Source organism: Macaca mulatta, chromosome 12 (assembly GCF_049350105.2).
Source record: "Macaca mulatta isolate MMU2019108-1 chromosome 12, T2T-MMU8v2.0, whole genome shotgun sequence".
Taxonomy (NCBI): Eukaryota; Metazoa; Chordata; class Mammalia; order Primates; family Cercopithecidae; genus Macaca; species Macaca mulatta.
The window spans coordinates 57,046,983-57,119,071 of NC_133417.1; the positions used below are offsets into that span (position 1 = coordinate 57,046,983).

The window sequence follows — 72,089 nt, forward strand, 5'->3', positions numbered from 1 at the left end:
TGGAAAACGTTTTTTTGTTTTTTGTTTTTTTAAAGAGTTTTTTTTTTTTTTTTTAAAGAGATGTGGTTGACCAGGCAGACCTCCAACTCCAGGCCTCAAGCAATCCTCCCATCTCGGCCTCCCAAAGTGCTTGGATTACAGGGTGAGCCACAACGCCCAGCCAACTGGAAAGCCTTTATTAGGATATAAAATGGTGTAAAGCTAAGAACAAGACCAAACCTCCATTCTTGAGTAGCTTTTGAGGGGGAATATCCATCCAGTTTTTTTGTTTCTTCTTCATCTCTGTTTGGCTTTCAACATTTCTCCTGTCATTCAATAACTACTGCTCAAGATGAGCAGAGGAGCAGATGAAAATGCAAGTCAGTTATAATCTTACTAACTGTAAACACCTCTGGCATAATGAAATCAATTGTTGAAATGTAGATGTGGTATTTAAAAATCAAGAAATAGGATTATGGGATTAACAGAGGTCTTAGTTTCATCTACCCATGCAGTATCATTATAGTTTAGCAAAAATAAAAAGACTGCCACCGGACTACAGACATCTCTCTCAGAATTCCTGCGTCAATTCTAAGCAATCTTATCAAAGTCTTGAGTGCTTGGTACTCAGATTTCACTGTACACTTTTACCCATGTCTGAATTCCCCAGGACTGCTGTAACAATTAAACAACCAAAATTTGTTCTCTCACATTTCTGGAGTCTGAAATCAAGGTGTTAGCAAGGCCATGCTCCCTCTGAAGGCTCTATGGAGGGAGGAATCCTTTGCCTCTTCCAACTTCTGGTGATTCCAGGTAGTCCTTGCCCTCTGGCAGCATAACTGTAACTTTCACTGCCACCTTCACATGGCCTCTTTTCATTTGTGTGTGTCTTCTCTTCTTGTAAGGACACTAGGCATTGGATTTAGGGCCCACCCTAAATCCAGGATAAATTTGCCTCAAGATCCTTAACTAATTATACCTGCAAAGACCCTATTTCCAAATACAGTAGTTCACCCTTAACCAGGATTTCACTTTTTTTTTTTTTTGAGATGGAGTTTCATTCTTGTTGTCCAGGCTGGAGAGCAATGGCGTGATCTTGGCTCACTGCAACCTCCGCCTCCCAGGTTCAAGCCATTCTCCTGCCTCAGCTTCCCAAGTAGCTGTGATCAGTTATGTGCCACCACACACAGCTAATTTTGTATTTTTAGTAAGAGACAAGGTTTCACCATGTTGGCCAGGCTGGTCTCAAACTCGTGACCTCCCAAAGTGCTGGGATTACAGGCGTGAGCCACCACGCCCGGCCCACGATTTCACTTTCTATACTTTCAGTTACCCTAATTAAACCATAGTCCGAAATAAACACTTCATACATTTTAAATAATTTTTATTAGAGTATATTGTCACAACTCTTTCATCTTATTAGTTCTGCTGTTAAGTGCCAAATTCATAAACTTTATCATAGGGGTATGTATGCATAAGAAAACAAACAGTATATATAAGGTTCAGTACTATCTGCGGTTTCAGTCATCCACTCGGGATCTTGCAAATGTATCCACCACAGATAAGGGTGGGGGTGGGGGGTGGCTACTGTAAAGTCACATTGTGACAGTCCAGGTGTACATGAAATTTGGAGGGACACTATTCACTATATCACATAAGCAACATAATGCCTCTTTTGACACAGTAAGATTTTAAAAAAAGACTCAAATTTTAATTCAGCTTGATAAAATTTGAATTCTTCTTCTGGGGAAGTTTCTTTTTGAGACAGGATCTCACTCTGTCAGGCCAGAGTGCAGTAGTGTGATCACACCTCACTGCAGCCTCAAGCAATATTCCCACCTCAGCCTACTGACTAGCTGGGACTACAGGTGCACTACCACACCTGGCTAAGTTTTAAAATTTTTGCAGAGATAGGGTCTTGCCATGTTGCCAAGCTGGTCTCAAACTCCTAGCCTCAAGCGATCCTCCCACCTCAGGCTCCCAAAGTACTGGGATTACAGGCATGAGCCACTGTATCTGGCCTCTGGGGAAAACTTTTAGAAATATACCTTTAATTTTTGAAAGAAAACTAAACCAAACAACAAGAAAAAAATCAAATCTCTAAAAGTAAGCATTCCCATTTATTTACTGGCTAAAACTGATGATGAATGAAGAAAAAGTACCTTCTGATAGAAATAAAGCATTATAGATCAGTGCTATTTATAATTTATTACTTGTTAAAGTAACTTCAGCTTTCTCATAACAATTCAATAAGCCCTCTCCTAGAACTCAGGAGCTTTTAAATTTATGTTTTTTACTAAGAAAGCCTTTTTAAAAAAATCCCTAAGCTATATGTTTTTAAAACATTTAAAATTGATTTTTTACATTTTGAAAGGTGAAATTATAATCATCTTCAAAACATACAGTAAAATGTATTACGTAGTCAAGTATCAATTATTTCAAATAGCATGACAATTTAACTACAAATAATTTCAAATCCTAACAAATATAATTACCTAATGTTTAAGTAATTTTATAAATAAATTACCAAATTAGAAGACAATATTGATTGACTACATTTTACAAACTATAAGAATATATCCCACACTTCATATATTTTAACACCCCAGGGTATTTTTCTACATTAATAAAATTCATTCTATTATAAATTTTCAGGAATTCTTTCTGATGTACCAAGATTTCATATGAAAAAGCAGAAGCTATTTTTTTATTTCTGATATAAAACAGTAAGTATGAACCCAATGTAGAAATCTGAAGTTAGACAATTCCTTTGGCAGAAAACAATCATAAACAGGTCTTAATATAAATAGAATCCATAAGCTCATAAAAAGGAAAGAAAATAACCCTGTGTTTCTTAACACCGAAAGAATCATCAGTACACAGATTTAAAATCATTTTTATCTTTCGACAGCCTGCAACACAAAATTTATTACATATGGCAAAAAATAATTTTTAATTTAAGAGGAAAAAAAAACTTCTGCATGTATAAACTTTCACTGATAAATGCCAATATATACTATATATATATGTGTCATGTTTTATTATTCTAAAACTACATTATTTATAATGGCTGATCCCAATTTAGTGGGTGTGCAGTATTTATACTGGCTCAAAAACATGCTGAATTAAGCTTTTATAACTGAGATCACAATTATACATGAAATACACAAACATTAAAATAAGTTTATTAAATACAGTTTGGGAGAAAAATGTAAGAAATTCCATATATATGCAAATGTTGACTATTATCAAGAGCATCTTTGGATTTTTTAAAATGTTTTTTAAAAAGTATTATTTTGTAAAGAACAGATTTGTTTCCAACAAGTAAGGTGCCATTCAGAAGTATATAAGTGAATTAACATAAAGGAAAATACTCAAAAACAGAACATGAAATATTAAAGGTTAAAACTTTCTGTTCAGTTATTTGTATCTGAAGTTAATGACATAAACTGAGCTTTCAAATACTGCTAATTTTTCCACTTAAATGTAGATCACATACCATATAGACTATTTTGTTCTAGGATAGTTTCTTTGAAAAAGGAACATATTTATAATCAAATTTCTGTAGATAAACGGCAACATTTTCAGAGAATTAGCTTGAAATGGATTTAGTAGAAAGACTAACAGCTTTCTTTAAAAACACAAATATAGAAATCTTGCTTCCATATAAGTAATTTTTTAAAAACTAATGTCCATTGTTTTTCCCAGTCTGAATATGTTTCCATATGCATATGTATTTGCAATTTCTATTTTCCAATATGTAAAAAGTTGGTAGATAATGAAGTAGTGTGCAAATTTTTAGGAGAGAAAACAATCCCTATTTGTTTACTACCAAACTCCCACAGTTATATAGAATCTATTAGCACTATAAACTAACTCAAAATGCAGGCTGCAGAAAAACTGCTTCAATAGCCTCCCTATCAATCTGTCACCTTCTATGAAGTCATCATCTGCTATTATTGCACAGGCTGAGAATTACTTCTGAAAGAAATCGTCAATTTTTTTCAACAGCTTGGTATGTTGACAGCTTAGCAATGGTGCAAGTGATTTGACTTCTTTAAAAAAACAACACATCACTAAAAACACACTTATCATCCATGCTTGGTATATCTCACAACAAATTATTAGGAATGTCTCATGGCTCAAATTCACACGCAATCCCATAAAAAACGTATGCAGCATCTCTGCACACCACATTCCAGGAAGGAAAACAAATGAACCATATCTTCATTAGGAATAGCCAAAGTCACCTGAAAAGGTTATTAGTGACAACTGTAAATACCAGAGATACATATAGGAAAGAAAATGTTTTTCCTCAGGGAATGGAAATGTTTCGTGGGATAATCCTTCACAGTTGGCATGACTGTTTGGGGGACTGACTAAATGCTTTATCACACATCTGCATTTACAAGGTCTTCACTGTTAATCACAGAAAACATTTTTGTTCCTTCCAGATTGCTCTTGCTTCTGTAGACAATTATATGCTAATTATTATTTAACGTAACAGCGAGAGCAAAAGTGACAATACTGCAAACACAACTGCAATTTAAGGAGCCAAAAAGAAATATGCTGGCAAGCTAAATGCTTACACACACACAGAAGTTAGGCTTTTAAAATAACAGTGTGTGAGAAACTCTGAAAAAAAATATTTCAAGTTCTTCAGTGCTCTTATGACATTTTAGGGGGAAACAGTGGTTTCCTTAAAATAATATTTTAATACTCCTATCTCATACTGTTTAGTGTCATAAGGCTACTTAAAGGGTATCTAGATTTATGTAGAGAAAACTGAAAGTAAGACAAAACTAACTGAAAGCATCTTTAAGCTGCCTCTGATCCAAAGACTGACTTCAAACAAACCGGACTGAAAAAAAAAACCTTTATGGCCTTGTAGAGTAAGAGAGGTTTTTGTGCTTTATTTATTCATGGTCCTTTCGAGTTAAGAGGAAAAAAAGTTTTAATATTTTCAGGTTGGTATCACAAGGATTGAATAATACACTTATGAAGGCTTTCAAGAAAATGCTTGCTTTGTTTCTAAAGGAGAGGCTGCTGATGGTAATTTGTGTGCTGCTGTGCAACTGGATGAGCTGGAACTGTCACCGGAAAGCCTGCCAGTTGAGGCAAATTGGAAGTAGTGTTCTGATAAGATGACATATCCACAGACATCCCCATTTGCTGAGTGTAAGCAGTTGTACCAGTAGCTGACTGTAGGTTAGAGTTCTGGTTCATATAAGTAGGATTGGAAACAGTGTCTTGTCCAGTGCTACAAACAAAATTTTAAAAAGAAAACTATATTTACTTTGCAGTATCTAGGTTACAGTTAAGAGATCATCATGACAAAAATGCCTTTTCCATCTTCAAGTTTATGTAGCTCTACTGTTCTGATTACAATTTAATCATTCCAGCCATTGAATACTGTTAATCAAATTTTCTTTCTTTTTTTTTGAGATGGGATCTTGCTCTGTTGCCCAGGCTGGGGTGCAGATCATAGCTCACTGCATTCTCGAACTCCTGGGCTCAAGCAATCCTCCTGCCTCAGCCTCCTGAGTAGCTGGGGCTATTTTTAAAAGATTTAAATTAGTCCAGACTAATTTAAAAAAATTTCTTTTTGTAGAGACTGGGTCTTGCTATGTTGCCCAGGATGGTCTCAAACTCCTGGACTCAAGTGATCCTCTGGCCTCAGCCTCTCAAAGTGTTGGGATTACAGGCATAAGCCACCATGCCGAGCTTGTTAATGTAATTTTTATATTGGTAAGAAGAGAGAGGTACTTGAAAACAAACAAAATGTAAGATTCTAAGACCAGTTTAACTTCCCTTCTCCAGAATCTCTAACTAAAAACATTCAGAAACCATCTGAGGAGATGTAAACTGTTCTTGACTGAAGTACCCTTGGCCAGTTGCAATGAGAATGGAGTCCTGGCTCAAGATGCCACTTTTAGCCTATATTCTCCCTCTGCAACTCCCAATCCAGCACAAAGAAGTCCGCCTCTTCTCTGTAAACCTCTTTCAAGCTTTCCTTCAGTAAGGACTTTCTACTTTTAAAAGGAAAACAGTGTAGTCTGCATAGGGCCCAAAATCTACCCTCACGATACTCCGAAACTATTTCTTTATTGACATTTCACAAACTAAGCTGAAAAATCACACCAAATTGCAAGACTTGTTTGTTCCTATAACTACTATGGCATACATTTCTCTTAAAATATATATATATAATTTTGGCCGGGTGCGGTGGCTCACACCTGTAATCCCAGCACTTTGGGAGGCCGAGACGGGCGGATCACGAGGTCAGGAGATGGAGACCATCCTGGCTAACAGTGAAACCTGTCTCTACTAAAAATACAAAAACAAAATTAGCCGGGTGTGGTGGCGGGCGCCTATAGTCCCAGTTACTTGGGAGGCTGAGGTGGGAGAACGGCATGAACCCGGGAGGCGGAGTTTGCAGTGAGCCGAGATTGCGCCACTGCACTCCAGCCTGGGTGACAGAACAAGACTCCGTCTCAAAAAAAAAAAAAAAAAAAATATATATATATATATATACACACACACACACACATATATACATATACATATATATACGTGTGTGTGTGTGTGTATATATATAAATAAAACAGGCGTGAGCCACTGTGCCCGGCAGTTTTAGGGCTGTGCTCGGAGGCTCATGCCTCTAATCCCAGCATTTTGGGAGGCCAAGGTGAGAGAATTGCTTGGGCTAGCCTGGTTTGAGACCAGCCCAGGCAACATGACTATACCCATCTCTACAAAAAATTAAAAACATTAGCTGGGCGTAGTATGTGCCTGTGGTCTCAGCTACTCAGGAGGCAGAGGTTGGAAGATTCCTTAAGCCCGGGAGTTGGAGGCTGCAGTGCACTATGATCACACCACTGTACTCCAGTCTGGGTGATAAAGCTCCATCTAAAAAAAAGTTTCAATAAAAAAATTACATAACTTTAAATTCCACCAAATATACTGCTTGCAATAAAAGAGAATTAGTTTCAACACTACACCACTTTTTTCTCCATAATTCCTAGTGTTACCAAGGACAGCAAAATTTTATATTTTATTCTAACTGAACACTAATCTGAACAGATTTATTTAATATTCATAAAATATCTAAAATTCATACTCATGGAGTTTGAGGGTGGGAAGGGACCTTACAGATCATCTACATATGATTATATTGAATGAACATTTTGTATGGTTAAGCAAAGTGAACAGAAAGAAAGATTTAAATACAACTCTCAGAGTAGAAGTGTTTTTATTAAAAAACAGAAATACAGGGCTGGGTGCAGTGGTGCATGCCTATAATCCTAGCACTTTGAGAAGCCATAGCAGGCGGATTCCTTGAGCTCAGGAGTTTGAGACCAGCCTGGGCAACATGGCGAAACCCCACTTTGACAAAAAAATACAAAAATTAGCAGAGCATGGTGGTGCTCGCCTGTAGTCCCAGCTATTCGAGAGGCTGAGGAGGGTGGATAGCTTGAGACCGGGAGGTCAAGACTGTAGTGAGCTGAGATCATGCCTCTGCACTCTAGCCTGGGTGACTGAGTGAGACCTTGTCTTAAAAAAAAAAAAAAAAAAAAAAAAAAACCCTTGTTGGCCGGGCGGGCGGCTCACACCTATAATCCCAGCACTTTGGGAGGCTGAGGCGGGTGGATCATCACGAGGTCAGGAGTTTGAGACCAGCCTCACCAACATGCTGAAACCCCGTCTCTACTAAAAATACAAAAACATCAGATAGGCGTGGTGGCACCTGCCTGTAATCCCAGCTACTCAGGAGGCTGAGGCAGGAGAATTGCTTGAACCTGGGAGGCAGAGGTTGCAGTGAGCAGGGATCTAGCCACTGCACTCCAGCCTGGGTGAAAGAGGGAGACTCTGTCTCAAAAAAACAAAGCAAAACAAAAAAAACCTGAACTACAAATTCCACAGTTCAAACACGCTTCTTTTTAAGGGTCAAAGTAACAACAGTTTTCTAATTTTTAGGAGTACATGCAGACAAGTAAGTCTGGGGCTACTTCACAGGCTGATTATAGCACAGTGCTAAGCACATAATAGGCTTAGTCTCATAAAGGACAATTAGCTTTATTTTGTCCCAGGGATGCAGACTGTAAGCTTAAGGGCGGGCAATAATCTCAGTATGGGTAGCAAAGCTAAGGTAACACCATTCCACTTCACAGGATTATGAATAAACAGCTCTGTAACTTCATCTTAATAAGGGTCTATATATTCCCATTCTGAAAATCTAGGAAAATTAACACATATAATTATAAAATTAGCACAGCTCCCAAAACTTACCTTAAATATGAAGTTTGAGCAGGCTGTGTTGTCACTGAGGAATTCACATTTGGAGGCAGAGATCTCAGTGGACCAATCTGATCGGGTCCTAGGCTATAGCTTTGGGCAACAGTTACTTGGTGAATGCTCTGACCCATATAGTTTCCACCATGTGATTGAACTGGATATGTCTATTAATCAGAAAGAAAAAGTTGATTCACGAATCTCCCAAACATGTGCCTAATAATATATTTAAAATGTTAAAAGACTTAAAGGAAAGAAACTATATGTCTTTGGGAAGCAATCTGATTCTACCAATCTATCCATCTTAGAACTAAAAGTGGTGAGCTGTCAAATCACAGTGCCATATCTATGGAAATTTGATTTGTTTGGCTGTTCTTTTATTTTTACAGAGAGCTGGGAGAAAGACAGGTGGTATACTTTTAAGTAGTGGATTGCCATCTATCCAGGTTGCCTATTACTCAGTAAACATGTCTTGTTGTAGAGCCACAGAAAACTGTACACTCCCTTGAAGGGAAGCCCACCATCACTTAAAGTCACTATAAGAATGATAACCTTCTTTACCCTCATCCCAGGATGACTCATCCAACTCCTTCCTAAGAATGAAACTTAAAAGAACAAGCTGAAAAAGAAACGGTATAAGGATGCCAGGGCTTCCCTGGCAATGTCTACTTTATCTCTTACCTTTCAGACAAACAGGACAAAAGTAAGGAAGAGTTATTGGTAAAAGACATGTATCCTCAGGAAAGAGCAAAAATGGTTTAGGTCTCTTTGGACATTTATATGCGCCCTACTTATTTTCAGGACAACAGCTCCTTAAGGACAGGGTCTACCACCTGTCTACTATATATAGCATCAAAACAATGCACACATTTAATATCATATCATACCATAATGATCATCAATCCAGTTTTAAATTAAGCTATTTTTTTAAAGCAAAGACCATTTATCTGAAAATTTAGAATGCTAGAAATCCCAAATAAGCTATATTAAGTACAATCACATTACCTCCTTAGTAGACATGTAACAATCTACTGACAATAGGCTGAGACTGTGAGAATCAGCTTCTTCTGCAGTTTAGGGTTCCTGAGCAGCCTACACAGATACAACTAACTTGTTATCCCAATTGCTTCTAGTAGAGATGTATTTTTGTCAAATTAGAATAGAAACTTTTGAATATTTCAAATGCTTGAGTGAATAGTGTAGATACAGATTATGTGAGGAATCAAACAGAAAGTTAACTTTTCAGAGAAATGAGTTGTGCTTGGCAAAATGCAGTAAGCAGAATGCAAGTAAACACCGAAACCTGACACAGAATAGCAAATAACCCTTTACAGACACATAAAAAAGCCAACATAGGCCAGGCGCGGTGGCTCAAGCCTGTAATCCCAGCACTTTGGGAGGCCGAGACGGGTGGATCACGAGGTCAGGAGATCGAGACCATCCTGGCTAACACAGTGAAACCCTGTCTCTACTAAAAAATACAAAAAAAAAAAAAAAAAAAAAACTAGCCGGGCGAGGTGGCGGGCGCCTGTAGTCCCAGCTACTTGGGAGGCTGAGGCAGGAGAATGGCGTGAACCCAGGAGGCGGAGCTTGCAGTGAGCTGAGATCCGGCCACCACACTCCAGCCTGGGTGACAGAGCGAGACTCCGTCTCAAAAAAAAAAAAAAAAAAAAAAAAGCCAACATAGTTTTATCATACAACGATGCAGACACTGCTTTTTGTCCCACTTTCACAGCAGCAGCAAACAACTCTGAAAACAGAAGCAAACTGAGTAACTCCCAAATGTCTTTTGCAGCCAGAAATCTTTCTTACCCTCCTAATTTTCAAAAAGATCAAGGCATGGCACATTTGATAAATGTATCTTGTCTGACGTGACAGTTACCATAGTGACTATTCTTTTTTTACTTAACAATTACGTTGTGTCATCTAAATTATTCACCCACATTCTACCCTTTCTCCTTGGTGTCTCCTTCACATGTACCTTTAGATACCAGTGTTCATAAATTAACATGCATTTTGCTCATCCAAGCTCATTCTGAATTCAATTGGCTAACTGGCTGAAATTTCAAAATGCTTCTGAATGGGGATACTGACAAATATAAAGTATTCACTTCATATGGCAAGCACACAAAAAAGGTGAAAAGTACTGGAAAAAGATGGCTTACGGATGTTCATGGATGGCTTATGGAGTCTGTACCTCCTAGATGTGTATCATATCTTTGCTATGCACAAATTTTTAACAATTTAAGTCATGCAGCTAAGTAAAGGAAGTATAAAGCATACTCTAGAAGTTCATTGTGCCTGTTAATAATCATGTGAGTCAAATAAATCTTTATGGAAATTTGTAAAGAAATGTTAAATCTTGTTGAGCAGCAGCAAAGTCTTGGTACCTGGGGAACTTCTGATATGCTAGGTACCATCCAAAATCAAAGGATTTATACTCCACATTTACAAAAAGGATTTATACTTACATAAAAGATTTATGCTTTATACTTACAAAAGCATATGAAGAACCAGAACTACCCTCACATACTTAATGGTCTTTTCATCCATGTTAAAACTGAACTATAATGTATTTGTGAAATGTCAGTATCTGTCTAAGTTGTTCTGGTGAATGTTAATTGTTCAGTCAATATTTACTGAAACAATCAAAGATAAATTTTATAATTTTATTTACATACAAAAGAAATCTTAATACTATGCTGTAAAACACTTTCTTTTACTTTAAAACTTGTTTATAATTTAGAAAATGTTCTCAAAAAACATGCTCACCTGCATTGGAACCCCGGATGATGCAGGTGGGTAATGTGCTGGAGGGTGGAGCTTTGAATAGACTGAGTACACTGGTGCTTCATTCACCAATTTGTTATATAGTTCCAGAGCTTCCAGGACTTTTACATTCAATTCAGACAACTCTGAATGCTTCCTGATGTAGAAGAAAAGTATTATAATACTCTTCTAGTTTTTAGCATCTGTTTAGTGATATGAATTATTTTTTAAATTTAGCACAATTTCTATTCATATATCAAAAGGCTATTTTATATTTAATGAAAGAATATTCACAAAGGGAAACTGAGAGGAAGAACTGCTTAATCCTTGTAATAGCTAGCCTGATACTAAGGCAGGAAAATAGGGTCTGGAGGCAGGGAATCTAAGGCTGTTTTTCAAGCTGACTTCTTGTAACTACACTGAAAGGAAAACCAACCCTAACTTTCCACACCTAAGTAATAAAAGGACCAGAGGCTGCTCCCTTTGCAAACTCCCCACGTTTTCTGTGCAGCAGATGGGAAATTGGGTGTCCGAAAAAAATCAGACTGATTACAAGTCCAGTCTTCCTTTGCAACTTTGTAACTTCAGCCTCCGAATGGTTGCTGTCCACAACCAGCCTCTGAATGGCTGCTCCAGCCTCTGAATGGTTGCTGTCCACAACCAGTCAGACTGACTGTGGGCGGAGTCTTCCTTTGCATACAAGCATAACTGTAACTTCTCCCTAGCCTTTAATTGGTTGCTTTTTGCAACCAATCAGATGGTTGCACAGCACTGTGACCTTTGTAACTTCATTTCAGCCTCTGGTTGGCTGCTTTCTGCAACCAGACTGATCGTGAGCTTCCACTTCATTTACATGAGGTGAGCATGAAGCGGCCAATGGGAAACTTCTAGGGGGTACTGTACTTGGACCCAAGAAGGTTCTGTATCCGGGTCCTTCAGGTGCTGCTCAGGCCCACTTCCACACTGTGGGGCGTACTTTCGTTTTCAATAAATCTCTGCTTTTGTTCTTCTGTTGCTTCGATCTTTCTTTCCTTTGCTGGGCATTTTGTCCAATTCTTTCTTCAAAATGCCAAGAACCTGGACAACCTGCAGTCACAATCCTCTACCAGTGACAAAATGACTTTATAATATTAGGGAAAAGTCCTTTCCATGCCTCATAAAATGCAATCAATTCACAATTTTGGTGCTGAGAGAATTTACTTTCACACATTCCAGTTTTATTTTGAGAATTCAATTATTAAAAAGAAAATTCTCAATTTGGGTAAGAATCTAGGCCTGAATTATAAATCTCAATAAAAGAAAGTACCCAGGCAAGGCCCAGAACCTCTATGAAGTACACGATATGATGGAAATTTAAAAACACTTGTTAAAAAAAAAAAAAACCACACACACATTTTCATTTGTTTATATCCATAAAAATATCAACTGAAAAAAAAAACCTACTTAAATAATTACCCTTGAAAATCCAAGTAAAAACAATGTGTAAGACTAGTCTCTACAGCTCGTTTGTTGGTTGATTTTGAGAAAGTAAGTAAACCAATACTTTATTATGTAGTAACAAAAAATCCAAATAAAAGCATCTTCAAATATGACCAAGAAGCTTCAGAGCAGACTCTTCCTACTTGAAACAATTTTGTCTGTTCCCCTGGGAGTAATAAAGAACTCTCTTTGCACTGTCAAATTTATAATAGTTAAGCAACCACTTTTCATCTGGCCTGAAACATCCACAAGCCTTTTTATTGAAATGTGGTTCTTTCTATATAAACACAGAGAGGCAACAAGCAGAGGCACACAGACACAGGACTACCAAGTAAACAGCCACTGAGTCCTATCAAGATTTGTCACTTTTCTTCTATTAGTCTTTTACGTCTGAACAACAACAACAAGAAGTTTGTTCCCTCTCTGGTAGGAATGACTGCATTAAGCAGGTCAAACTCTATTATCAAAAATAAGAGTTACGAGCCACCCAGAAAGCTACAGAAATTAGTGCCATGCTAACAAATGCATAACTAAAATTTAACTGTAGGAAATCCACAAAACCCAGTATGTTGATGAAACAACAGAAAAATGCAGTAGAAAGACGTGATCACTGTGTTTGAAATCCCCTGAAAGATATGAGACACAATCCCAGAGTAATAAGGCAAAAGAGCAACTTGATAGATGGTAGAAAATGATCTTTGGAGGACAGGAGGAAATAAGATTAGAATAGTCTGGAACATAGTTAAGGCCAGACTATGAATCTCTCTTCAATAAATCTACCTAAACTTTTTTGGAGTCAATTTACATGTTTACTCAATATAATTTCTTAGGGTGATAAAATGCTACAAAATTTCATTCTGTAAAATGACAGAAATGAAATGTACAATTTAACTTTCTAACAGTAGAGTTGTTTTTCTCAGCAGGAATAACAAACGCAATGATCCATTCAAGGGAAAAATTGGTATTTTATTCATCTCTGAATACTTGACAAGGGTAAATAACAGTCAATAAGAATTTGTTGAAGAACAGGAAACATTTCCCAGAACAGGAGCTGCATCTGCAGCTGTGGCCATGGAACAAGAAAAAATGCCAGTTGGCCTATTCAAAAACTGAAACTGGTAAGAAAACTGGTTAATGATTGAGTTCTCACTCAAAAAATTAACTACCATCAGAATGGTCACTTTGATTTTTTTTTTCTTTTGAGACAGGATCTCATTGTGTCACCTAGACTGGAGTGCAGTGGTGCAACTGTGGCTCACTGCAGCCTCCTTGACCTCCCAGGCTCAAGCAATCTTCCCACCTCAGCCTCCTGAGGAGCTGGGACCACAGGTGCATACCACCAAGCCCAGCTAATTGTTAAAAAAATTTTTTTTAAGAGATGGGGTCTCACTGTATTGCCCAAGCTGGTCTCAAATTCCTGGGCTCTGATGATCCTCCCACTTCAGCCTCCTGAAGTGCTGGGATTATAGGTGTGAGCCCCCACACCGGCCTCACTCTGACTTCTAATTCTTCTAGATCTTTTCCTTTAACAAAATTATTTTTATGAACCAAAAATAAGATTAAATTGTCATAGCTTCTGCCTTTTTTCATTATATATTATAATATCTGTTCATATCAAGGGATAATTATCAAGGACAATGATATTCATTGTAGAATGTGTGGACACACACTCAGTCCTCCATGTCCATGGGTTCTGCATCCGTGCACTCAACTTCAAATTGAAAATACAAAACATTAAAAAAAATTGTGTCTGAACTAAACATACAGCCACATCTGTAATACTTTTTAATCTTTTCCAGTTTGATTATTCACTAACCATTAACATCCTGCATTGAAACAAAGTAGATGTGTAAGGAGATATTTAATGCTTTCTCTAAAATATGGCAAAACTACTGTCAATTGACACACAGATTTTTCATTTCTTTAGAAAACACAACACATTTATTTTTAAAATGTCCCCTGGAACAAAGATGACAATCTCTGGTGACTAGGAAAAGTCCTGCTGCTACTGCACTTCTCTGGTAGAGGCAGAAAAGAAGTAGTTTCTGTTCTCCTTATTTTGGCCCTATCTAATCTCTTTTTCTTGTGCTGTTTATATATTAATTCAATAAATACCACTAGAGACGGATGATGATGGAATACTAAGCCCTATCCCTTGTTTTCCTTTCACTAAGGGTTCTCTCTCTGACTTCAGATAGAGAGCTGAGAAACAAGGGAGCAGAACCAAGTTAAAAGCTCAACCTTGAAAGTCTACCCTTCAGTGTTGCTGCTATTTTTAAAGGACAATAAAGGCCAGACACAGTGGCTCATGCCTATAATCCCAACACTTTGGGAAGCTGAGGCAGGAAGATCACTTGAGGCCAAGAGTTTGAGACCAGCCTGGGCAGCACAGCAAGGCCCTGTCTTTAAAAAAAAAAAAAAAAAAAAAAAAAAAGCTGGGTGTGAGGCTGGGTGCAGTGGCTCACACCTGTAATCCCAGCACTTTGGGAGGCTGAGGCGAGCGGATCATGAGGTCAGGAGTTCGAGACCAGCCTGGCTAATATGGTGAAACCCCGTCTCTACTAAAAATACAAAAATTAGCAGGGCATGGTGGCGGGCAACTGTAATCCTAGCTACTTGGGAGGCTAAGGCAGAGAATGGCTTGAACCCAGGAGGTGGAGGCTGCAGTGAGCCAAGATTGCACCACTGCACTCCAGCCTGGGTGACAGGGCAAGACTCTATCTCCAAAAAAAAAAAAGAAAAAGAAAAAGAAAACTACGTAGGATAAAATTAAAAGAGCAATAGAAACAAAGAAATACAAGGACAAGAAATGAAAAGAGAAGACATGATTTAGCTTCAAATACTAGAGAAATTTCATTTAAAATTTTTATAAGTACCACTTCTCATAAGAATTCAATTCTTGGCCAGGCACGGTGGTTCACGCCTGTAATTCCAGTACTTTGGGAGGCCAAGGTGGGCAGATCATGAGGTCAGGAGCTCGAGACCAGCCTGGCCAACAAGGTGAAACCCTGTCTGTACTAAAAATACAAAAATTAGCCGGGTGTGGTGGTGCACGCCTGTGCTAGCTACTCAGGAGGCTGAGGTGGGAGAATTGCTTGAACCTGGGAGACAGAGGTTACAGTGAGCCGAGATCGTGCCACTGCACTCCAGCTTCGGCATCAGCGCAAAACTCCATCTCAAAAAAACCCCCCAGAAAACTGTTATCTTTAAATAAAAAGCACTTGACTCCCCAGCTATCTTGGCAGCTGCTCTTAGTTGGGGACCCTCCTGGACTTAAGGCAGGATAGTCTCAAAGAAGAGGAAAAAGTCAGTGGAGTTGATCAGCTCTAGGCTCCAACTCGTTATGAAAAGTGGAAAGTATGTGCTGGGGTAAAAGCAGACTCTAAAGATGATCAGACAAAGCAAAGCAAAATTGGTCATCCTCACTAAAACTGTCCAGCTTTGAGGAAATCTGAAATAGAGTGCTATACAATGTTGGCCAAAACTGCTGTCCATCACTACAGTGGCAATGATGGGCAGAGCATGCAGAAAATACTAGAGAGTATGCACACTGGCTATCACTGATCCAGGCAGTTCTAATATCACTAGAAGCATGCTAGAAGAGACTGGTGAAAAGTAAGCCATGCAAAATTTTTATTCTTTTTAAATTTTTTTTTTTTTTTTTGAGACGGAGTCTCGCTCTGTTGCCCAAGCTGGAGTGCAGTGGCGCGATCTCCGCTCACTACAAGCTCCGCTGCCTCCCGGGTTCACGCCATTCTCCTGCCTCAGCCTCCCTAGAAGCTGGGACTACAGGCGCCCGCCACCACGCCCAGCTAATTTTTTTGTATTTTTTTAGTAGAGAAGGGGTTTCACCGTGTTCGCCAGGATGGTCTCGATCTCCTGACCTCGTGATCCGCCCGCCTCGGCCTCCCAAAGTGCTGGGATTACAGACGTGAGCCACCGCGCCCGGCGCAAAATTTTTATTTAATAAAACTTGTCAGAGCTTATTGCACCACCTTGCTATAAATTTGTAAGAGTTTGGGAAACTGAAAAACAATTTCCATGAATTGTATAGTTCCACAAAAACTTTCCCTACTTTACTGTTTGCCAAAAAACAAGTGAACCCCCCAAAACTATACTTTTTATTCCTTGCATGAAAAATCTCACCTATCAATTTCTTCGAGTTTTTCATCTATCATTGGACCCATCTGTTGGCAGATATCTGTAAATACAAAAATACTTACAAACACAGAAAATCCAATTTAAGCCAATTTCAACAATTTTTAACAATATAGCACCAATATACAACACTATGCATAACACACAGAGATTAAGCTCATGCTAGAGAAAGACTACTATTCAGCACTACTACTGTAGATTACTATCATGTGACTAAAAGCAAGGACAACTTTAAAATAAAAATCTCATTATGTTTTCTTGAAACTATTAACTAAGTTGACAGACTGTCAAATCTGGAGTTATCCCAAAGTCTTAAAGACATCTAGAAAACTATGATTAGTTAACTAAAACAAACTTGAGCCACAATATATAAATTATGTAACCTTTGCCCATCAGATATGAAGATTTTTCATTTACTTAAGACATTTCAAGATTAAACAGTGTATTTCCCAATGTGAACACTGATACTATAAAGAGCACAATGCTGTATTCTATATTCATAACCAGAAGTTTCTTCTATAAAGATTTAACAAGGATTATTCATTTACCAGAGATTCTTCTCCCAAGGGATTTTTTTTTTAAAAACAAAAAAACACGTTTTAATTGTTCTCACATTTCTTTTTTTTTTTTTTTTTTTTGAGACGGAGTCTCGCTCTGTCACCCAGGCTGCAGTGCAGTGGCCGGATCTCAGCTCACTGCAAGCTCCGCCTCCCGGGTTCACGCCATTCTCCTGCCTCAGCCTCCCGAGTAGCTGGGACTACAGGCGCCCGCCACCTCGCCCGGCTAGTTTTTTGTATTTTTTAGTAGAGACGGGGTTTCACCGTGTTAGCCAGGATGGTCTCGATCTCCTGACGTCGTGATCCACCCGTCTCGGCCTCCCAAAGTGCTGGGATTACAGGCTTGAGCCACCGCGCCCGGCCTTGTTCTCACATTTCTTAAGAGACTAAAAGACACATCAACATGCATCAAGTGACTATGTTACGAAGTTAACAATGATCATGTATAATTTCATCCTTTAAATTCATAATACAAGAAAATTAAACAGGAATAAGCATTTTAAACGTTTTGACTCAATTTGATACGCTGTTATTTTTAATTCTGTCCTTTTTTGGACTGCAAAAATCTTTAGCCAATTTTACTTGTAGGCTTAAAGAAATACAAAGACTTCCTTTATGAAAAGGATTTGCAGGTTTATGACAATGCCTTCCGAGTAATATTTATTATTTTACTGTACTAGTCTGTTCCCCACCAGAGATTTCTAACCTCTAGAGGCAAATACAAGGCAGAAGAAACTGAAGACACTATGAATAGCTAAAATACTAAATAATATTAAAATAATATCTAATATTCACTACCTTCTAAATCCAAAAGGTCTTGGGAGTCTGGTTTTGAATCTGTTGGATCTATACTCTGAAGTACCTGCAGGGCTCTATCCATCTTATCCTAAAAAAGTAATAGGACACTTTTTAAAAACTCAAGAGTTTTAACTTCAGTGAATATGAAATTACTCTTTCCAAGCACTCTCAAAGATAGTACATTTAAATGTCTTGATAGTTTAACTATTAAACAAAAGAGGGACTCTACCTCATCTATATAAACAGGCTCAGGCTCTGATTTCTTAATTTCCTCCACATCATCATCAATTACATTCAATTTGTCCACAGCCGCTATAGAAACAAAGTAAATTTTAAGTTCCTCAGCATTTACTTCAGTAATTTTAGTTATTAATTTATAAGTGGCCTATGATTGTCCATAAGAAAAAAAAATAGAAGTCCTTCAAATATTCACCACATTTCATAATCAATATGTTATTACATACGTTTGGTCATTTATTTCACAAACATTTATTTAGAACTCATTATGTGCCAGGCATTGTTCAGGCATTTATACATATACCGGTGAATAAAACAGGCAAGAATCTCTAACCTCATGGAACTTAAAATTTTAGTGAAACAAATGTGCAATATTAACAGCAGCTGACATTTTAGGCATTTTCCTGAAAACTGAGAGTTACCACTGGGGTGAATAAATGTATGAGAGCAGATTATTATCTACCTAGCTAATTTCAAACTTACATCTATGAGTTCCTTCTACTTTTCCTTTCTATTAAAAAAAACTATTGCCTATATGAACAAAAAATAAAACTTATTTTAAGCTAACTTTGACAATAGTTAAAACAACACTAAACACAAAAGTTTTTCATGAAGGTTGAAAAAAAACTTACAAATACACAAACCCAGAAAACTATTTAAATGTTCCCTGAAGTATTGCTAGAATGTACCATATTTTAACAAAGTAAATTTTGGTAAAAATAAAACAACAATAAAAACCTACGTAGCCAAACAATTTTAAATCCCAACTGTTAGCCATTTATTTCAAACATATGGCTAACTTTCAAAGAACAGAAGTCAGCATAACACAAGGATAAGCTGAAAACCCACAATATTTTTTCCTGTTAATACTTTCCAGCCTATGTCAAGGAGAAATTGCTGTATAGAATCCCCTGAGCATGATCTATAAAGTTATTTTTTAAAGGTATCTCCAATATTCCTATCTACTTAGAGAGTCAGATAAGAGGAATAAAAGTATAAATAATGGCAAAGTACTCTATATTCACGTCAGTGAGTATCAACCTCTCACGACTTCATTTTTCTGAATGTATCACTCTACACATACAAAGACGATGTTACACATGATGCATAATGCTTTCATTTGAAGTTCTTTCTCCTGAACTGGAAAGGATTAGCACTGATATCTCCCTCAGTGAGTCAGTGTTAAGGTCAGACTGTCCTGACTTTAGAATCCTGGCTCAATCACTTACTAGACACATAACTGCTCAGCCTCAGTGTCCTTATCTGTAAGACAGGGCAACAAAAGTAGCTATCTCACAGAACTGTGAGACTGAAATGCAATAGTACAAATGACTTAGCACAATGCCTGACAAATAATGAATGCTCAAAAACCAGTAACTATTTCTAATTATCATCATTAGTATTATTACAAGCTGTTCCTTTACACTCAGATCCCCCCACTTCCCTACCTGAATAACAAATGGAATGCTTTCTCAGCATCGTTGACAATGGCTAAAATGTCTAAAATGGAACTGTGTGGCTGCAGACTGACTAAAGTTCAGCAGATCTGAACCAGGAAGCTTAGTGGCTTGATTACATTACTTTATTATTGTTTCAAGCTCCCTAGGATCAAATCAAGGTGAGGAAAGGTCTAAAATTTAGGAGTACTCCTAAACCCAGTAATTATATTCGGCACTTGCCAACCACAACCTCCCCACACCATTCCCGCTTTGCCACTGTGGTTCACTGATGAATCAAAACACTCTTTGTACAGAATAGATATGAACTGCCTCTTACACTACACAGTTAGGTTGATTTAAATACTTGCATGGTCACATATGATTTTATACCTGACTTAACTATGTATGCTAACTCTCAGAAGATGTAAAATAAGAGGAAATATTCTTGCGATTGACACAGGCTAAATTAACCCCTTAATTCGGTTAAAAAGTAGGTTAGATTGTCATGCCTATAAAGAAATGATTTAAAACAAAAAGTTAAATGCCAATCTACTTTACATCCAAAACCAAATCATAAAATTTAAGTGAAAAAAACTTAAATAGATCTAATGTTCTCTAAGTTAACTTACCTGCCTCAGTCTCTACGTTTAAATTAGTTGTTACAAAATTGGATGGGAAAAGTCCTATTCCTCTGTGATTTTCTCCTTTCCACCAATTGGCATCACTAAAAATACAGTGCAAAAAATATCATTTGTTCCCCCACATTTTAATACAATAGAGCAAAGAGGAATTAAAAATTAAATTTAGCCTCCTTTGAATATATTTGTTTACATGCAGCTATAATTAAGTCATTTTTCTTAAATTTAGTAAATATTAAAAAGTACAAGTAAAACAAATATCCACATCCCTATATCTAAACTTAGAACCAGGCCAGGCACGGTGGCTCACGCCTATAATCCCAACACTTTGAGAGGCCAAGGTGGGCAGATCACCTGAGGTCAGGAGTTTGAGACCAGCCTGGCCAACATGGTGAAACCCCGTTTCTACTAAAAATACAAAAATTAGCCAGGCATGGTGGCGCGCACCTGTAGCCCCAGCTACTTGGGAGGCTGAGGCAGAAGAATCACTTAAACCTGGGAGGAAGAGGTTGCAGTGAGCCAAGATGGCGCCACTGCACTCCAGCCTGGGTGACACAGCAAGACTCATCTCAAAAAAACAAACAAAAAATTTAGAACCAATTAGCAATTCATCATTTGTTACTCTGGGCTTTAAAAAAGTAAGGCTGGGTGCGGTCATGCCTGTTATCCTAGCACTGTGGGAGGCTGAGGTGGATGGATCACCTGAGGTCAGGAGTTCGAGACTAGCTGGGCTAACATGACAAAACCCCATCTCTACTAAAAATACAAAAATTAGCCGGGTGTGGTGGCAGGTGCCTGTAATCCCAGCAACTCAGGAGCCTGAGGCATGAGAATCGCTTTAACCCGGGAGGCAGAGGTTGCAATAAGCTGAGATCACGTCACTGCACTCCAGCCTGGGGAATAGAGTGAGACTCTGTCTCAAAAAATAAATAATAAAATTAAAAAGTAAACAGGAAACACTTAAGTGCCCTTTAGTAATGACCCCAAATCCCAGGCCACATCCATCTTACCACACTACCATAATAAAGTTGGTAGCCTTCCTGTCGGTTTTTTGTTCTTTTACACATATCTATAGCCAAGTCCATATAGAAACAGACAGACATAGATGCTAATCCACACAGATCTTTTTAATTTTATATATTAATTCTTTCAAATTTTGCTTATTCTTTTTAAATTAAAATTCCATCACACGAATGGGCCATATTTAGCCATTCCTGTACAGATGGATATTTAGGTTGATTCCAGTCTTTCACCATTATAAAGATAACGTAATGATCATCCTAGACTTGAAGACACACATGCAACAATTTCTCTGCACTTATTCACAGACGTGAACTTGTTGGGATTTAAGAATATAAATATTTCGTTTTTTTTTTTTTTTTTTTTTTGAGATAGGGTCTTGCTGTGTTACCCAGGCTGGAGTGCAGTGGCGCGATCTTGGCTCACTGCAACCTCTGCCTCCCAGATTCAAGCCATTCTCCTGCCACAGTCTCCCAAGTAGCTGGGACTATAGGTATGCACCACCACTCCTGGCTCATTTTTGTATTTTTAGTAGAGATGGGGTTTTGCCATGTTGGTCAGGCTGGTCTCAAACTTGATCTCAAGTGATCTGCCCGCCTCAGCCTCCCAAAGTGCTAGGATTACAGGTGAGCCACCACACCCAGCCATAAGCATTTCATTTTACTAGATACTGCCAAATGTTCCCTAGAATGGCTGTGAAAATTCACCTTCCTCCTTCCCCCGGTTGCATGTAACAATGTCATCTTCCCTTATATGTGATAATTTTCCCAACTAACACTTGATAATTAGACAGGAGAGAAATCGTATTTCACTGTATGCACGTGCATTTCCCAAGCATCTACTTGTGCTTGCTAGCTATTCAGATTGCCTTTTCTGAAAATTGCCTGTTCATATTTTTGCCCACTTTTCTTATTCTACTGGGTCATTTGTCTTTTTTCATGGATCTGTAGAAGTTCTTTATATATTTTGGACAGCAGTTGTTTGTCTGAATTATGCAGATACCGTCTTCCAGGCTATCACTGTCTTTTTAGTATATGTTTATGGCTTAACTGTACAGTGGCTTTTTTCCCCTATGCAATCAAATTTGGCAATCTTTTCTTTCATGGCTTATACTTTTACCTTTTTCTACCCTTAAACTCCTAAATCTATTCTCCTATAGACTTAACTGTAGTTTTAGTTTGTTTTTGCTATTTTTTTTCCCTCTCATATGTTTAGGTCTTTAGTTCATTTGGAATGAAATTTTAATGTACTATGTGAAACTAATCAAAATTTTATCTGTACTATAAAAAGAGCCATTCATCACAGCAAAATTTATTAAATAGTCCATCATGTTTTCTACTAATTTATAATACCCTACCTTTCAAACAGTAATCTGTTCATGAGCCTATTTCTAGATTCCATTCTGCTGCAATAGTCCACATATCTATTTACGCATCTTGTTAATGTACCTTAATACCTGCCAGGGAAAATACCCTTTCTATATTACTCTTTCTCACTTATTACACACCTTCAAATTTCCACAATTACACTAAATTACTTTTCAAGTTCTCTGGGGAAAAAGTCCTGTTGGGATTTGAACTGGAAATGCACCAAAATTATGCAATAATATAAGAAAAAGGAAATCTTTGTAATATTAAGGTTTCTTCCCTAGGAACATGGTATCTTTCTCCATTTACATTTATATAAAACATAATGTGTAAATATATATTTGTATCCTTTTATAGCTTTCAAATAATTTTATAATTTAATCCATAAAGACCTTATGTATCTTTGTTAGGCTTATTCATTTCTAGATCATTTATATAATTTTTGTTACTACTGAGAATGCCTTTTTTTCTACTATATTTTCTAAAAAGTTGTGATTAAAGCATACTACTGAATTTTGTATGTTGAGCTTGTATCCAACAACCCTGATGAACTCCTACCACTTGAAATAGTATGTCCATTGGACTCCTGAACTTTCTATATGGAAAATCACAGTATCTGGAAATAATGATAATTTTATCTATTCCTTTCCAAAAATCTGACTTACTGAACAGACATTCTTAAGTATGAGTCTTATGGATGAATTAATGTCTATGATTATGAAACATCATTTCATTTATGAGCACTAGAAAGAGATGAAAGAGTTATATATCATCCAAGTTCTTAAAGCCAGAAAATAACTGATGTATTGATGTACTGACAGTTCTAAGATATCATATCTGCAAATATCTATGTAAGATAGGAAAAAGTTTCTTTCTCTTACAACATATTTTTAAGTTAACTTTTCATTTTGAAAAGGAAAGCTGAACTTGAGAAATTTTTATATAAAACGAGAGAACCCAAACCTGTGAAATGGATGCATGCATTTTATATGAACCTATCAACAACTATATGTATACCCTTCCTCAGTGGTCCTACCAATATAGGATACTATTTTCCTCCCAGCCACTACTACAAACTCTGATGAAGCATAAAAGCAGGCAAAGCAACCAAATTAACAACTCCTTTCCAGTCCTAATCCAGCTCTATACTCTCTTCACTGACTACAAGTTGATTCTATGGAATGCTGATGGCAAAAAAACGTTGTTCAAGTTTAAATTCCCAAATTAAAGAAAGTGGCACTCTAATTTTACACAAATCATTTAACAATTAAAGAAAACTTTAATGTAGCATTTATATTTAGAGCTTTTTATATTAAAAAAATAAATCACAACTGAGTGAAAAACAAAAAAATGATACAAGTCTAAAGAACATAAACCTCACCTTCAACAAACATTATTCAGCTAACATTTATGAAAACCTACCATGGAGAAAATAGTACCTTCAGGCTAAGCACTGAAGTTACAAAGATAATTAGGACACCATTTGTGCCCTCAAGAAGTTTAAAATCTAGCACAAAGCTGTAGTCCCAGTTACCCAGGAGGCGGAGGGACGAGGCCTGCTTGAGTCCAGGAGTCCAGGCTGTAGTATGCTATGCCCACGTCTGTGAATAACCACTGCACTCCAGCCTGGGCAACCCAGTCACACCCTATCTATAAAAACAAGAAAAAAAAAATCTAGCAGTGTTTTACAACCTTTCCTACAGAACTGACTAAAAACATGTTATCTTGCTTTACCATCAGAATTGGTTTTCTCCTTTCCCCTTTCTCCCGCCCAAGGAAGTGATGAGCCTCTTCAGAATCAACTGATTTAGTAGAGAGACATATGTAAAGAAGTGCAGTTTGCCCTCCGTATCTGGCGAGTGCTACATCCATGGACTCAACAAACCCCAAATGAAAAGTATTCATGAAAGATAAACAAAAATGACAATAGAACAAAAAAAAAATTTTTTAAATACAATATGTTGTATTTAAAAATACAATATAGTGATCTGCATAGCATTTACATTGTATCAGGTACTATAAGTTATCTAGAGATAATTTAAAATATATAGGAAGATATGTGTAAGTTATATGCAAATATGATGCCATTTTATATCAAAGACTTGCATCTGTGGATTTTGGTATCAACAGGGGTCCTGGAACCAACCCTCTAAGGTATTGAGAAATGACTCTGTTTAAAATCCAGTATGAGAAATGCTGTTATATATGTTCAGAGAGCTATAGCTCAAAGAAGGGAACTCCTAACTCCACTGGGAACTAAAAAGCAGAGAAAGGTTGAAAGGCTTCCCAGAGGATATAAAATCTGACACGGGTTTTAAAGGTTAAGTAGGCACTTGCCAGGAGGAAAAGAAAATTAAGGCTGTGGAAATAAAAATGACATTTTGTCCTCCTGCCATTATTATTATTATTATTATTTTTATTTATTTATTTTTTTTTTTGAGACGGAGTCTCGCGCTGTGTCGCCCGGGCTGGAGTGCAGTGGCGCCATCTCGGCTCACTGCAAGCTCCGCCTCCCAGGTTCACGCCATTCTCCTGCCTCAGCCTCCGAGTAGCTGGGACTACAGGCGCCCGCCACCACGCCCGGCTAGTTTTTTGTATTTTTAGTAGAGACGGGGTTTCACCATGTTAGCCAGGATGGTCTCGATCTCCTGACGTCGTGATCCACCCGTCTCGGCCTCCCAAAGTGCTGGGATTACAGGCTTGAGCCACCGTGCCCGGCCCCTCCTGCCATTATTGATAAGCAAGAAAACAAGGCACAAAGAAACAAAAACCTCTGTACTCTGAGATAAAACAAAAAATGTTACCATACTTAGTTTTAGGTCTCAAAGTACATGAAAACTTGAGCGTTTCCTTTTAACTACTGATTTCTTAACAAAAAGTACTCACCTGCTAACTTTTGCAATGACAATGACTGAAGGTAGTAATGTCCTCTCTGGATATAAGAATCACATGAGAAAACTGCCATTTCTACCATGAACATATAAATAGTACACCTGGAAAAATTTGCTAATCTTGTGGGGGTCTTATTCCTTAAAATACCTGTTTTATTTTTTAATATGGGGAGGCAACTTTTCTAACGCTTGGACTCCCTTGCAACCTGTCCTTGAAAGTAAAGTTCTTCTCCTTTTCTAAATGCTTTTACCTCCTTCAACAGGGCTTTCCAGGCAGACAGAACCAAAGGTACAATGCTACAGAGGACTAAGCAGAAAATGGCATTTTTGGAACTGCAAGAATTCCACTTGATTATCTGAAATGGTACACAGAAAACAAACATGGAGTGGGCCAGGCATGGTGGCTCACGCCTGTAATCCTGGCACTTTGGGAGGCTGAGGCGGGTGGATCACTTGAGGCCAGGAGTTTGAGACCAGCCTGGCCAACATGGTGAAACCCTGTCTCTACCCCTAAAAGTACAAAAAATTAGCTGGGCATGGTGGTGCATGCCTGTATTCCCAGCTACTCAGGAGACTGAGGTGGGAGAATCACTTGAACCTGGGAGGTGGAGGTTGCAGTGAACTGAGATCATGCCACTGCACTCCAGCCTGGGCGACAGAGTGAGACCCTGTCTCAAAAAAAAGAAAGAAAAAGAAAAGAAAAGAAACATGCAGTGGTAAGATAAAGCTAAAATGTAGAAAGTGAAAAGCTTTTCTTGATATTCTCTGTTAATAAAAAATGTGCACCTTTGGGCCGGCGCAGTGGCTCATGCCTGTAATCCCAGCACTTTGGGAGGCCAAGGTGGGCAGATCACCTGAGGTCAGGAGTTCGAGACCAGCCTGGCCAACGTGGTGAAACCCTGTCTCTACTAAAAATACAAAAATTAGCTGGGCATGGTGGCGCATGCCTGTAATCCCAGCCACTGGAGAGGCTGAGGCAGGAGAATCACTTGAACATAGGAGGCGGGGGTTGCAGTGAGCTGAAATGGCACCACTGCACTCCAGCCTGGGTGACAGAGCGAGACTCTGTCTCAAATAAAAAAATAAGAAATGTGCACCTTTTCTATCAGCTCAATGGTTTTTCTTTGTTTGTTTTTGAGACAGAGTCTCGCTCTGTCATCCAGGCTGGAGTGCAGTGGTACAATCTCGGCTCACTGCAACCTCCGCTTCCCAGGTTCCAGCAATTCTCCTGCCTCAGCCTCCCCAGTAGCTGGGACTACAGGCGTGCGCGCTACCATGCATGGCTAATTTTTGTATTTTTAATAGAGATGGGGTTTCACCATATTGGCCAAGGTGGTCTTGAACTCCTGACCTCATGATCGGCCCACCTCAGCCTCCCAAAATGCTGGGATTACAGGTGTGAGCCACCATGCCCTGCCAGCTCAATGGTTCTTAAATGGAGATCCAAGAATGATATGTTTTCAAGGGACTTCAAGGGACTTCTGTGTGTGAAAATTTTACGCTTTACATTCCACAAAAGTATACAAACAATGAGTAGAGTCATTTTCTGGATGACCTCCTTTTAACCGAAGACTGTCATTTAACTTTAGCACGCAAGTTTGCATTTGTCTACCAGCGATTACCAATCACCTAGAATGACAATATTTTACCCATAAGCATGCTTACAGCAACTATAAAATTGTGGTGTACTATTGTCAAAATGACAGCAATTGACCTACATATTCCATCATATTCATGTTGAATTATTTTAGCAGTTACAATTTAAAAAGTTCTTTTTTGTGGTGATAAACCTTAATTGAAAATTGTTTGGTGAGCAGCAGTTTATTTTAGAAAATTTTGTTATATAAAGTAATGCTCTAAATTAAAATCTTAGATAAAACCACCCATTTTGTTTTTATTTTAGAAATATCTTTAACTTCATAGTTGTGTAAGAATATCAAAACAGTAAACATAAGCTCTTTTGTAAGTACTCTAACTAAAAGACACTTATAAGCCTGACATTTTAGACTGTCAGTGTTCAGAGCCCACACTATCTCTCTACCTTTACAGACAGTCTCAAACTCATGATGGCATGACTTACGATGGTGCAAAAGTGATACACACTGAGGTACCCATAAACCATTCTGGTTTTAACTTTCAGTACAGTATTCAATAAGTCACATGAGATATTCAATACTTTATTATAATAAATAAGTTTTGTGTTACATGATTTTGCCCAACTGTAGGCTAATATAAGTTGAGAAGTATCTGCATTTCTATCTATTCTCCTTCAGGGATCATGGTGTTCCACTCCAAATGATTATTTTTTTTTTAAATTTTTTCTTCATGGAAAAAAGATTTTCTAAGTGAAGATGGTATTATCTTGATTATCTAAGAGACCTTCCTTTTCCCATCCTCAATTTCTTGCAAAATTTTTTATCCTATCAAAACCAATCAAGAAACACAACTCAAATGGAACCCTAGGATAAGCCTTCTTTGCCAGATGCTTGCACCAAATCTGCTATCTGGGCTCCAACAGCACCTCTTTTATGGTATTCACCACATTCTGCCTTCCATACAACTGTCTATATTGTAATTTAAACTCCCTTACTTTATTCTAGGTTTTATGAAAACAACTGCGTCCTCATTTGTTATTATAAATAGTCGATTACATAACATTTTCTCAATAAATATTACCACAGCAAAGTAAAACCATTACTTATCTACCCTTTATCTTAAAATATACTAGAAATATTAGACTAGTGCGTTATAAATAAGTTATTTATAATGGATACCAAATACATCTGCAATCTCTGTTCACGGCAACAAGCTTACTTCTCACTCTTGCTAAGTTCCATGAATTTCCTTTAAAAGTACAGAACAGTATTAAGCTCAACAGAGATTGATCTATTTTTTATGACAGCTTTAAATGGCAGGAAAATTCTAAGAGTACAGTAGTAGATTAAGAAATGGGGAGGAGCCAAGTTTAGCTTTTGGTGCTTTGATCAAGGGTATATTGCTATATTTCTTCCTAAAGTTTTTCTGCCAGTAATTTCGGTCCACACAACTGCCAACGTAAACATATGCAAGTAACTGAGTATTTACATGTTTCCCACTTGTGGTCATCAGCAATATTTAATACATCTTTCATCCAATACATAAATTATCAAATATAACAAACATAAATTATCAAATATAATGAGAGGAGGCTCACATTATCTACCTTTTATTTTAGAAAAAAATAAGGTATGAAAATGTTCTATTATTATTTAAATACACTAAAAGTCAAAGAACTGAATACTCTGGATTCTAAAAGAAGGGCATTACACTTCAAAACTTTCCATAAAGATTTAAAACATACCTGTCATCCAAAACAATAATTATTTCACCATGTTTAAAGGTGAGTTCATTGTCCTCAACAGCTTCAAAATCATATAAAGCTCTCACTTTCCGTGCAACCTTATTATTTAACTGAATTTCTGCAGATGGATATAAGGATTTTGTTTCTGTGTGTTGCTGTTTCTGTTCTTGCAGCGATAATTCAATAGCTAGTTTCAAAAATTAAAATGCAAAGCAACTGGAATTAATTTTGATAAACATTAGATGGCAATGTAAAATTTAATAAGAATAAATCAAGCATTTTATTTGTCTAATTACAAGCTACAGTTATCTTTCGGTAGGGTGGGGCAGGGCAGGGAACCGTGACATTTTTAAAATAAAGTTTTTGCTCATTCCTTATTATCACGGTCTGTCATATACAGCAGCAATTATTTTTATAGCAAACAGATTGTGACATTATAATATGGGTAGCTTTCCATATAGGATAAGCCATGAACATATTTCTGTGCTTGACTCATAACTTTGGCATTAAAAAAAAGGTGAAATGTAATCTCTCCAAAGGTAGCACATCAAACATATATTACTGAAAAAAGATAATGAATTAAATTCATTTGACAGCATGTCATTTGTTTTCCTTACTTTTTGGACGCTACTAGTTTTTAGATCTGAGGTAGAAATAAAAGTATACTAGTTTTATTATCATTTTTATTTAAAAAAATGTTCTGGCAAAGATATTTTAAGCAACACTAAATTACACGTGCTTGATCATTTACCTTTAGCTATGTCTTCATCCTCTTTGTTTTTGTTCGATGACGTACCATTCTTGGCGGCAGCTGAGACAGTCTGTAAATGTATGAGTAAAATGAACACAACTATCTCTTCAAACAAAACACAAGCTCTATAATTACTTGCAGATGCTAAATTTTTAATGATATAACTGAGATTCATTTAAAAGTGAAGTTCTTTTCTGAGACAGAGTCTCACCCTGTCAGCCAGGCTGGAGTGCATGGCACAGTCATAGCTCACTGAAACTTCCAACTCCTGGGCTCAAGTGATCCTCTTACCTCAGCCTCCTGGGAAGCCGGAACTACAAGTATATGCCTCCACATCTGGCTAATTTTTATTTTTTGTAGAGACAGGATCTCACTATGTTTCCCACGCTGATCTGCAACTCTTAGCCTCAAGTGATTCTCCTGTCTCAGCCTCCCAAAGTGCTAAGATTACAGGCATGAGCCACCATGACTGGTCTAAAAGTGAAGTTCTTTATAATAATTTTAAGTACTTGTTTTCAAATCCTAAAATAAAACATCAGATTTTTCAAGAAAACATTATCAACTCACACAGGACTCAAACTGGCTTAGATTTTGCATAAATCTAACACAGAACTTGGCATACAGAAAGTACTTAAATATTAATAGAATAAAAAAATATGACTCTTTCCTGATTGTATTCCTGATCTCAAGGTCTCTTAGTGAGAGGAGCTCTACTGCTACAGGAGTACAGCTACACGAGAAGTGCCAGCAAGAAGTCATGATCATCACTGAAGAGAGAGGAGTGGGGACAGAGACAAGAGGTGCAGTTCTAGGAATACGTGTGAAGTCCTTTTACTAGTTACTGTGGCTGGATGGCAGTGGTCTGCCAGGCAAAGTAGAGAACTAAGGAAGGTCATGCTTGAATTTAATAAGTGGCATGTAAGACAGGTATCCAGGACTCTGATCCATCAACCAGTTCTTTACAGATTTTTCAGAAAAATATGCAGAAAGGACAGAACAGGAAAATGTTTCCTTTTTATTATTTACAAGACTTTTGTCTCAAAACTCTACCTTGTACTCTTAGGTCTGGTCAGTTATAATCTTTTTTCAGTTGGTGTGGCTCATGCCTGTAATCCCAGCACTTTGGGAGGTCGAGGCAGGTGGATCACCTGAGGCCAGAAGTTCGAGACCAGCCTGGCCAACATGGTGAAACCCCATCTCTACTAAAAATACAAAAAATTAGCCGGGCCTGGTGGTAGGAGGCACCTGTAATCCCAGCTATTCTAGAGGCAGAGGCAGGAAAATTGCTTGAACCCAGGAGACAGAGATTGCAGTGAGCCGAGGTTGCGCCACTGCACTCCGGCCTGGACAACAAGAGCGAAACTCCGCCTCCAAAAAAAAAAGCATCTTTTTTTCTCCTTAATCTATGATCTAAAAGAAAAAATATAGTACTTCTCATAGTCTCTTTCCCTAGCCCATATCCTAATATTAATGGCAGGGAATAAGGTACCGAGAGCAAAACCCAAGGAATAGTATTTTCCTCCCCTAGATCTAAAAAAACAAAAAAACAGCCCACTCCATGAGTCAACATCCCTGCCTCCACACCCCGGTTCTACTAAAGCTATCCCCTCTCCCAGCAAATAAATTTCTAGTCTTACATTTCCATCTATCTTATATGTAAAGCATTCACTCTAGGCATTTTCACTCTTCAACAAACAAGTCTTGAGCCTCTCAATTCCATGAATTTGTTGATTTCACTTATCTCCTGGTGTGACTTCTTCACTTCTAACAAAATAGTAATACATTCAAGTTTCAAAATTCTAACTCTTTACCTTCTTCACCATTCCAATCGGTAGTCACTTCTTTCTCTCTTTAGTATTGAGACAGATAGCATACAGTCTATTCCCCTCATCCTATGTTTGTCACTTACAATCTAAATTAGTTATTTTTCACATGTATAAAGCTATCGTTCAAATTTGCTACAAATTTCTTGACTATAAGGGCTATGTCATACAACTATGCCTTTTTCATGACTGCAGACTTAGAGAAACATTAAATATACTATTTTTGTCTGATTAACTTCTCAAGGTTCTGATATGTGGAAGAAATACACAAAAACTAATATGTCTACTAAATGTAAGGAAGGCACTATGCTAGAGAGTCATTTGGGAAGTAGAGGTGGAAAATGATAATCTAGACATACCTTGCCTAGTCTTTACATAATATACATACCTTCAAACTATTACAGGGTCAACCATGGGTCTGAATGAATCTCTCACCTGAGAACCTGCTGGAGGAAAAGTAATTCCTTCCTCTTTCATAGATTTAATAGTTGCAGATATTAGACTAAACTGAGGGTCCTTCTGAAATTCTTCTGACCACTCCACCATTAAAGATTTCAGTTTTTCACATACTTTAGGATGTGCCTTTTAAGGAAAAGGAAAGGGAAATGAACACAAATCTATGGTTAAAATAAGTACTTAAATTATTTAACAAGGAGAACTACCATCAAAATTCTCTGTAATTATATGAACATCTACAAAAGTCCAGCAATTTCTAGCCTAGTTGAGTAATTGATAGATGCCTATTTACATGCTATTTCATACAAAATGACTGTTTTTAACACCAATTCCTAAGTCTTATTATAATGACAACAAATCTTTTATATTCAGAGATTATTTCCTCCATGTTTTGGAGAATGGAACCAGAGAAACTTGGATGTAAATCTTGGCTCTTCCACTTACTAGCTGCATGACCTTGGACAAGTTACTTCTAAGTCTCAGTTTTTGCATTTATAAAATAAGAATGATAAGTGAATCTAATTTCCAAGAATCTAATGCTCCAAGGGTAGTTAAGAGCATTCAACAAGACAGTATATGTAAAATGCTTAAAGCAATGACTACTTACTGGCCCTCAAAAAGGATTTGCTATTATCTACAGTATATATACTTTGGGGAGAAGAGTTTTTGGTGCTACAAATTAAAAAATCAAATATCAGAACAGTTTATTTCATTTCAATGTATCTAAAAATGACTTCATTTATAACACTTTAGTAATACCACATATAGTTATAACAACACACAATCTATGTATTTTTTAATGACTTAAATTTCTTCTGTTTTTAAAATTTACCTTATTTTTAATCACAGCACGTACTTCTGTTGCAAAATCACGGGAACATACTTCTAAATGAAATATCTTTCCACAGTTTGCCACACAAGCCCCAAGAAGCTATTAATTGAAATAAAAATTAATATACAAATGTTAAAATATTAACTTACTGTAATTAAAAACATTTAAAATTTGCGTCAAATAATAACACGACTTGTACTCACGGTTAGTGCCTGAAGAGCAACATGTGGAACCTTATGATTTACCCTTTTCATTATGGCTTTTAGGCAATCTTTCGCTCTAAAAAAAAAAAAAAAAGAGACAGACAGTTAAGTATTTATTGATAAATGTAATTCAAACATTAAGGTATTATTCTATAACCAAATACTTTTATATTTAACGGCTCAGGCCTGTAATTCCAACACTTTGGGAAGCCAAGGCAGGAGGATCACTTGAGCCCAGGAATTTGAGACCAGCCTGGACAACAAAGTAAGAACTCATCTCTATAAAAAATTTTAAAATTAGCTGGGCATGGTGGCGTGTGTCTGTACTCCTAGCTACTCAGGAGGCTGAGGCAAGCGGATTGTTTGAGCCCAGGAGGCTGCAGTGAGCTGTGTCATGCCACCGTACTCCAGCCTGGATGACAGAGAGAGACTCTGACTCAAAATAAAATAAAGTAAGTATAAAATAAAAATAAATTAAACTAAAATCCTGGAAATTTCATGTTATTAAAGGAATAAATCTATAAAATGATTGTACACAATATTTTGTTTATAGGCTCATAGAACTTTTAAAAAAAAGTATGTTGCAAATGTTGTGTATTCCAAAATCAAGAGACAAACCACTTCACAGTCTGTCAACAAACAAGAGACGTATACCAGATCTTTCCATTTCTTCAAGACAGATTTAGCTTTCAGACAGCAAAATCTTATTCTGAAAAAAATCTAACATGATATGTAAAGTATAAACATGTGAATGTACTATGAAAAGTTTTCATGTTAAAACAAATGCTTTCATCACTCTTCTAAATTTCTAACATATAGTTCAGCTAATTGCCACACCTCCCCAAAAGCACTTTTTATATTCACTTTTTTCATTTGTTAGCCTATTATATTTATATGTATATGACTCAAAGACTTTTTTGTTATATTATCTATTGTGTTATCTACTTCATTATTTAAAAGTTCCCATACATATAGAACTCCTACAGGAATTCCTTAAATAACTCACCTAAACATTGTTATCATGTATCCCTATTGTGTCAAGGCTTTCATCACGTGTGTGACTAAAGCAGATTTTCAGTTGAACTCTTTTTCATTTGTTCCTTCAGGATGAAGTTAATCCCATAAATCCAGCAACTGGGCTTTTTTAACTTTTATGTCCCAAAAGTACAACTGAGCCTTTAAGTACATGAAAGTTAGGGGCACCAACAACCCACACAGCCTAAAATCTGTGTATAACTTTTGATTCCCCAAAAGCTTAACTATTAATAGCCTAGTCTTTTCTTTTTTTTGAGACAAGAGTCTCACTCTGCCGCCCAGGCTGGAATGCAGTGGTGCCATCTCAGTTCATTGCAACCTCTGCCTCCTGGGTTCAAGTGATCCTCCTGTCTCAGCCTCCCAAGTAGCTGGGATTACAGGTGCACACCATTATGTCCAGCTAAGTTTTGTATTTTTAGTAGAGACGAGGTTTTACCATATTGGCCAGGCTGGTTTCAAACTCCTGACCTCAAGTGATCTGCTCACCTCAGCCTCTCAAAGTACTGGGATTACAGGCGTGAGCCACTGCAACCAGCCAACTAACAGCCTACTCTTGACCAGAAGCTCTTCACCAATAGCATAAACAGTAGATGGACATATATTTTGTATCTACATAATATACTGTATTCTTACAATAAGGTAAGCTAGAGAAAAAAAAATGTTGTTAAGGAAATCATGAGTTGGAGGAAGAGGGGTTGGTCCTGCAGTCTTAGAGGCGGCAGAGGTGGAAGAAAACCTATGTATAAGTGGACCCTCGCAGTTTAAATCTGTGTTGTTCAAGGGTCAACTGTGATAAAGTCTCATTGTTCTCTCAAAGTTACATCACAAAAAGAGACACTGGTTATCAAGTTCCTAGACATTGACTGAGCATGACTGGACATCTTACCCATTAGGAGTACTTCCAACTTTGTCACATATGTCCATAATAAGACTCCAATCTTCTGTAGTGTTGTACTCATTCGTGGCTTTTTCTATAAAATATATTAGCATACACAACAATGAGGACACATTTCATGTAACACTAAAATACCAGTAAAGGCCCAACATTTAAGAAATCCTACCTTTTCTCTTGCCGAAGATACTACAGATGACCTTCAGAAGACAAAAGTACTTCTATTAACTTCAATTTTAAATTGTATAATTAAATGAACTAAGTATCTTGAGGTAAAGCAATTAAATGCCTTCTAAATAAACAAATTACTAAGTATCAATATTCCCATAAAATTCTAATTTGGAAGAAGTTTTAAAAATGTATTAAGTTTTAAAAATGTATCATCAGGACTGGGCATGGTGGCTCATGCCTGTAATCCCATGCATGGGAGGCCAAGGCAGGAGGATCGTTTGAGGCCAGGAGTTTGAGACCAGCCTGGGCAATATAGTGAGACCCTGTCTCTACAAAAAATAAATGTTATACATTAGCCAGGCATGGTGGCAAATGCCTGTAATCTTAGCTACTTGGGAGGCTGAAATGGGAGGATTGCTTTGCCTATGAATTCAAGGCCGCAGTGAGCTATTATCACGCTACTGCACTCCAGCCTGGGTGACAGGGAGAGACCGTATCTCTTAAAAAAATTAGAAAGTATATCATACAAGTAAATATGTACTAAACTGTCCAATAAAGCATTGGTTTTGTAAATTTTTTTTAATAGAGAAGGGGTCTCACTATGTTGCCCAGGTTGGTCTTGAACTCCTGGGCTCGAGGAATCTTCCTCCTTGGCCTCCCAAATGTTGGGATTACAGGCCACTGTACTCAGCCTGAAGCATTGTTTTCACAGCAAAAAGAAAAACTGATTAATATAGTAAATTCATACAATGGAATATGAAATGAGGGATACAAAATTAAATGAACAAAAATTTATGAAACTCAAAACATGATTTGCTTGGGCTTATAATGCTGAGTCAAAAAAGCTAATAGCAGAAGAATTCATAATATTTACATGAGTTGTTTTTCTTCCTTTTTTCTGCTTTTTTTTTTGTTGTTGTTGAGACAGAGTCTCCACTCTGTTGCCCAGGCTGGCTGGAGTGCAGTGGCACAATCTCAGCTGACTGCAACCTCTGCCTCCCAGGTTCAAGCGATTCTCCTGCCTCAGCCTCCCAAGTATCTGGGACTACAGCCCGCCATCATGCTCGGCTAATTTTTGTATTTTTAGTAGAGATGGGGTGTCACCATATTGGCCAGGCTGGTCTCAAACTCCTGACCTTGCGATCCGCCCACCTTGGCCTCCCAAAGTGCTGGGATTACAGGCGTGAGGCACTGCACCCAGGTACATGAGTTTTTTAAAGACAGCTTTATTGCCATAATTCACGTATCAATACAATTTACACATTTAAAATGTACAATTCAATGTTTTGACTATATTCATAGAGTTGTACAACTAACACCAGTATCTAATTTGAGAACATTTAATCACTTCCAAGAGAAATCCATACCCACTGGCAATTACTGTTCATTCTCCCTACATACTCCCAGCCCCAGGCAACCACTTGTCTACTTTCTGTCTCCAAAGATTCACCTATTCTGGATTTTTCATATAAATAGAACCATACAATACATGTTCTTTTCTGACTGGCTTCTGCTATTTGGCATAATGTTTGCAAGGGTCATCCACGTTGTAGCATGTATCAGTACTTCATTTCTTCTTACGGCTAAATAATATTCCACTGTATAGATATACCACATTTATCCATTCACCAGTTCATGAACATCTGGGTTGGCTGGCTGGTTGGTTGGCTGGCTGGTTGGCTGGCTTACTGAGACAGGGTCTCACTCTGTTGCCCAGGCTGGTGTGCAGTGGTGTCATCACGACTCACTGCAGCCTTGATCTCCCGGGGCTCACGTGATCCTCCCACCTCGGCTTCCCGAGTAGCTAGGACCACAGGTGTGCACCATCACGCCCAACTAAGTTTTCCATTTTTTGTGGAGATGGGGTTTCGTCATGTTGCCCAGGTTGGTCTCAAACTGCTGGGCTCAAGTTATCTGCCTGCCTCAGCCTCCGAAAGTGCTGAGATTACAAGTCTGAGCCACCATGCCAGTCAACATTTGGATTTTCAAAAACGTTTTTGGGCCAGGAGCGGTGGCTCACGGCACTTCGGGAGGCCGAGCTGGGCAGATCACGAGGTCAGGGGATCGAGACCATCCTGGCTAACACGGTGAAACTCCATCACTACTAAAATTACAAAAAATTAGCCGGGCATGGTGGTGGGCGCCTGTAGACCCAGCTACTCAGGAGGCTGAGGCAGGAGAATGGCCTGAACCTGGGACGTGGAGCTTGCAGTGAGCAGAATTCGTGCCACTGCACTCCAGCCTGGGCGACAGAGCAAAATTCCATCTCAAAAAAAAAAAAAACACTTTTTGGCTAATATACATAATGCACTGATGCTATCAACATTCATGTACAAGTCCCTGTGTAGACATCATGTTTTCATTTTCCTTTAGCATATATCTAGGAGTAGAAATGCTGTGTCATATGATAACTCTATGTTTAATTTTTTTAGGAATGGGCAGTTTTCCAAGGGAACTATACTATGGTACATTCCCACCAGCAATATGTGAATGCTTCACCTGGAATTTCATAACATCCAAAAAATACACTATATTCTTTAGGGATATATACACAGGTCATAAAAGTATTAACATGAATGAGAAGGATAAACATCAAACTTGGGGGGTGGTTCAAAAGAAGACAGGGGCTTCATTGTATTTATAAAGGTTTATTAAGTTGTACAGTATGTATCCAGAAAATATTTTATTTTCAATATCTTTTTTGTGGTCTGAAATATTACATGATCAAAGTAAAAACTGACAAGTAACCTGCATTGTGAGAAATAAAATAAATTAATTAAACAAACTGTTAAAAAGCATGATTGGAATATAATGATTGAGTTATGGAGCATTTTTACTTTACTAACTTTTACAAAAATTTCAATATCAAGGAATACAATTTTTTCTTCTAGTATGGAGAGGTGGAGATATAAAAAACAACACTTTAGAAACACTGTATCATTTTATGTCTTTTCCTCTTTATCACATATACTCTATAATTTCAAATATAGAATAAGCTAGCAAAACATACACACATACACACACACACACACACACACACACACACACACACACACACACACGACAGGTGATATCACAGTGATCATCAGGAAAGATGGTAGGAAACCAGAGTAATTTTTTTTTTAAACAGCAAGGAATAATCAAAAGAAGCCAAAAAATGAACTGGCTTAGCAAACAACTATACTTTGTGAGTAAAGAGAAACACACCAATGCAGTTAACCTCAGTTAAATGCTGGAACTCGCTTTAAAAAGCCATGCAAATTGCCTACTACTTATGGATGGAAAGCAACTGTTTTGACATGTGATGAAATGACAAACCAAAGATTTTAGAAAAGTAATATATTTTTGTCTACTGAAAGTTCTAGATCCAGGCACCAAACTATGCAGGTAAAACATACCTACTCAGGTTTTCACCTTCTTCCCTTGCGCAAAAAAGACTATTGCTTTGGAAAGTCAGAGCAGACTATATTGTTTTCAAGGCTTAACTATTTCTGAATTACGTATCTAATAAATTCCATGAATTCAGAAGTACAGACAAGGAAAAACCTTTTTCCAATCTCTTTTAAAACTATGATGTATATCCTTCCAGACATTATATATACATATATACACACACATACATATACACACACACACACACAAAAATAATAAAAGCTAATGCAAAATTAAATAGTATAAGGTGTACAAAGACAGCACCCAAAAACAGACAACTTCTTCCTTGGCTAAGTTATGAACAAGATGAGAAAAAAAACACAATAAAATAACACTTTTGTTACTAACAGAAGCTTTAGATATACTGGCCAAATGAATTTAGTAGTGAACCCCAGAAGTGGGCATGCCTTAGCACTAAAGAGGAGAAGGTCTCTCCCTGCAGGGGTAAACCTCTGCATAACTTATTCCATGGAGAAGTAAATGAAAAATCACTCAGTGGTGGTGGAAAGACTAGCTAGTCCTACACAGAAGGGCATACATAAGGCCAGTTATTCTCAAACTTACCAATCAGGTGTCCTCACACCAGAGATGAAGTGAATAAAAAAGCAAGGGCAAGCCAGGTGAGGTGGCACACACCTATCGTCCCAGCACTTGAGAGGCCAAGACAGGCAGATCACTTGAGCCCAGGAGTTCAACACCAACATGGGCAACATGGTAAAACCCTGTCTCTACAAAAAACGCAAAAAAGTTAGCTGGGCCTGATGGCACACGTCTGTAGTCCCAGCTACTTGGGAGGCTGAGGTAGGAGGATGGCTTGAGCCTGGGAGGTCGAGGTTGCAGTGAGACAAGATCGCACCACTGCACTCCAACGTGGACAACAGAGTGAGCCCTGTCTCCACAAAACAAAACACAGGGCAGGCTCAGGGTGACACTAATAGAACTCCCTTCTCACAAAGAAAACCATAGGGGTACAGAAAAAATATTCCCCACTAATATTGTGATCATACTTAAATGTATCATTTCTTAACATGCATTTCTACTCATAAACATCTGTCCACATTCAGAAATATACATCTATACCAGTATTTTTAGTAGCTGCACAATGTACCATTATATACAGAGTGGCCATAAAGTTCCAAAACGAGCTAGAGAGAAGCTATCAGTAAACTGATTGTAAATCCATTAGGTACTCAATCTGTCTTCTTTGTTATACTTACTGGTATCATTCATATTGGTGACTCACATAGACTAAATACAAAATAATTAGGAGGTCAGGATTTTGTGCATAGTCCTTTCTGAAGATGTTTCATAGCTTTTTTTGTTTGTTTAGCATCTGTCTTTGTCACAACCTTTCACCACATTCCACCCCCAGATGAATGTAACAATCATAGCATGAATTTTTGTTTGTTTTGTTCACAATTATTATTCTTAGTACATAAACAGCATGTAGGGCACGAAGTAGGTGCTCCATCAATATTTGTTTCATGAGTGAATGAATGATGTTGGTTGCTCCTCCACACTCCATTAGCCTGGTACAATGTGTAAAGTGGCAAACAACAGCAGAGCTTTTGAGTACATAAACTAAAAGGGCTTTAACTCTGATGCCCATCTGTGGACATGGTTTGGCTGATGTGTGCAAAGTTCTGGACCAACCAAAGCTTCACTGCTGAGCAGACAAATATTCAAGGGGCTACATAAGATCAAACTCCAATAGCAACACCACACGGCAACAAAAGGTAACAGCACTAGTGGGCTTATGAAGTTCTAGTTCTCCTCTTATTTACTGAGAGAAGTAACTCTATGTTTGGGAGTCTCAACAAGGAGGCAGGGTAAGTGGGGAAGGCAATGCTTCAAGAGCTTCTTAGACAGGTGACTAACTTTACATACTGAGTCTGAAAAGCAAATCATATATTTTACAGCTTCATGCCAATCTTTCCTATTCGTTTATGATGTAGTTTTTGCTATAACAGAATCTACCATTTTTCTTTTTATAGTGTCATTTAGCATACTGTTTGAATTACCTGAAGATTAAATATCCACCCACATTCTTTTCTGTATATTAATCCCCTTTTACATGTAAATCTTTAGGGTATCTAGAACTTCATTTAGTATATCTGGAACCTCACACACGGTGTGAGGCAGGAACAGAAAAATATTTTTACAAATTTGTTGTCAGTTCTACCATTTAAGAATCTATCCTTTCCTCATTGATCTGAGAAGCCAGCATCACCAATTAGCAAATTTTATGAGTATGGATGTGTATGAGTACAAAGACACAAACATAATCAGGTGAGTCTGATTTTAGACCATCTAATAACCTACCTAGTCCAGCTAGAATTCAACTTTTCATGGTATTTTTCCAATTCTGGTCATGTAACACATTAAATATGAAGCCTATCTGATGCCTTCTAAAGCCTCCCAACAATTTTTAAAATATCTAATTAGACTATTGTTTATTCGATTTAATTTCCACAGAAAATGGAAAATTCCTGATTTGAATACTCTATCAAGCACAGTTTAGTCTCTACAAATATAGACTCACAATTACTCTTTTTAAAAAGTATAAAACCTGAAGGACTTCATAATGGCCTGCCAAAAAGGACTTCGTTTTTCAAGTGAGCTAAATAACATTTAAATTACGCACTTAGGAGTATTTTAAACCCCTGGGAAATCTTAAATATTATAATTAAGAAACCAGTCTTTTATAGCATGTCACTTTGCCCAATGTTGGGGCCCTATATCACATTACTCTGTGTCAAACGCATAGCGAGGGAGAAAGTTGAAAGAGCCCTCCTGGGGCCTAAATGCTAAATTGCCAGCATTTGGTGGGTGTAAGTCATAACATTTCATCACCAGGCTTCGATTACTGTATGTAGAAAGCCTCAAATACAACATGAAATAGCTTAGAAAGATTCTAACAATATAATAAAGAATAATTCCATCAATACCTACCTACAAGGAACAAAAAGGCTCCGCCCAACTTAGTCATTATGTTCAAAGTACAGCTTTAAAAACAATCTAGCTCTACCCATAAAACTTTTAATAAAATAGGCTCTATCAGTAATAAAAAATTTACATGAAATAAGAATGCCTGCAAGAAAGCTTTAAAGCTCCTCCTATTATGTTTGCAAATAAAAATTCATGACTAGTCTTCTGCTTCCAAACATGATAGAATATCTGGTACCAGACTTGCGATCCTACCAAAAACAACTATAAACAGGCCAAAATCGATGAGGCAATTGTTTTCAGGGAATGAATAGCAGGCAGAGCAGGTCCCAGATCTTTGAGGGAAGGAAAATATGTAGTGAGCCTCACGATGGCCTCAGCTTTCTGCCTTGGAATACTTTCCTGTCCAGCACAAGGAAGACTAGCCCAAGTAGAGGAGGACTAGCCCAAGAAGAGCAGCTGAGAGAGGGAGACCAGGTTTCTAATCACGGTGATTAACCAGAGGCCCTTGGCCAAGGGCTGGGCTACACAAACACACGAGATGAGTCTCTATGCGGTCTAGCAGAGATTACCTTCTATGGGGCTGAAAGGTCAAGCAGCACTGGGAGTCATCCTCCCTATTATGCATGGAATGTTTGTGTTCCTCCCAAAATTCTTATGTTGAAGCTGTAATCCCCAGTGTGGCTGTATTTGCAGATGGGGCCTCTAAGGAAGTAATTATTGTTAAATGACGCCAAAAGGATGGGACCCTGATCCAACAAGATTAGTGTCCTTTTAAGAAGATACACCAGAGAGCTAGCACTCTCTTTGTGTACACACAGCCAGGAAAAGCCATATGAGGACACAGGAATAAGGGGGCTGTATATAATCCAAGGGGCGAACTCTCACCAGACAGCACCTCTGCTGGCACTTTGATCTCGGACTTGCAGGCCCCAGAACTGTGAGAAAATAAATTTCTGCTGTGTAAGCTACCTAGCCTATGGTATTGTTATGGCAGCCCAAGCAGGCTAATTAACACTGCCCAAACAAAGCAAAAGAACACTTCATGCATTTAGTTGAAAATCCAAAAAGGGCACACCTTAGGAGGAAAAGTCCTCTAGAATTTAGTTCAAAACCAAAATAGGCCTTCCTCCAAGGAATAAAACCAAGCCTGTCAAAACCTAAAAGATCCCCCCCAATAATATTACAACCTGACAAAACTCAACACCATTTAGAGGAAGACAATGTAATTTAGCTTCCCTACAAAGAATAATCACAATGTCCACCGTAATATAAAAAATTACTAAATAAGCAAACAAGTATCCCAAAATCAAGATTAGTCAATAAAAACAGATGTTAGCATAACCCAAATGTTAGACTTAGCAAGAAAGAACTTTAGAGAATTATATATATTTTCAAGAATGCAAAGATTGGTGAATGCTCAGCAGAGAAATGAAAACTATAAAAATGGAATCTCTGAACTGCAAAGTACAATATCTCAATTTAAAAATGCATTAAATGGGCTGGGTGCGGGGGGCTCACACCTGTAATTCCAGCACTTTGGGAGGACGAGCGGGGTGGATCACGAGGTCAAGAGATCAAGACCATCCTGGCCAACATGGTGAAGCCCTGTCTCTACTAAAAATACAAAAAATTAGCCAGGTGTGGTGGTGGGTGCCTGTAGTTCCAGCTACTCAGGAGGCTGAGGCAGGAGAATCACTTGAACCTGGGAAGTGGAGGTTGCAGTGAGCCAAGATTACATAACTGTACTCTAGTCTGGGCAACAGAGCGAGACTCTGTCTCAAAAAAAAAAAAAACTTGTAATACCCAATCACATGGGAACTAACAAGCAGAACATGCGGATAATTTAAAGTATAACAGAAGGCAACATAAAAATGTATTATGATTAAGATACTATGTATCAATACCTTTGGACATGACTAAAGCAATTTAGAATTTTGTCTTAGTCTGTTTTACACTGCTATTTAACAGAATACCTGAAATGGGGTAGTTCATAAAGAACAGAAATTTATTTCTCACAGTTCTGGAGGCTGGAAAGTCCAAGATCAAAGCAGTGGCATCTGGTCAGGGCCTTCTTACTGTGTCCTCACATGGCAGAAGGTGGAAGGGCAAGGGAGAGTGAACCCACTCCTGTAAGCCCTTTTTATTGCAGCATTAATCCATTCATAAAGGAGGTACTCTCATGACCTAAACACTTCCCAAAAGGCCCCATCCCCCAACACTGTTACATTGGCGACTGTTTCCAACACGTAAATTGTGGGGGATACATTCTCACCATAGCAATCTTAGGGGAAAAAATTGCTTTTTATCTATTAATAGGAGGAAAAACCCTCAATTGTTTCTATACCTTAAAATTGCAGTATAAGAACCGAGAAAAGCTAGCCAAAAATATATATATATATAAAATATATATATATATATAAACACATATATACAATTTTTTTTTTTTTTGAGATGGAGTCTTGCTCTGTTGCCCAGGCTGGAGTGCAGTGGCCGGATCTCAGCTCACTGCAAGCTCCACCTCCCGGGTTTATGCCATTCTCCTGCCTCAGTCTCCCGAGCAGCTGCGACTACAGGCACTCGCCACCAAGCCTGGCTAGTTTTTTGTATTTTTTTTAGTAGAGACGGGGTTTCACTGTGTTAGCCAGGATGGTCTCGATCTCCTGACCTCGTGATCCGCCTGTCTCGGCCTCCCAAAGTGCTGGGATTACAGGCTTGAGCCACCACGCTCAATTAATTAACAATTTAATTAAAAACAATAATAGGAATTAAGCAATAACTCCTGAGCATTTTACATATGCTAAATCACTTGCTCCTCAATCAAATGAAGGATTCTCATAAGTGGGGACTGGTGGTTCACACCTGTAATCCTAGCACTTTGGGAGGCCAAGCCAGGAGGATCACTTGAGAGTCCAGGAGTTCAAAACCAGCCTGGGCAACACAGTAAGATCCCTCATCTCTAACAACAACAAAAAAAAATTTTAAAAAGTAGTCTGGTACAGTGATGCACACTTGCAGTTCTAGCTACTCAGAAGGCTGAAACAGGAGAGTGCATGAGCCCAGGAGTTTGAGGTTACAGTGAGCTATGATTGTGCCACTGTACTCCAGCCTGGGCTGGGTTATTTTACAACCTTGCATGTAAAATAAATAAATAAAAATAAAAACTATATAAATGGGAAAGCTGAGATACAGAAAATTATTCTTATTCTTATTATTTGAGATACAGTCTCACTCTGTCGCCCAGGTTGGAGTAGAATGGCACGATCTCAGCTCACTGCAACCTATGCCTCCCGGGTTCAAGCAATTCTCCTGCCTCAGCCTCCCGAGTAGCTGGAACTACAGGTGCATGCCACCATGGCTGGGTAATTTTTGCATTTTTAGTAGAGACAAGGTTTTGCCATGTTGGTCAGGCTGGTCTCAAACTCCTGACCTCAGGTGATCTGCCCGCCTCGGCCTCCCAAAGTGCTGGGATTACAGGCATGAGCACTGCACCTGGTCCAGAAAATTATTAAATAACTAGCACAAGGTTATACAGTTAGTAAGCAATAAAATAGAGATTTCAATTTGTGCCATCTGGCTCAGAGTGTGTGCTCCAGGTTCAAATCACTACATTAAACTGCCTCTTGAGAGTAATTTTTGTTCAAAATTGCCAAATTAACATAGTTTTTCTGTTTCCCTATGTATACATTGTTGCAGGAAGTCAGGGACCCTGAATGGGGGGACTGGCTGGAGCCATGGCAGAGGAACATAAATTGTGAAGATTTCATGGACATTTATCAGTTCCCAAAATTAATACTTTTATCATTTCTTAGGCCTGTCTTTACTGCAATCTCTGAATATAAGTTGTGGAGATTTCATGGACATTTATCAGTTCCCAAATAATACTCTTATTAATTTCTTATGCCTGTCTTTAATCTCTTAATCCTGTTATCTTCGTAAGCTGAGAATGTACATCACCTCAGGACTCTGTGATGATTGTGTTAACTATACAAATTGATTGTAAAACATGTGTTTTAAGAATATGAAATCTGACTGTAAAACGTGTGTTTGAACAATATGAAATCAGTGCACCTTAAAAAAGAACAGAATAACAGCAATTTTAGGGAACAAGGGAAGATAACCATAAGGTCTGACTGCCTGCGGGGTGGGGCAAAAAGAGCCATATTTTTCTTCCTGCAGAGAGTCTATAAACAGATGTGCAAGGAGGAGAGATACTCAATTCTTCTCCTAGCAAAGAATATTAAATATTAAGACCCTAGGAAAAGAAGTGCATTCCTGGGGGGAGGTCTATAAACGGCCGCTCTGGGAGTGTCTGTCTTATGCGGTTGAGACAAGGACTTAAATACACCCTGGTCTCCTGCAGTATCCTCAGGCTTACTAGGATTGGGAAAGTCCAGCCTGGTAAATTTTGGTCAGACTGGTTCTCTGCTCTTGAACCCTGTTTTCTGTTAAGATGTTAAGACAATACGTGCACAGCTGAACACAGATCCTCATTAGTAATTCTAATTTTGCCCTTTGCCTTGTGATCTTTACTGGCCTCAGAAGCATGTGATCTTTGTGACCTACTCCCTGTTCATACACCACCTCCCCTTTTGAAATCCTTAATAAAAACTTGCTGGTTTTGCGGTTCAGGTGGGGCATTACAGACCTACCGATATGTGATGTCACCCCCGGCGGCCCAGCCGTAAAATTCCTCTCTTTGTACTCTTTCTCTTTCTGAGACCGGCTGACACTTAGGGAAACTAGAAAGAACCTACATTGAAATATTGGGGGCGGGTTCCCCTGATAATACATATCTTAAACACGCTGAATAGGAAACATGCAAATTCAACTCTCATTTATAAGCAATGAATCAGGCAGAGTGCCATGATTAACTTTTTTTTTTTTTTTTTTTTTTTTTTTGAGATGCAGTTTTGCTCTTGTTGCCCAGGCTGGAGTGCAATGGCACAATCTCGGCTCAATGCAAACCTCTGCCTCCCGAGTTCAAGCGATTCTCCTGCCTCAGCCTCCCAAGTAGCTGGGATTACAGGCATGCACCACCATGCCGGGCTAATTTTGTATTTTTAGTAGGGGTGGGGTTTCTCCACGTTGGTCAGGCTGGTCTTGAACTCCTAACCTCGGGTGATCTGCCCACCTAGGCCTCCCAAAGTGCTGGGATTAAAAGCGTGAGCCACTGTGCCCACCGATTAACTCCATTTACTAAACCATATAATAATACAATATATTCAAGAGCTGCTTCCTCTGATGCAATACAGATCAGTCATTGCCATTCTATTCATTTCTCATGTCGCCACCAACATTTTTGGGGCGATTAGGAGGAATTAAGAGAATTGAGCATAAGGGGAGCCAGGAGGAAAAGAAGGGGGAAAAACACATAAAAATTCCCTTTTACTGTCTTTTAATATTTTAAACCATCTATTAAAAAGGCAAGTCCTGGGGCCAGCCTTTATTTTCCTACAAGTTTACTTTCTTCTTGGCTGATATTTCCAAAATACCCTCTGTAATCCTGTTAGGTGAGAACCATGTCCCCCTAACTCCACAAAATGAGCACACTCATTTACACACACCCTTACTCAGGAGACAGGGCAGAAGCATACATGTTATAATTTCCATTGTAATAGGCCTATTAGGAAGCATAATGTGCCAGACATTTTCTAGTGACTGGGATAAAGGAAAAATGAGTCAGCCGGGTGCAGTGGCTCATGTCTGTAATCTCAGCACTTTGGGAGGCTGAGGCGGGCAGATCACAAGGTCAGGAGATCAAGACGAGCCTGGTTAACATGGTGAAACCCCATCTCTATTAAAAATATATATATATACAAAAAATTATCTGGGTGGGGTGGCACACACCTGTAGTCCCAACTACTCAGGAGGCTGTGCCAGGAGAATCACTTGAACCCGGGAGATGGAGGTTGCAGTGAGCCAAAATAGCGCCACTGCACTCCAGCCTGGGCAACAGAACGAGACTCCGTCTCGGAAAAAAAAAAAAGAGTCTCCAAGGTAGCCACTAGCATGCCAAAAAGTTACAGATAAAGAATCAAAAGCAAATAGGCCAGGCATATGATTACATTACCTCTGCAGACCGAGAAGACCATTATGCACACTCTGTATGCACCTGTGGAGTACTGTCAGGCTTCAGGGGTGGGATACACATCACCAGTTAAACAACAAGGACCTGCCCTGCCTACATCCAGCTTTGAAGCTTTCTTACTAGCTTATAAGCTTTGGAGTAGTTCACCTTCATTTTGACTCAAACTCAAATCCATGTTCTCATTTGTCAAATGGAGATTAAAATAGCTGCCGTGCTTAAAAGAGTTGTGAAAATTCCGTGAAAAGAAAAATGGACAAAATACTTAAACAAGTAGTACTTTGAAAAAGAGAATATCCATTTAGCAAAATAAATATATTTAAAGGTGCCCAACATCAAGAGTTATCAGGTAAATGCATATTAAAACTACAATGAAGGCCAGGCATGGTGGCTCCCGCCTGTAACTCCAGCACTTTGGGAGGTCAAGGCGAGCGGATCACATGAGGCCAGGAGCTGGAGACGAGCCTGGCCAACACAGGGAAACACTGTCTCTACTGAAAATGCAAAAACTAGCCAGGCATGGTGGTGTACATCTGTAGTCCCAGCTACTCGGGAGGTAGGAGAATCGCTTGAACTTGGGAGGGAGAGGTTGCAGTGAGCCCAGATCATGTCACTGCATTCCAGCCTGGGGGACAGAGCAAGACTCTGTCTCAAAATCAACAACAATGACAAAGCCCATAATGAGATACCCACTAGAATGGCTAAAAATTTTAAAACTACATCATCATGTACTGACAAATTTCTGACATAAAATTGTAATAATATGACAAAATGAAAAATCAAGGCAGGGAAGAAGAGAAGTGGTCAGATTCAGAGACAGAAAACAACCAAGGAGAAAAAAATAACAAAAGATAAAGAAATGATATATCCTTAAGTTTTATTTTGATATCTGGGTGATAAATAGTTAGAACCAATAGTTGTCAAGTAACCAGAGTTTGATATCCTACCCTACATACATACACACAAAGCCTATTCTTAACACCTATAAGCAGGTGGCCACTTCAGAATGTCAATAATTTTCAGGGGACAATGGCCATTCCCAGATATCTGCCACAATGACCTTCTTAGGTTCAATCTCTACATTAGATACAAATGTTTATTCATTATCAGATAACTTAACAGAACCTAATAAGGTATTAATGTTTGGGAAAAAAAAAGTTCTTCCCCTTCAACCCTCCATCTCAAGGACTTAGTACTGCTGTGGACAAACCAAAACACTGCACATGCTAGATTTCTTTAAGCAGATCTCTTTTTAGAAGAGAAGGTTAAGATAATACATCCCATGACAAATGAAAGTAAAAGCTGCTGTTCCAGATAAGAATAAAAAAAAAACTTTTAGTACAAATGAGAAGTAAAATTCTGAGTCACTACAATTCTCATATTGCAAATGAAAATAGGCAAGTGCTTACTAAGGGAATGTTTACCGACCAAGAAAATAGTCTGCGAGTTTTCAAATACAATAAAAATTTCACTGCATAACAAATTTTTCATCCGAATGCTATCATTTAAAAATGATACTAAATATGAGGGAGACTGCACATAATAAAAATTTTTTAATCCTTCACCATTTCCCCTCATGCTTTTATAAAATATGAGATAAAACACAGTTCTGAGCTTGCATTAAAAGTCAGTAAGAACTGGAACTACTTCACAAGATACTTCATTTTTAACATTCCTTAACTGGAGAAAACTAAAGAAAGGCCTCCCTGAATGGAACAGAGATCACCATAACAGGTCTCCACGGTAAAGAACTGCAAATGTTCCACAAGGTGCTACAGGGACAGAGAGGTGCTTGTCCTTTAAGCATAGCAGCCACAGACCCATTAAGAAAATAATGCTAAAGGAAGTCTAAAAGCTGAGAGCAACACTTATTACACCAAAAAAGACAGCAGATGCCAATAAGTCAATGTGAAACTTAATCCTAAAAAAGAAAGGATGAGGGAAAAGAATGTTTCAACAATACCAAAATGCCTCAGGAACTAATATCCTTCTCACCCATGGTATTGGACAAATATTGCCAATTAGCTGCTATTTTTATAACAGGAAAAAGACTGTAAGCAAAAACACTTTTAAAAACTTTGTAACTTAGGCCAGGCATGGTGCTCATTCCTATAATCCCAGTACTTTGGGAGGCCAAGGTAGGTGAATCACTTGAGGTCAGGAGTTGAAGACCAGCCTGGACCACACGGTGAAACCCCATTTCTAGAAAAAATACAACAAAAAAATTAGCCAGGCATGGTGGTGGGTGCTTCTAATCCCAGCTACTCAGGAGGCTGAGGTAGGAGAATTGCTTGAACCCAGGAGGCAGAGGCTGCAGTGAGCTGAGACTGTACCACTGCACTTCAGCCTGGGTGACCGAGTGAGGCTGTGTCTCAAAAAAGAAAAAATAATAAAATACAGCCGGGCGCGGTGGCTCAAGCCTGTAATCCCAGCACTTTGGGAGGCCAAGATGGGTGGATCACGAGGTCAGGAGATCGAGACCATCCGGGCTAACACAGTGAAACCCCATCTCTACCAAAAAAAGTACAAAAAACTAGCCGGGCGACGTGGCGGGCGCCTGTAGTCCCAGCTACTCGGGAGGCTGAGGCAGGAGAATGGCGTAAACCCGGGAGGCGGAGCTTGCAGTGAGCTGAGATCCGGCCACTGCACTCCAGCCTGGGCAACAGAGCCAGACTCCGTCTCAAAAAAAAAAATAATAAAAATAAAATAAAATAAAAACTTTTTAACTTAAACAAAATGAAAAATCAAGGAAGGGGGAGAAGAAAAGTGGTCAGATTCAAGGACAAAAGACAACCAAGGAGGAAGAAAATAACAAGAGATAAATGATATATCCTTAAGTTTCATTTTGATACCTGGGTAATAGATGGTTAGAACCATCACTTGTCAAGTAACTAGAGTTTGCTATCCTACCCTACATACTTATAAACAAGGCCTATTCTTTTCTTTTTTTTTTTTTTTCTTTTGAGACAGAGTCTTGCTCTGTCGTCCAGGCTGGAGTGCAGTGGCACAATCTCAGCTCACTGCAACCTCTGCCTCCCGGGTTCAAGTGATTTTCCTGCCTCAGCTTCCCGAGTGGCTGGGATTACAGGCATGCACCACCATGTCCGGCTAATTTTTGTATTTTTAGTAGAGACGGGGTTTCACCATGTTGGTCAGGCTGGTCTCGAACTTCTGACCCTGTGATCCGCCCACCTCGGCCTCCCAACATGTTGGGATTACAGGTGTGAGCCACCACGCACGGCCACAAGGCCTATTCTTAACATGCAGGTTAAGGTCCTTTATTTAAACAAAAGCCATGCTAGAGACACATCCACCTAACCACACTGCTGTAGTATTATGTTGTATATTCACTGGCAGAAAATCATTCTCTTCTTGACTTACTTTCAAATTACACATAAACTTATTAAATGTTATTATTAATGAATAAAAGTATTTTTTAAACTATCGATATCAGCTGATGTGAAACAAAAATAAAATTAATGTCTTTTCTCTTAAATCCTAAAAACCTACAAGAAATTCCCTTGTATAATGATTTTAACCAATCTGTCATATAATCCATTTGAAATGCCCAAAATAGCTAAGACAATTATAAAACAGTGGGGAAAGAACAGACAATTCAATCCATAGTGATTAGACAACTGATTATTATCTATTGTCAAATGATTATCCAATTCAATTCCTCCGCAGACCTTATACAAAAAATAATTCCTGGTGGATCAAAGACCTAAATGTGAAAATCAAGAGTTTAGTAAAACTTGCAGAAGAAAATATGAAACGATCTGTATAACCTCAGGGTGGAGAAGGGTTTCTTTTCCTTATTACAGGTGTGAGCCACCACACTCAGCCCTAAAGCCTTTCTTAAGAAAAATAAAACTAAGGGAGAATGACAAATATCACTAAGTGAAAACTCACATTTTCTTTACAATAAAAGACACCAGAAACAAAAAGAACTAGAATACAGATTTGCAACACACATACCCAACTAAAGATTAGTAGGAAATGTATCTGGAACTCTAAAAATCAATTTTATTTTTCGGTGTTGGTTTTTGGTTTCGTTTTTTTGTTTTGTTTTATTTGAGAGACAGGATCTGGCTCTGTCACCCAGGCTGGAATGCAGTGGCGCAATCATGGCTCACTGTAGCCTCAACCTCCCCAGCTCAAGCCATCCTCCCACCTCAATCTCCCAAGTAGCTCGGACTACAGGCATGCGCCACCATGCTCAGCTAATTTTTGTATTTTTTGTAGAGACAGGGTTTCATCATGTGGCCTTGGCTGATCTCAAACTCCTGAGATCAAGCAATCCACCAAGTGCTGGGATTACAGGTGTGAGCTGCTGCACCCTGCCATCAATTTTTAAAAAGTAACCCAATAGAATAATAAAAGTAATGAGCAGGCAATTTATAGAAAAAGAAAACAGAATGATGAAGAAACATATGAAAAGATGCTCATCTTCACTGGCAATGAAGTGGAAATTGAAAATGAAATGAAAACAATGTCTTACTTCATACCCATCAAATAGGCATAAAGAAAATGTGACAATGCTCAGCATTAGTGAGGATGTGGAACAACAGGAATTTCACTGCTGACAGGAAGGAAATCAACAAACCCTTGGAAGGGTGACTTTGCAAGACCTACATTTCTTTTTTTTTTTTTTTTTTTTTTTGAGACGGAGTCTCACTCTGTTGCCCTGGTTGGAGTGCAGTGGCACAATGTCCACCTCCCAGGTTCAAGTGATTCTTCTACCTCAGCCTCCCAAGCAGCTGGGATGACAGGCATTCACTACCACACTCAGCTAATTTTTGTATTTTCAGTAGAGTCAGGTTTCACCACGTTGGCCAGGTTGGTCTTGAACTCCTGACCTCAGGTGATCTGCCCACCTCAGCCTCCCAAAGTGTTGGGATTACAGGCATGAGCCACCACACCAGGCCAAGAGCTACACTTCTACTGAAGAATTCCTGTTCAAGACAACAACCTTTAAGAATTTTACGCTCTGGCCAGGCGCGGTGGCTCAAGCCTGTAATCCCAGCACTTTGGGAGGCCGAGACGGGCGGATCACGAGGTCAGGAGATCGAGACCATCCTGGCTAACACAGTGAAACCCCGTCTCTACTAAAAAAAGTAAAAAAAAACTAGCCGGGCGAGGTGGCGAGCGCCTGTAGTCCCAGCTACTCGGGAGGCTGAGGCAGGAGAATGGCGTAAACCCGGTAGGCGGAGCTTGCAGTGAGCAGAGATCCAGCCACTGCACTCCAGCCTGGGTGACAGAGTGAGACTCCGTCTCAAAAAAAAAAAAAAAAAAAAAGTATTTTACGCTCTGCCAGGCACGGTGGCTCAGGTCTGTAATCCCAGCACTTCGGGAGGCCGAGGCAGGCGGATCACGAGGTCAGGAGTTGCACACAAGAAAACACAGATAAAAACTTTCAATACAGAGCTGTCTGTAGGTGCAAGAAATTGGAAATAAAGTCATGTTAGTCAATAGGACAACAGATAATGCATATTCATATAGTGGTATAGTATCACACAGCCATTAAAATTAATAACCTAGAGCTACAAACATCAACATGAATAACTCTCGCAAAGAAATGCTGTATGGGCCAGGCACGGTGACTCATGCCTGTAATCCCAGCACTTTGGGAGGCCAAGGCAGGCAGATCACCTGAGGTCAGGAGTTCAAGACTGGCCTGGCCAACATGGCAAAACCCCAACTCTGCTAAAACATGCAAAACTAGCAGAGCATGGTGGTGCACGCCTGTAACCCCAGCTACTCAGGAGGCTGAGGCACAAGAATTGCTTGAACCTGGGAAGTAGGGGTTGCAGTGAGCTGAGATCACACCACTGCACTCCAGCCTGGGCGACAGAGCAAGACTCTGTCTCAAAAAAAAAGAAATGCTGAATGACGAAAGTTGCAGAATGACAAAAAGACACTATTTTTTAAAAGTTTAAAAACATCTAAACAATATACAGTATATTTATAAGTGTAGTATATATACTATTAAAGAGAATTTCCATCTATTTATAGAGTGTTTAACTCTGAGAAAGGAGGAAGAATGGGATCAGGTAGCTGCTAAAAATACTAAAGTATTTCACTGCATCTTGAATGTTCCTTTCTTTAAAAAAAGAATCAAGTATATCAGAATATTAGTACTTGACATAATTGCCTGGCAGGAATGGGAGTTCATATTTTGTATTTTATGCTGAAAATATTTCATAGTTTAAAAAGCTACAAAATATATTAGAAAAAACTTGGCTAAGTCTACTATTCTTATTCAAAACCAAAAAACTTTTAATTTTACTTTTTTACGAAGATTTTAACTTATTGTACAAAGAGTGGCCTAGTTAAGCAAATGTTATAAATTTGAATGTGTAAAATGAATTTGTATTATTCTTATGCTATCAGTTATCTATTTTTATATTGGGATTTTTTATAAAATTTCACTGGAGAAAAGGACTGCATGACTGCATTTCACTGGAGAAAGTCTTAAGCTACTTCCTGGTCAATGTCTTCTAACACAGCAAAAGTCAAAAACACAGCAATACACACATTAAAAAGTCGTTTGGAAACGTATTCTCTTAAAAGTTCACAAATCAAACCGCTGCGTCGCAGTTTTGTAGAGGTAGAATTTGAGCTCAGCTTTGTGGGACACAAGTATATCTTTAAAGGAAATACCAAGGTTGAAAGGAGCAAACATTTAGCAATGAATGGTAAATAGCACAGAGGCAGAAAACTGGCAAGAAAGATTGCCTGGCTGAGTAAGGGGAAAAAAGATATGCAAACAAGAACCGGAGTTAAGGCTTAGAACAGAAAAGTCATGACTTGGAAATCAATGAATAAAGAAATGACATCTTCTCTGTTAACACTAACCACTATGGCCCCGTCCCCCATGTTTCACTTTCCCCTCAGAATTCTACGAGAATGGCTACTCCAACCAGGCTCCACCTCAAGATCCCCATACCCCTCTAACACTTGAGCCCCCCGTTGGGGAGAAGAGGCTCAAGGATAAGGATATTTTCTTTTTTCCCCTCAGAACACATCAAAGAAATCTTATTAAACAAAACAAAAAAATGAATCTAGATTTGAGGAATTCCAATAAAATGTTTAAAGAGCTCTAATACTACCAAATCTAGTATATTCTTCAGGGCTTGTAGGTTCTGATGCCAAGAAAAGATAGGAATTTGCCAAGAGTTCCCTACTTTCTAGGCTTTGACCTGCTTCCATTTGACAAGTCACATATCATCATCAATTCATGAGTGCCTTCCTAAGACACCTTGATCCATCCTTTTCTCAGCCTCTAAGAAAAGGATTCCTTCCTCGTATGAACGTCAGAAAGACTGCTCACCCTTAAGCAAGACTCTTCACCTACCAAAAGAGATTAATCTTTAAAGGCCTTTAATCATAAAATGAGCATATCATACACTAGCAAAAGGTGGTTACTTCCTGTTGTGAAAGTGCTATCAGAGAAGGGGGGAAGGAGGCTGGGCACAGTGGCTCACGCCTGTTATCCCAACACTTTGGGAGGCTGAGGCGGGCAGATCACTTGAGGGCAGGAGTTCAAGACCAGCCTGGCCAACATGGTGAAACCCCCATCTCTACTAAAAATACAAAAATTAGCCAGGTGTGGTGGTGCGCACCTATAGTCCCAGCTACTTGGGAGGCTGAGGCAAGAAAATTGCTTGAACCTGGGAGGTGGGGTTGCAGTGCAGATCAGGCCACTGCACTCCAGCCTGGGAGACAGATTCGTCTCAAAAAAAAAAAAAAAAAAAAGAAAAAAGAAAAGGTGGGAAGGAGAGGATAGTGTCAACACCTTCTCAGAGAAAGCTCCTATCTGAAGGTCCTTGTCTTTTCTTCAGGTACTATATTTCAAATAAAGAGAGAATGTAAAGTTTCTTGTATATTTCTGGCAATATACTTGTACTAAATTACAATTCTTATGTCTGTATGTTTCCTTCATTAGACTGAGAGTTCCTTGAAGGCAGGAACTCACAGTCTATTTATTCATTTTGTGTTCATAGGTTAACACAATGTTTGACACAGTAATTATTCATTATATGTCTGGTGAATGAAGAGTGAACAAAGGAATGACCAAAAAAAAAAAAAAAAGGTAATAAAAATCTCACTGAATCAAGGAGAACAAGTGAAAAAGACAATGACAATGTAAAGTAACATTCCTATAGATATCTCAAGCCAAATTAATGACTTCTCTGTGTGTGTGTGTATGTATATATGTGTGTGTGTATATACATATATATATATATTTTCTGAGACGGAGTCTTGCTCTGTTGCCAGGCTGGAGTGCAGTGGTGAGATGTCGGCTCACTGCAACCTCCACCTCCTGGGTTCAAGCGATTCTCCTGCCTCAGCCTCCCGAGTAGCAGGGACTACAGGCACGCGCCACCATGCCTGGCTAATTTTTTGCATTTTGGTAGAAACAGGGTTTCACCATGTTGGTCAGGCTGGTCTCGAACTCCCGACCTCAGGTGATCCACCCACCTCAGCCTCCCAAAGTGCTGGGATTACAGGCGTGAGCCACCGCGTCTGGCCCTTGCTTTGTATTAACGATTTAAAATGAAAAGTTTCAAGATATGAAAAACGCAACATGTAATTTTCCTTCTATGATATATGTGCAAGTCCAACTTGAGCTCCTTAGTATTTCATTCTACTTTTTCTAACTCCATTCTCTTGTCTAGAAGTTGCACGAGGGCCTCAAATTCATTCTTTCACCCTTAAAATGCCTTTGGGGTACTGAATTCAGCCATCCTTAAGCTAATATGTAACTACTTGAAGCTCTGGCTTATGGCATTGGCCATAAAATAATCTAGACACAGTTTTTTTGTTTTTGTTTTTTAAATTTCAACAGCAGTGCCTCCTTTACAACTGTGGGACTAAACTGTGATCCACTAAACCATGCTGGAGCCTCGGGAGCCAGGCAGGGAAAGGTTTAGAACAGAACAGTAGGAGTAACTCTGCCTACTATCCACCAGAGAATTTTTCCATCAGAAAACAATCAACTTCCAAGAAAGATTTACCTTAAAGAAAAGAGTTCACGGTTTTTAAGTTTTAAAATCATTTGTCTAATTCTATTTTGTACCTTCTGTTTTATTTCATTACAACAGAACCAAAGTGTTCTTTTAAAAGCAATTTTTTAAAAGTACAAGTTGCACAAAGGTAGTATGATTCAAACAAAAGAATAAATACTGCAATGAAGTGTTCCAAAAGGAAACAGTGAGCCTCAGAGTGATGTTTCCCAGATTTATGCCAGTCACCTGTATTCAGCCACCAAGAAAAAAGTTGAATGAAATAAGGAACATACAAATTTGAACTATTTACATATATTATTTGGCTCAAACATATTTTTTTAAATGGCTTAGGGATTACACAACGTACCAGAATAGGGCAGTTTCTGCAGTTTCCTAATAACCAAATGTTAACCAAGAAACAGGTGAATTACTGCCCAAGATGTGCTGTATTCTTGTGAGTCCCCCCGCCCCAACCCCATTTTCAAGTTCTAAAAATTTACCTAGAGTTCTGTTAACTAAGGCTACAAAAAGAAACAAAAAACAAACCTGTAGTCCCAGCTACTCGGGAAGGGAAAACGGACGTGGAGGCTGAGGCGAGAGGAATTCTAGTCGCACCTGGGCAACATAGTGAGACTCAGACTCTCAAAAATACATACATATATGTCTGTTTGTTTTAGTGTTACTCAAATTTCCAAAATAATTTCGTATATATCTTGTCCATGTTTTTCTCATTCTATAGTCACTCAGACCAGCGCTTTATGACCGCAACAAGTAAAATACTTGTTGTTCTGGAGTGTTTTGAGACTCGAGATTTCCTTTTCATACTCTAAAACAGAACATCTCCTAGCACCCGTGCAATCTTTGCAATTCGGGGATGAAGAGCAACACCTTTACAACTGCAATAAATCTTAAGACTACCCTATCAGGGATTGAATGCAAGAGTAATATAAATAATGGGAAGTAAGTTCTTCCTATCCAATGCGGCTGTCTAGGTGTTAAGTGTCTGGTGTTGGGCTTCTCTAGACAGTAGGGTCTCCACTGCTGCATCATCCTCAAAAAATGATGGGGCAGACACAGAGATAACTAGCTGTCGAACGAGCAGGAAGTTTTTAATCACCAACTACACAATTACTTAATCAGTCCAGTCTCCAGCGAGCCCTAGGCTCTTCCCAAATCCTACGCTTGGAAGGGAGAACGGCCCTTTGAGCGTCCCCAAATTCACGCGGCAGGAAGCACTCCCCAAATCGCTAGCGACGCGCCGAGGTTGCCCCCAGAAAAATCCCAACGTCGAAGTAGCGGGCGGCACCGCCCCTCCCCTCCCTACTCTTGGCTTCCTAGTCCGGAGTCGCTACCGCCCACTTTCTAGCTGGACAAACAGCAGTCCAGGGCCGGGCACAGAGCAGTCCAGGACCGGGCACAACACTCACCCACGTCTTGCTCGAAGGGGTTGGCGGTGAACAAAGGCATCTCGCCGGCGCCCGAGCCCTACTCGCTGCTGTCTAGCTGAGACTCCGCAACTGCTCCCCGCCGGGTGACCCGCGGCCACGGCTCCCTAGACCGCTCCGCTTCGGCCTCCGTCCCCGCACTTCCGCCACCGCACCTGCCCGGCTCCTGCCTGACGGGCCGGCTCGGAGTCCACCCTTCGACCCCGCGCTCCTGTCCCAACTTTTCTCCCGGGGCAAGATCCCTCCGATCACGGGCGTCCTCCCAAGGCCTTTGTCGCTGCCCCAGTCCCAGACTTTTGTAGGGGTCAGGCGGCCGCTACGGCCACCTTTCCAGCGCTAGGACCCCGGCGAGCCACGGAGCCGGGGACCTTTGGAGCCGGAAGTAGTCCTGCCTGGAACTGGACGACCCCGGAAGCTGCAGTGCCGGCGGCGGCGCGGCAGGGGGCGCGGTTGCCTGTGGTTTTTCGCGTTGGACGCCGGCTCTGAGGGCCTTGTTCTTGTCGCTAATTTAGTTGGTTCCAGAGCGGCAGGACTCGTAGCTAGAGAACGAGGAGCCACGATGCGTACGCGTTACAGTCCTGTTTCCCTAGAAACGGAGCCGCCGGCGCAGAGGTGGCTTTGAGATTCTGCGAAAGACCTGACTGCTCTCGAACACTTACTGTGTTGCACCCTCCCTGGGCGCCCAATCCAAACCCCGTCGGAATAACCACCCGGGACAGCGGTGGTCGAAGTAACTACGCCTAACTTTTCGCTTTCCATCGTGTCCCCCCATAAAAACACTGCTGGACCCCGGGAATCCAAAGTCGAAGGAGGCACACTCCCTGCCTTAGAGAATTTTATAGGGGCAGTGCATAACGTACATGATGGTGTATGGCGATTCGGATAGTAGTACAAGTCATAAACTCAAATTCCTATAGGATCCAGGCAGGTATTTAAATGAATGCAAAAGCCCGGCACCCTTCCCACCCACATATTCTCTGCTCCTCTTAGAAAACTGTAGTAATGATTATGTTGCCTGTCTCTCTCCTCCTCATTAGATTATAAACTCCCCGATGAGTTTTGGTCACTACTGTATCCCCATCGTCTAAAACAGTGTCCCAAGTAATAGGTGCTCAATACTTTTCGAATGAAGCTGTAACTTTCTAACCGAACAGTGCATATCTAAAGATGTCAACTATTGGCAAATTTCAGCCATTTGTTGAAATGCGGGTCCTACTAGAGTTTGCAATTTTTTAACGATTTTTAAATGTTGAGAATTACTCCAACATTTTAAATAATGGATTAATCAAAACCATTTTACAATCTCCAGTATAAAGACCTGATGCTATAAAGAGAGAGCTCATACACATTCAGAAAGGTGGTTGCATTTTATAAAGTTAGGGGCACAAATGAGAAGGAATTGTGTAGGTGAAGGGGCTGTTTTTCATAGAATGTTGAACCTAGGATGTTCAAGATAAATTGGGAGGCTGGGCATGGTGGCTCATGCCTGTAATCCCAGCACTTTGGGAGGTCAAGGCGGGCAGATTGCTTGAGGCCAGGAGTTCAAGACCAGCCTGGCTAACATGGCGAAAACCCATCTCTATTAAAAATACAAAAATTAGCCAGGCATGATGGCGCAGGCCTGTAATGCCAACTTCTTGGGAGGCTGAGGCACAAGAATCGCTTGAGCCCAGGAGGCGGAGGTTACAGTGAGCCAAGATCAGGCGACTGCGCTCAAGCCTGGGCAACACAGCAAGACTGTCTCAAAAAAAAAAAAAAAAAGTTGGAGATTTTTTGGGCAGATAAAGAATTTTTGTCTAAGACTTAGTGTTGGAATGGAAAACAAGGCTAACTAGGGATAAGAGGAAACAGATTGAGAAGAATTTTAAAGGGCAAGCTGGGAAATTTTTATTTTAAGGCACTCAATAATTATTTAAGGATATTGAGTAGCAAAATAGTATAATTTTTTTTTTTTTTTTGAGATGGAGTCTCGCTCTGTCACCAAGGCTGGAGTGCAGTGGTGAGATTTCGGCTCACTGCAAGCTCCGCCTCCTGGGTTCACGCCATTCTCCCGCCTCAGCCTCCTGAGTAGCTGGGATTACAGGCGACCACCACCACGCCCGGCTACTTTTGTTTTTGTATTTTTAGTAGAAATGGGGTTTCACCATGTTAGTCAGAATGGTCTCGATCTCCTGACCTCGTGATCTGCCTGCCTCGGCCTCCCAAAGTGCTGGGATTACAGGCGTGAGCCACCACGCCTGGCCGCAGAATGGTATATTTTTAAAAAGAGTTTTCAGAATATAGTCTGACATCAGTGTGCATGACATATATAAAAACGCAGACCCAGTCAGAACAGTTTAAGAGGCTATTATGCTTGAAACCATAAGAGGAAATATTGTGGAGAAGCTTGTATTAAGAGCAGGAGACTGTCAGGTGTGGTGGCACACGCCTGTAATCCCAACTACTTGGGAGACTGAGGCAGGAGGATCGCTTTGAGCCCAGGAGTTGGAAACCAGCCTGGACAACATAGCAAGACCCCAGTCACAATTGGAAAAAAAAAAAAAAACAAGCCAGGCAAGGTGTTTCATACCTGTAATCCCAGCACTTTGGGAGGCTGAGTTGGATGAATTGCTTGAGCCCAGGAGTTCCAGACCAGTCTGCACAACATGGCAAAATCCCATCTGTACAAAAAATACAAAAACTAACCAGGTGTGGTCGTGCACGCGCAGCTACTTGGGAGGCTGAGGTGGGACGATCACCTGAGCCCAGGATTTCAAGGATACAGTGAGCTATGATTGTGCCACTGCACTGCAGCCTGGCTGAAAGAGTGAGACCCTGTCAAAAAAATAAAATGAAATAATTTTTTAAAAAGAGCAGAAAGCTGAGGATTTGCCTTTGGAAAGCATTCATTTTTATTTTTATTTGTTATTATTATTTTTTTGAGACATGTTCTTGCTCTGTCGCTCAGCCTGGAGCGCAGTGGCGCAATCTTGGCTCAATGTAGCCTCTGCCTCCCAAGTTCAAGCAATTCTCCTGGCTCAGCTTCCCATGTAGCCGGGACTACAGGCGCAGGCCACCATGTCTTGTCTAATTTTTCTATTTTTAGTAGGGATGGGGTTTCACCATGTTGTCCAGGCTGATCTCAAACTCCTGACCTCAAAGTGATCTATCCGCCTTGGCCTCCCAGAGTGCTGGGATTACAGGCGTGAGCCACCGCTCCTGGTCACATTCATGTTTTAAAAAGACTCTTTTAATTCCTCCTCTTTAAAGGCGAGTATACTCAAGGATCTATAGGTATTTTTTTTTCTAGGTATATATTCAGTTCCTCAGTGAGTTCCTCTAATTAACAAAGTTTTTTTTTAGTCTTTTGTAATTAACATTTTTAATAGTCACCAAGAGCCAGACCCTGTGTTAGAAACAAGAGGATATAAAAATTGTTCACTGTTGCTTCATCTTAGGAAGTAATTGGGCAATTAAAAAATATTTTAGTGGCAGCCCACAAATTCTGGTGTGCAAAGAATTTGAAAAACACTTTACAAACAAACAAAAAACCTGGAGGCTTGGTGGCATGCACCTGTAGCACCAGCTACTTTGGAGGATGAGGCAGAAGGATTGCTTGAGCTAGGGCAGTCAAGGCGCAGTGATCCGTGATCATGTCACTGCACCCCAGCCTGGATGACAGAGGGAGACCCTGTCTCAAAAAGAAGCAAAAAAAAAAAAAAAAAAAAAAAAAGAGAGAGAGAGAAAAAGAGAAAAAGAAGAAGAAAAAGAAAATATTTTATTCACCTTATTCATCTTTATTTATCTTTTTTTTTTTTTTTTTTTTGAGGCAAGGTCTCTCTCTCTGTCACCTGAGCTGGAGTGCAGTGGCAGTTATACCTCATTGCAGCCTCAAACTCCTGAGCTCAAGCTCCTGCCTCAGCCTCCAAAGTAGTTGGGACTATAGGTATGCACCACTGACCCTAGCTCTTTTTTTTTTTTTGTAGAGACAGGGTCTCACTATGTTGCCCAGGCTATTTACCTTCATTGATTCCTTCTCTAATGCTCTTCGTTTTTAAAATGTTGATCCAAGTTTCTGACCTGCATCATTTTCCTTCTCTCTCAAGGATTTTTAACATTCCTTGCAAGGCAAGTGTACTGGTGACAAATTCCCTCAAATTTTGTTTGCCTGAGAAAGTCTTTCTCCCTCACTATTGAAAGATAATTTCACTGGATACAGAATTCTAGGTAAGTGGGTTTTTTTTTTTTCTTTCAATACCTCAAATATTTCACTTTTCTCTCCTCTTGCTTGCACAATTTCTGAAGAGAAGTCTAACGTAATTCTTATCCTTACTCCTCTGTAGGCAAAATGTGTTTTTTTTCTCCTTTTTGCTTCTTTCAAGATTTTCTGTCTCATGATTATGGTTAGGTGCAGATTTTTTGGTATTTATACTGCTTAGTGTACTCTGAGCTCCTGGATCTGTGGTTTTTTATCCATCATTAATTTGGGGAAATTCTCAGTCATTATTGCTTCAAATTTTCTTCTTTTCTTCTCCCTCTGGTATTTGTTATGTATATATTACATCTTTTGTAATTCTCCTGCCATTTTTGGATATCTGATTTTTTCTTTTTTTCTCTTTGCATTTCAGTTTTAGAAGTTCCCCCCCGCCCAATTTTAGAAGTTTCTATTTATATTCCTTCAAACTCAGCTTCTTTGTCTCTGAAGTTTATTGATGGAGCCCATCAAAGACATTTTTCCTTTCCGTTAGTGTTTTTTATCTCTAGCATTTCCTTTTGATTCTTTCTTAGAGTTTCTATCATTCTACTTACACTACCCATCTGTTCTTGCATAATGTCTACTTTTTTCCATTATAGCCCTTAACATATCAATCACAGTTAATATAAATTCTTTGTATAATAATTCTATTATCCATATTATAGTAACATTCTTGCCATACCTGATTCTGATTCTGATGTTTGCTCTGTCTTTTCAAACCGTGTTTTTTGTCTTTCATTAAGTGTTGTCTTTTTGGTGAAAGCTAGACAACATTTACTGGGTAAAAGGAACTAAAGTAAACAGGCCTTAGTATCAGGTTTTATGTTTATCTGGCTAGGGATTAGGCTGTGTTTACTGCTTGCTATAGCGTTAAGTGTCAAAGGCTGATTTCCCTGTTTTTGTCTCCTCTGTTGTCTTTGGGTTCCTGAGACTTAAATAAGGTCTGAGAGTAGGTCTCAATTCTTTAGTGAGCCTGTGCCTCTGCTATGAACTTCACAAGTGCTTTCTGGCCATGCATGGTGGCTCATGCCTATTATCTCAGCACTTTGGGAGGCTGAGGTGGGAGGATAACTTGAGCCCAAAAGTTGAAGACCAGCCCGGGCAACATAGCAAGACCCTGTCTCTACAATAAATTAAAAAAAAAAAAAAAGGCTGGGTATGGTGGTGCATACCTGCAGTCCCAGCTAGTTGGGAAGCTGAGGTGTGTTGATCACTTGAGCCTGGGAGATGAGGGCTCCCTAGTGAGCTGTGATCGCACCACCTACACACTCCAGCCTGAGTGACAGAGTGAAACCCTATCTAAAACAAAACAACCGCCACCACAACAACAAAAACACAGGTGCTTTCTGCTCCTCTCCCCTTACCTACCTCCCCATCTGCAGTCTCCAGTTTCAGTGAGACAAGAAGGCTTAGGGGAAGCTGGAGTTAAGAATTTCCCTTCCACCAGCTACGTTAAGCTCTGGTAAAACCCTAATTGGTTAGGCTTGGGTCAAATAGTTTCTCTTGAGGATGCTCTTTAAGAACATAATTCTGTGGGATAATTCAAAATAATTTCTTTTCCTCTCCCCCTTCCAGAAACACACAGTGATTTCTCTTACTGTGAACCAGATTGAATTCCTGGAGGTAAAACTCACAAAAGTGTAGGGACCCTTCAATAACTAGGCCCCGCTGGAGTTTCTAACTCTCAGACTTGTCCACCCTGAGCCTCCAGCAATTTGTCAATGGCAGTTCAGGTTTTCCACCCCAGCCACTGGTCCCCAAGGACGTTTCTGCTCCAATAAGTGATCCTCTGTATCTATCTGTCTGCCTCTCCAATTTCGAGGGCAGTAATTTGCCCTGTGACCTTAACTCTCTATTGGGTATAAAATGCTCCAGGAATAAATGCTTGGTGCCGTGAAGTAAAACCAGCACTCAAGCAAAAGTTTAATTCTCTCGGCAAGGCAATTTACTTCTGCAGAAGGGTGCCACTTGGGTCACAAGAGCACAGAGAACAAAGGAGACCAGGGGGGTTTGTCCTTAACGCAGTCCCTATCTCTGTGTCACTCTTCCATGGGCTGGGGTTGGACTGCACAATCTGAGCTGACCCGATTGGCTACTTATACATATTTTCCTAAATATAGAAGGGGATGGGGAGGTGAGGTACAGAGGTGGAGCGTGTGGAATGTGCAGTTTCGGGGGAACAATTGGTACAGGTAACAAGGGAACAGATGTGAGTTATTGATTAGAGCTGATGGGAAGTGGGTAGGCTGTTTATGGTAACTAGGGGCAAGGAAGAACAAGAAAGTTGAGTTTGAGAACAAAGGATAAGGAAGTTAACAGGCTAAACCCTTTGAAGAGAAACTCAGAAAGATTTATTGTATCTTACACTCTGGTGGATCCAAGAAGAGTTGTTGATTTTTACTTTGTTCAGTTGTTTTCCTTGTGTGGATAGGAGTGGTGACTTGTAAGCTTCCATGCCTGATTAGAACCCAGGAATCAGCTCCCTTTTTTCTATCTCTCTCTCTCTCTCTCTTTTTTTTTAACACGGGATGTCACATTGTCACCCAGGCTGGAGTGCAGTGTGGCACAATCTCAGCTCGCCGCAACCTCAACCTCCCAAGTTTAAGAGATCCTTCTAGCTCAGCCTCCTGAGTAGCTGGCACTACAGGCATGCATCACCATCCCCAGCTTGTGTGTGTGTGTGTGTGTGTGTGTGTGTTGAGACAGAGTCTTGCTCTGTTACTCAGGCTGGAGTGCAGTGGTGCAATCTTGGCTCACTGCAACCTCTGCCTCCCTGGCTTAAGTGATCCTCCTGCCTCAGCCTCCCAAGTAGCTGGGACTACAGGCTTGTGCCACCACGCCCAGCTAATTTTTGTATTTTTAGTAAAGACAGGGTTTCACCATGTTGGCCAGGCTGGTCTTGAGCTCCTAGGCTCAAGTGATCTGCCCCCACTTGGCCTCCCCAAAGTGCTAGGACTGCAGGCATGCACTATCACACCGAGCCCTTTCTATCTCTTTTCTATTATAAGTGCCACAGTGTTTTAGACCAGCATACTGGAAACCTTGGAATAAACTCTGACTTTGCTCTGATTTTCCCATTTTTTTAAATTTTTAATTAAATTTTTAAATTTTTAATTTTTTAGATTTCCTTTTTCAAATTTTGTTTTTGCTGTTTTTTCTCTTTCTTTTGGCATTGCCTCCATTATAGCACAGGCTTCCATTTCCTCCATGCCTTCCAATTGCTTCCTTTTGAAACAGAGTGCCCAACGTTGGGGCTGAGAAGAGGCTGGAGTCTACTTTATACTCTATTAACTAAGTTAAATGCCCATAAGGCTACATCCTTCCTAGAGAGGGAGGCTTTTTTTTTCTAGTCGTCAAAAGAAATCATGTGGGCCAGCCTACCCCTGCACATAGCAGTCTACTTAATATCCTGAAATACCACTTTTGTGATTTTATTCTCTCCCTTGAGAATCTAGTGGATTTTGCCTGCCATAAAAAGGTCAAGCTGGGGTGTCACTGTCTCTGGTAAATGACTTATTTTTCCCTATCTAACAGACTTATTTTCTATAGCTTAAACCATCAGTTTTTGGAGTCACATAAAATTTCATATCACGGCTCTGCTACTGACTATGTAACTTTGAACAAATACTTAAGTTTTAGGGACTTCAGTTTTCTTTCTTTTCTTTCTTTCTTTTTTTTTTTTGAGACAGAGATCTCAGCTCACTGCAACCTCTGCCTCCCGGGTTCAAGCAATTCTCCTGCCTCAGCCTCCTGAGTAGCTGGGATTACGGGCACCTGCCACCACGCCCAGCTAACTTTTTGTATTTTTAGTAGAGACAGGGTTTCACCATGTTGGCCAGGCTGGTCTTGAACTCCTGACCTCGGGTGATCCGCCTGCCTCAGCCTTCTAAAGTGCTGGAATTACAGGCATGAGCCACCGCACCTGGCCCTTTAACTATATACTTTATTATTTATTTATTTATTTTGTATTTTGAGACAGACTCTCAAAATATAAATAAAACATTTAATATACATAAAAATATATTAAATTTAAAAATACTTTATTTATTTATATTTTGAGACAGTCTCATTCTGTCACCAAGGCTGGAGTGCAGTGGTGTGATCTCAGCTCACTGCAGCTTTGACCTCCGGGGCTTAAATGATCCCCCACCTCAGACCCCCAAGTAGCTGGGACTATAGGCACACGCCACCATGCCTGGCTAATTTTTGTATTTTTTGTAGAGATGGGGTCTCACTATGTTGTCCATCTGGTGTTGCATTCCTGGGCTCAAGCAGTCTGCCCACCTTGACCTCCCAAAGTGCTGGGATTACAGGCATGAGCCACCACACCTGGCTACTATATACTTTATAAGATTGCTGTGAAGATTAAATGGGGTTATGAGAGCTTTTTATATAGTAAATACTCAGTAGCACTCACTATAGTACAATAGAAGTTTTTTGCGATGATGGATGTGTTTTTTGTTTTTGTTTTTGTTTTGAGAAGGAATCTCACTCTGCTGCCAGGCTGGAGTGCAGTGGCGTGATCTCGGCTCACTGAAACCTCTGCCTCCCGGGTTCACGCCATTCTCCTGCCTCGGCCTCCGGAGCAGCTGGCACTACAGGCGCCCACCACCACGCCCAGCTAATTTTTTGTATTTTTAGTAGAGATGGGGTTTCACCAGGTTGGCCAGGATGGTCTCGCTCTCTTGGCCTTGTTATCCACCCGCCTCAGCCTCTCAAAGTGCTGGGATTACAGGCATGAGCCACCGTGCCCAGCCGGGTATGTTTTGTATTTGCATTGCTCAATACAAATACCAATAGGCACATGTGACTGTTGATCACTTGAAATGTAACTAGTACAACTGAGGAACTGAATTCTTAATTTTATTTCATTTTAAATGCAAATACCCACATGTGGCTGCCTAGTAGCTGGTGTAATAGAGTGCTCTATACCGTACTTGAAAATCAGTTGAAGGAGAAATAGGAGTGTTTTCCATCTCTGTTATTATGCTTTATGATATTTCACTTTCCAAAAATGCATGCTTTCTTCTTTCACCTATCTTCATCTTTTATCTCTTCTCATTTTTCACATCTGGAAATTTAAGAATCCATTCAACAGCCCCTCTTCTCCAGAAGTATTCCTCGGTTGATCCCAATCTACATGTTTTTCACATTTCTGAAACTTTTTTTTTTTTTGAAGTGGAAGAGTCTCGCTCTGTCGCCCAGGCTGGAGTGCAGTGGTGATCTTGGCTCGCTGCAAGCTCTGCCTCCCGGGTTCCCGCCATTCTCCTGCCTCAGCCTCCGAGTAGCTGGGACTTAGAGGCGCCCGCCACCGTGCCTGGCTAATTTTTTGTATTTTTAGTAGAGACGGGGTTTCACCGTGTTAGCCAGGATGCTCTCGATCTTCTGACCTCGTGATCCGCCCGCCTTGGCCTCCCAAAGTGCTGGGATTACAGGCGTGAGCCACCGCGCCCGGCCGCTGAAACTTTTATTGAACATGGGTCAACATTGCACTGGTTAGCACTTAATATTCTTCTAACCTCTCTTGTGTGATTGTTGGAACTTCCCAAGAGCACAATCTTTGTGGCTTTTCATTCTGTGTCCTCCCTTTCAAAAGCAATTAGCCCATTACTTAGAATACTGATTTGTATCTCCCCAACATTCATATGTTGAAATACAATTCCCAATAAGATAGTATTTGAAAGTGGGATTTGGGGGAGGTAATTAGGTCACGAGAGTGGAATCCTCATGAATAGAATTAGTGCCCTTATAAGAAGAGGCCAGAAACCTCTCTTGCTCTCTTCATGTTAGGACACAATGAGAAGTCAGCAGTTTGCAATCAAAAGAGAGTCCTCTCTAGAACCTGACCAGGCTGACACAGCAATCTGCGACTTCCAGCTTCCAGAACTGTGAGAAATAAGTTGCTGTTATTTATAAGACACCCAGTCTATGGTACTTTGTTATAGCAGCCAAACCTGACTAAAACACACTGAATAACCCCATGTTTGATTGATTACCTGTCCTTTACTTCTCTAATCCATTCTTCTTGCCTTCCAATTCCTGCTACCATTCTCTAGAAGTTGGCTGAAAGGAACAAAGAGCACCTGATCAGTTATCTAATAATATTTATTACCTTTTTATTTCCTACATTGTGTTAGTTTATCTCTCTCACTCTTGCATGATGAATAAGATCATTTTTTCAGAGGCATTATACTTTTCACACTTTATGTAGTAAATATTGGGTACCTACCATGTCCAAAATACTAGCAGTAGGGGCAAGGATTGATGAGAGGGGAGGCATGAAAATAACATAATAACTGCCCTCAATGACTCATATTCAGGTGAGGAGAAAATGATTTATAAGAGTAGTTAATGGAAGAGAATACATAGGAATAAGGGGAATTCCGTGTGGAGGCCGAGTGTAGAGTAATGGTATTTTGCTTTGTACCCATTGGAAATTATATTTTAGTGCCTAGTTGAGGGTAGTTAGCCCAATGAATTTGATGTTGTGGACCATCTAGAAAAATGTCATTTTGGAAATCAGCTTATAAAAAAGGTAATATGAGAAAGTAAAACATAAGCAGAAATGATAATAAAATTGATTGGTTAGGTGAAATTTGAAGGAAAAAAATGTACAAATTCAGGAAATTGTGTGTACACATGTATTGTTTTAAAAAGCCCAAAAACCTTCCGCTAGGCATGGTAGCCTATACCTGTAGTCCTAGCTATTCTGGAGGCTGAGGTGGGAGAATCGCTTGCAGGAGGTCAAGTCTGCAGTGAACTGTGATCATGCAACTGCACTGCAGCGTGGATGACACAGCAAGACCCTGTCTCAAAAAAAAAAAAAAAAATCCCAAACCAAAAAACTTAAGGAAGGCTATGTTAAAAGCCCATTAGCCAGGCATTGTGGTGCTTTCTTGTAGTCTCAGCTACAGGGGAGGATCACCTGAACCCAAGAGTTTGAGCCTAGCCTGGGCTACATAGTAAGATCCCTACCAAAAAAAAAAAAAAAAGATTTCCCACAGCTCCAAAGGCCTGACTTCACAGGACTCCTAGTGGACCTGGTTCATTCTATTCAGTAACTATTTTTACTGGCAATTCAGTTCAAGAGTACTATAACTTGTATGGATGGATCTGCTGAATTTTTACTTCATAATTTATTTGAAACTCTGTTATTACTCTTTGTTCATTTTCCTTTGTCATCATCATTACCACACTCTGCACAGTAGGTGGCAACAGTGCTTCACTCCCAGAATCAACAGAACGGCCTAGAAGTACAAAACAGAGGCAAACATTGAAACAAATTTCAGGATCCTAATTTGGCCAAAAATAAAAGCATTGCCTTATAAGGTCATGTCAGTAATATGCCATTATAATAAGCCAATTATTGAATATTATATATGCAAAATTGTTATATATTCTACATTCAGTGTTTAATAAAAATTCATATGTTGAATAATTCATTTTGCCAGTGAATGTCAATGAACCAGGATGTGCTATCTTAAAAATTAATACTCACTTAATCTTTATTATGATAATATAATAAATTGTCTCCTTTATAGTTTAATGTAAAGGTAGGTATTTATTTCTACTTAATTTCATGTGTGCTGGTCATTCAGCAAATTTTATTATGTCTACTATGACAAGAACTTAATTAATATCTGCACATGTGCAGAGAAAAGCAGTTATCTTGGTGGTGCACTAAAGACAGGTATAATCCAAATTGCACAACATAAGTGGAAATTTAAAACATCATTTTAAGGCAATATATGCTATAGAGTAGTAAAATATAGTTATCCTAACATTTACCTCTTTTTTTTTTTTTTTTGAGATGGAGTCTTGCTCTGTCGCCCAGGCTGGAGTGCAGTGGTACGATCTCAGCTCACTGCAACCTCCACCTCCCAAGTTCAAGTGATTCTCCTGCCTCAGCCTTTGGAGTAACTGGAATTGCAGGCATGTGCCACCATGTCCGGCTAATTTTTGTATTTTTAGTAAAGACAGGGTTTTGCCATATCAGCCAGGCTAGTCTTGAACTCCTGACCTCATGATCTGCCCACCTCAGCCTCCCAGTGTGCTGGGATTACAGGTGTGTGAGCCACCACGCCTGGCCTAAAGCTTCTTTTAAAATGGCTTATATACTAAATAGGCAGTTTTTAAATTTTTTGGTGGAGACAACATCTCACTATGTTGTCCAGGCTTATCTGAAACTCCTGGGCTCAAGCAGTCCTCCTGCCTTGACCTCCCAAAGTGTTGGGATTACAGGTGTGAGCCACTGCATCCAGCTAATTTCAAAGAATATTAAGATCAATGTATAGATGATATATACATAATGAGTTGTTAGGAAAAAATAGAGGGCAGTGTTTTTCAACAAAGCATCCCCATGGTCTATGGTAGAGCCAAACCTTAGATGCTGAAAGCAGATGTCACATGGAATTAAGTGCATTGCCGTATTCATCTAAATATCCTGTATGCGAATCTTAATACACAACAAAATTGCTATATTAGGACTAACTTTCAGTCATAAGATTCCATATTCCATCTTCCTTATTCCACTTACTCAAAATGAGAACAGCCATTGCTTTGTAAATTCATTAGCACCTTAGTAGAATCCAGGCCTATCCCTGGTTAGAGAAATGGCAAAATGAAACTCTAAGTGTAACAAATGAATGACTTTACCACACAAATACTCAACACGTGTATTCCCTGTTCTGGCTTCAGTTAGAAAATAAAATGTTCATGATTTTTGTAGTCATAAAGGTATCTGGAGGCTTAAAAAGAGAAAAATAGGCCCTGCACAATGGCTGACACCTGTAATCCCAGCACTTTGGGAGGCTGAGATGGGAGGATCATTTGAGGCCAGGAGTTTAAGACCAGCCTGGCCAACATGGTGAAAACCCGTCTCTACTAAAAATGTAAAAATTAGCCAGGTAGGGTGGTATGCGCCTGTAGTCCCATCTACTGGGGTGGCTGAAGCATAAGAATCACTTGAACCCAGGAGGTTGTAGTGAGCCAAGATCATGCCACTGCACTCCAACCTGGTTGTCAGAGCAAGACTGTCTCAAAAACAAAACAGAACAAAGCAAACAAACAAGACAAATGAAAAATATATCTCTGCTTTAGCTAGTTCCCAAATGCCTTTTTAAAAATGCCTTTTGACTACATCTAATCTAACTATAGTACAAATCAGGCTGTGATATTGGGCCAGAGCTAAGAAAAGGATAGTTTTAAAGTACTGCAACATAATCTGTAGTTGGTATTTATTAGTTATGACGACATGAGGTATTAATATCTGTTTCATAATAGTCTTTCCAATACCACTCATTTAGCCAAATCAAACAACCCTGAGATGGCTTTTTAGGTTTTTTATGCAAAGATTTGCATGGCATGCAAGACAATGAAAACAAAGTGCTTAGATATTTTTCACAAATTATCTTAATGTTCTTAAGACATGCAAAGAGGGGGGAACACAGAAGAGGCTCTTTAGAGCATTTAATTTTTTTTTTTTTTTTTTTTTGAGACAGGCTCTTGCTCTGTCACCAGGACTGGAGTGCAGTCACGTGATCATGGGTCACTGCAGCCTCAACCTCCCGGGCTCAAGCAGTCCTCCCACCTCAGCTTCCTGTGTATCTGGGACTACTGGCATGTGCTACCATGGCTGGTCAATTAATTTTAAACTTTCTTTTTTTATTTTTTTTTGTGGAGATAGGTTCTTACTATGTTGCTCAGGCTGGTCTTGGAACTCCTAGGCTCAAGTGATCCTCCTGCCTTGGCCTCCCAAAGTCTTGGGATTACAGGTGTGTGCCCGGCCTGATTTTTTAAGCAACACA

General features: G+C 39.4%; 1 protein-coding gene and 1 pseudogene across 3 annotated transcripts; one reads left to right on the forward strand and one right to left on the reverse strand.

The window, feature by feature from the left end:
• Positions 1-2,859: 2,859 nt before the first annotated feature.
• STAM2 (signal transducing adaptor molecule 2) lies at positions 2,860-58,197 on the reverse strand. Of its 3 annotated transcripts, XM_077956997.1 has the most exons (15): positions 58,032-58,197; positions 35,126-35,156; positions 34,951-35,035; positions 33,030-33,105; positions 32,827-32,925; positions 31,974-32,120; positions 29,716-29,785; positions 28,965-29,151; positions 20,338-20,432; positions 18,262-18,344; positions 18,033-18,120; positions 16,666-16,720; positions 11,044-11,197; positions 8,269-8,438; positions 2,860-5,239 (listed from the first exon to the last, which is right to left on the reverse strand). In XM_077956997.1, the coding sequence occupies exons 3-15, from the start codon at positions 34,986-34,988 to the stop codon at positions 5,011-5,013; spliced, it is 1,491 nt and encodes a 496-aa protein (XP_077813123.1). In that variant the 5' UTR covers positions 34,989-35,035; positions 35,126-35,156; positions 58,032-58,197; the 3' UTR covers positions 2,860-5,010. The 3 variants fall into 3 exon arrangements, with proteins under 3 accessions (XP_077813123.1, XP_014965608.1, XP_077813124.1); XM_015110122.3 differs by lacking the exon at positions 35,126-35,156; XM_077956998.1 differs by lacking the exons at positions 2,860-5,239; positions 35,126-35,156 and adding an exon at positions 5,404-6,888.
• On the forward strand, positions 11,664-16,273 carry LOC106992576 (large ribosomal subunit protein eL30 pseudogene; annotated as a pseudogene).
• Positions 58,198-72,089: the final 13,892 nt, after the last annotated feature.

Bases quoted from the DNA above. Each gene is read 5' to 3' on its own strand.
- STAM2 (XM_015110122.3), bottom strand. From the start codon at position 58,071: ATGCCTTTGTTCACCGCCAACCCCTTCGAGCAAGACGTGG. The intron at 16,721-18,032 runs GTAGTGAATATT...TTGTATTTACAG, and splicing joins AGACCTTTTGGATTTAGAAG to ATATCTGCCAACAGATGGGT. The intron at 5,240-8,268 runs GTAAGTTTTGGG...TTTTGTTTGTAG, and splicing joins GCTCAAACTTCATATTTAAG to CACTGGACAAGACACTGTTT.